This window comes from Arachis ipaensis, chromosome B10 (genome assembly GCF_059453495.1).
Source record: "Arachis ipaensis isolate K30076 ecotype BB chromosome B10, ASM5945349v1, whole genome shotgun sequence".
Classification (NCBI taxonomy): Eukaryota; Viridiplantae; Streptophyta; class Magnoliopsida; order Fabales; family Fabaceae; genus Arachis; species Arachis ipaensis.
The window spans coordinates 73,668,493-73,740,581 of NC_142435.1; the positions used below are offsets into that span (position 1 = coordinate 73,668,493).

General features: G+C 35.2%; 2 protein-coding genes and 1 non-coding gene across 3 annotated transcripts; 2 read left to right on the plus strand and 1 right to left on the minus strand.

Annotated features, from left to right (window-relative positions):
• Positions 1-10,612: 10,612 nt before the first annotated feature.
• On the plus strand, positions 10,613-22,162 carry ATG2 (autophagy 2). The gene is made up of 14 exons (XM_088508509.1): positions 10,613-11,076; positions 11,635-12,719; positions 13,097-13,245; positions 13,406-13,578; positions 13,702-16,857; positions 16,963-17,075; positions 17,469-17,676; positions 19,223-19,336; positions 19,517-19,624; positions 19,708-19,840; positions 20,416-20,615; positions 21,124-21,320; positions 21,407-21,621; positions 21,914-22,162. The coding sequence occupies exons 1-13, from the start codon at positions 10,873-10,875 to the stop codon at positions 21,474-21,476; spliced, it is 5,910 nt and encodes a 1,969-aa protein (XP_088364635.1). The 5' UTR covers positions 10,613-10,872; the 3' UTR covers positions 21,477-21,621; positions 21,914-22,162.
• Positions 22,163-32,715: 10,553 nt separating this feature from the next.
• LOC148580426 (uncharacterized) lies at positions 32,716-33,345 on the minus strand. Its single transcript, XM_088492166.1, has 2 exons — positions 33,145-33,345; positions 32,716-32,961 (listed from the first exon to the last, which is right to left on the minus strand). The coding sequence occupies exons 1-2, from the start codon at positions 33,343-33,345 to the stop codon at positions 32,716-32,718; spliced, it is 447 nt and encodes a 148-aa protein (XP_088348292.1).
• A 5,838-nt stretch (positions 33,346-39,183) lies between these two features.
• On the plus strand, positions 39,184-39,291 carry LOC148580427 (small nucleolar RNA R71). The gene has a single exon (XR_015899488.1). It is a non-coding gene; the product is annotated as a small nucleolar RNA R71 (small nucleolar RNA).
• Positions 39,292-72,089: the final 32,798 nt, after the last annotated feature.

Consider the following 72,089-nt stretch of genomic DNA (forward strand, 5'->3'; position numbering starts at 1 on the left):
GTGTAATATGGGCTCAAAGATTTTGGTCATTGCCTTTTGGAAAAGAGATGGGGCTACTTTGAGTCCAAATGGCATTACCGTCCATTGGTATTGGGCTTCAGGTATACAGAATGCTGTTTTGTACCTATCCTCAGGATGGAGCCCAATTTGCCAAAATCCAGCTTTTAAGTCAAACTTGCTGAATATCTTTGCTCCACTTAATCTCTGTGTAATAACTGAGATTTTTGGTAGAGGAAACTTATCATCTTGTAAGAAGACATTAAGTGGCTTATAATCAATGACAAGCCTCTTTTTTCCTCTATTTTGCTCGGCTCTTTTTTCAACATAGAATGCTTGACATGCCCAGTTAGAGTTGGTTGGTTCAATGAGTCCTTGAACAAGAAGGGCCGCACATTCAGTCCTTGCTAACTTAAGATCTTCAGGGTTCATTCCTGAATGCGTGGCTTTTGTAGGGTTGATGTCCTCATTCTTTTTGAAGGGGAGTCGGACATAAAATTCTGGATTTTTCCATAAAGGAGCGGGATGATTGAATTGATCATGACTGTCACAACAGGCACTAAGGAGTAGCTGTTGGATCTCCTTATATTCTTCTGGAGCTTCTTGGATTTCAAGGATACTTTGTATCCCTGTAAAAGGCAAAAACTGCCCTTTGTAACTTAGACCAGTGGGTTTGATGTGTAGCCCATGAGTTCGAAAGAAGGCATCGAATCCGAACAAAACATCTTTGTTTGGGAGATAACTTCCCAGTACTCTGAGCCAAGTGGTCTGGCCTGCAAATATCTCCAATCCGATTGGTTTTTTGGAGATGAGATTAATGGTGAAGACCTCACTGTTAGCTGCTGCAAATTTCTTGGAAAAAGGTGCCCACATTTCTTTTGGTAAGACATGTGGTTTTATGACAGTGGCACAATATCCGGTGTCCATTAATGCAACAGTCTTTATTGGTTTATCATAGACAGACGTCTTGACTTTTAAGTCGAAATGGGGTCGAGGTGTACCATCAATCTGTTTAACTCCTAAAGATCTAAGATATCCAAGTTCTTCTTTTGGCATACTAGATCCTTTAGGAATTCTTGTGGTGATGGAAGCAATGGACGATATGGTAAAGATAGACCTTTTTGAGGGAAGGTCTTCTTCTGAGCTGTTATCTTCTGAGTCAGAGTCTTGGAAAACATATTCAGTTTCATCATCTTTGCTTCTTTGTTCTTCAAGTACAGACTCTAGATCTTCCTCATCACCAATGGAAGCAGCATCCATTAAAGACTGGAGCATTTTTATCTCCTTCTTTGTCTTATGAGGACATGACTTAGCAAAGTGTCCTTGCTTTCCACAAATGAAGCATTTGTTTGACTTGGTATGGGGTTTCCTCCTTTTGAAGTAACGATACTTTTGCTTGCTTCTTCTCCTTCTGAATGCTTTCTGATGAAATATTTTGGCTGATAGTTGCCAATGCGTCTTTTTCTTTGGCTTGCATTCACACGTACTTGACTCTTTGTACTTTATTTTCAGATGGGATTTGCTGCATGCTCCTTTGAGTTTGCCTGAGTTTTTGTTAAGTTGTTTGAACATTTGTTGTTGTTCGCACAACTTATCCAAGGCGGCTAGGGCCAACTGGTATATTTCTCCAATGGTTGTGGTGGCCACTTCTTTGCGAAGAGTCATCATCATTCGCTGTATCTCCGGCTGAAGCTTATCTGGCAAGGATGCTATAAAGACTTGTTTAAGTGGCGGATTATTATTTCCTCCAAGAGGATAATATTTAGCAGCCATCTTCTTGTAGTGTTTCTCTAAGTCCTTTCTGTTGAGTGAACAGCATTTCATCTCAAAGTATTCTTGAGAATTTCTTTTTTGGATAATTGCAATGTCTCCTAGAAATTCTTGATGTATTATCCCCAGAAACTGTGAAGAGGTACCATTGATGAGCTGGAGTCTTTCATACTCAGAAAGGTTAGTTGCCCATTCTCGGAGATTGCCAGTCATCCGATTTATGAAATCTGCAAGGACTTGTCTGCTTGTGAGATTTGGGTTGGCCATGTTGGTCTGAATCCAAGCACTAAATTTATTTAACCTTTCTCTGTATCTTGCTGGTGGGATATCATCAAAAGTGAACCATTTGTTGGGAGTTTTAACTTCAACCGAGCTTATATGGTCGTGATCAGCTGAAGTTTCTGGTTCATCCCTTTCAGAAGTTATCTCTTCCTCTTCTTCTTCTACAGGGTTAACCATGGCTATTGCTGAAAGATCTGCTTCATAACTTCCTTCGGACTCCTCATCTTCTTGTTCACTGGTCTCAGTAGTCTCATCTTCTGATTCTTCAGTAATCTCTTCACTGTGTGATTGAGTATCCAGAGTAAGGGTATAAATTGATCGTCCTGGAGCAGGTGATCCTTCTTTGATGCCCTTATCTCTCATAGGGACATTAGAAGATGTCTCTTCTCTAAAAAAGTTTCCTAGTTTCCAAGGAGGATGAGGTCTGGATTGGAGGGATGGCTGAGATTGTTGTAGCTTAGTCAGGGACGAATGACGCCGTCCTTGGGGAGAAATAGATCTTTTAGTGTTTGCTTGCCTGGCTAAATGGTAGGTGGATTTGAAGATGGAGTCATAATCTGGGGTTTCTGGTGGTGAATATGTGGAAGGAAATAAGATAGGTGAATATGAGGGATAGGGTTTGGCATACATGGATAATGGGTCTATGGACAGTGCCTGGGATACAGTTATTTTGCTTTTGTCCATCTCAATTTGTCGAAGTTGAGCCTTGACTTGATCCAGTTCTCTGTTCTTTTTCTGGTGAGCCAAAATAATGATTTTCAATGTAGGCTTTGAGTTCTTGATCAAGTTGAAAAGCTTGTGCAGAGAGTCGATCTCTGAGTTCAGCCACTTGTTCTGCCACAGTACTTAATTGTACTGAGAGATCCTCGGTCTTTTCTACAAGAGCGTCAAGAGTGTGATCTATCCGGAGTAGTACTTTATTTTGGCTGACTGTATTATCTGTATGCCAATTAAGCACTTCCTCTTGAGGAGTTGTTGCTTGATGCCCATGTGGAGTGATTCCTTGAGGTATCACATAAGGTCTCCTAGTGATTTTCTTTTCATCAGTTTGGGTCACTAAAGGTGGGAATTCTTCCTCATAAGATCTGAGGGTGGCGATACATGGGATTGTATCGACTGGCTAATAAGGATAGTCTGCGAAGCTTTTCCGAGACAGTTTCGTCCTCTTGAGCATTGGTTTCTTTCGGAGCATTGGAGCTGATTCAGCATCATCAGGAGGCTCAGGTCTTTTAAAAGAGCATGAGGCTTGTAACAACTTCTTCTTTTTCTTGTTCCTCCGTCTTCTAGCATAATCTTCATCATTAGTGTCACTCCATTGATCAGCATAGTCACAATCAGAATTGCACATAGAGGGATCAACATCCCAAATGAAGTGACCGTTTATGTGGGAGACGTAGACTGGTTTTTCGTTCTCATATAAGTGCACAGGTGGATCATTTTGATTGTGAGTTGTTTGAACCTGAACAGGAGAGATCATGTTGATCCTTCTGAAGGATGGTCTTCGCATAGAATTTTGTTTGGTGATTCCAGGTTTCTGGAAAACAGTTGTCACCGTTCCATCACTATTATGAGTAATAGTTGGAGGTGCTGTAGTATGAACATCGACCTGTTCCTTTGGGAAGGCTTTCTCATAATCAGTAATCCATTTCAATGGAATGATAGAAGAAAGTTCTTCAGTAGTGATCATCCTTGGAATGTTTACGATTGCAGGTCCTCCAGCACTATCTGTAAACATGAATAATACCTCTCCAGTAGTGTTTGGGAGATTGAGATCAAGAGCATGATCTTGGATTCTGTAGAGAACTTGATGATGTAAGGTGGCTTGTTCAGCATTAGAGTCTTAAATTACTCCCACCAATTGTATTTGAATTTTCAGCCTTTGAGTTATCGTTGGATCTGATAACCTCATGGTGAAATTAGGAGCTAAGTAAGAATGACACTTCCATTTGAGAGTGTTGTTACTAATGCTCCGATCAAGGCATGTTGATATTCTTTGAAAGTAGTATCTAAAAGAGTAACTTTGGCTGTTACCGGAAGAGATCTCCTTCCATGAAGGGTAAGAATGAGCCTGACTGCCCCTAGATGCATATGAGTGTAGCCTTGGTTTTGGTAGTTTTGGATGAGTTCTTGTGGGATTTCTAAGGTTATGTATTGTTCAGCAGTAGTGGCTTTTAATCCACACTGTTGGAGATGAGAGGACTGGATGACTTCTTTGGGAGGAGGATAAGGGTTTCTATGGATGAGATGGCGAATGGAAGTGAGGGTTGATTTCTTTTGTCTGTGGTAGAAAGAGTAGGGACTTATGAGAGGGTATTCCTTCTTCCAGCAAATTCACAAATGGAGACACAAAAGCCCTCTTAACTGAGGCGTGTATTTTTTCTCCCTAGAATTGATGAACAAAAATCAAATAACGATTAGATGGAAATAAACAAATAAATTTAAAATATAAATAATATAAATTTAAAATAAAATAGAAAAATATTAGTAGAAAACTCATGTGTTCATCGAGCCAAACCATCTCAATTGAGTATGGTAATGGAGAATTTTCATAACTTGGTAGTGTCCGTAACCGTATCATTCGTATATCGTATACGTACACACAAATTGTCGATTGTAGGATTGATGTCTGCAATTTTTTAAATATCAGCCATTGGAATAAGTAGAGAGATTTTGAATATATGTAAAGAAAGGGATTGATGCACTTTAAATTGTGGTACTTTACATCTCTCATAACTTATACTTTATAGTTGACTCATAATAAAAAAATTTTAAAGTTGATTGACTTTAATTTAAATTTAAATTAAATTCAATCAAATTTGAAATTTAAAAATAACAACCTATGTAAAACAATCCAAACAAATAAAATAATTTAAAATTTAAAAAATAACCACTTAAGCACAACAACCCAAACAAATAATTTAAAATTTGAAAATAACAACTTAAGCAAATAATAATTTACTAGCGGCTCAACAGGTCAGCCGCTTTTCTATTATTGTTAAGAAATTAATTTTAATTTTTTTGTTAATATGTTATTCATTTTTTAAATTTATTTGATAAGTATTATTTTATTTTAATATTAACGTGATCTTATTTATATCATATTTTGTTAAAATTAAAATTATATTAATAACTATTATTGTCTCGTCACTATTAACCTTGTTTCATTCCCTTTCCTTGTTTTCTTCTTCTATTAACCCCAACCGCAATCAATTACCACCATATCATTATAGTAGCTCTCATTTTTGTTCATCGCCTTGATCCATAACTATCCATTATATTAACTTTAGAGTTATTAAAGATTTGTTAAAAAAATTATTTTTTTGTTTGATTTAGATATCTAGATGTATAACTATTATTTAGATATTTATTTTTCATACTTGCTTGTTAAATCATATTTTATCATTAAAAAAAAAATTTAAGATATCAAACATTCAAAAATTTTGTATAGAATAATTAAATAAAAAAATAAAAAAAATCTATAAGTTATTTAATTTTTTTAATATATAGAATAATTAAATTTAAATTAATTTAGGTATAATACTTAAATCATTAAGATGTTATTATGTGTAACAATGAAGCTCTAGATATAAAAATTTATATTTAAATCACTCTTTTCTTTCGTATAATTTTAATGGCTAAAAAACTTTTATTTTTAATAATTTTATATTCAACATTTCAAATTATCTTTAGTTTTATTATTCTTTTAGAATTTTAATTTTTGTTTTTATTATTTTTTTTCTTACCATTATCTTTCTACATATTTATCATTGGCTCATCCCCATGCTTACATTGGATTGTTCTCTCTTCTTCTCCTTCTATCTTTTCTACAATCGTAATTAGTTATCACCGTGTATTAATTCATAATTATTACAACCAAAAGTGAATACTAATTTAAAAATGAAGTAAAAAAATGTCTTGTAACACTTGTGCGAATAATTAAATATCCTATAAATATAATGAAAGAGTAAACTTAACTTTTTCTGTTCCAAGTATTTTCTTTATTAGTTAATACACACAAAGTCATATATTTTTATTTGTGGTAAAAGTTAAAAATTAAAGTTAAATAATATTAAAACTTTTTTGTTTAACAAAATTAAAATAAAGCATAAAAATAAGAATAAAAACTAAAAAAATAAATAGTTCTCGAAAGGGATAGTGTCCAATTTTATGTCATTATGTATGAGAACAATGATTTATTTTATTATATTTATTTTTATACCAAATAACAAAAAAAATTAAATTTTATGTTCGTTTTTTGTTACTTATTTTACTTATTTATAGTTGTTTAAATTAGACTTTATGCTTATTAAGTCATGTTTTCTCCTAACAAAAAAAAATAGTCATGAAATCGTTTTTATATTTGTATAGAAGTACATTCATTATATTATAATTTTAATAATTAATATAAATTTTAAAAAATTGAATAAATTTATATTTATTTTGATTACATTCAAAAGTGAATTATATGTATTCTTATAATCAAGAAATACACTTGACTTCTTCTATAATAACTAATTTTTTCAATAATTTCATTTATAAAAAAATCTCATCTTTTTATTTATCCTAAAAATTAAAATTTATATTAATAATTTTGAATAACAGAATTAAAATAAAATATAAAAATAAACCTTGAATAAAAAAATATAATATTTTGAATCTAAAAATATAAAATAGTTAAAAGATTAAAAAATTATTTAAATATAATTTTTTTAAGATACTCTATGACTTAGATGAATAAATATTATTTTTAAAATGAATCATGATATATTGATACAAAAATTATTGTGTGTAAATTTTTTTAAAAATAATAAACCTCTCTCGTTAATAACAATATTGGAACTTAAATTTGAACGCTAATTGATATTATATATTATGTAGGTACTTAGAGTTTTTAGAATGGTACGTTAATAATTTGAAGAGAAAAATTATTAGTGTAAATTTATTTTTTTAAAAAAAATTATCCTTCTTGAACTATTTTAGTTTTATTCCTTAAAAACATATCTTAAAAAAAATATTTGTAACAATAATTTACATCCAATAAGAATATCTTAATGAGGTTACTGTAAAAAAAAATGGTTAGAAAATTTTTTATTTAACGTAACTGACAAAAGAATTTTTTTAATAATAAACCTCTCTTTAAGAGTAATATTGGAATTTAAATTTAGACACTAATTGTTATTATTATATATTATAGATAAGCATCAAGAGTTAAAAATAGTATGATAATAATTTAAAGAGAAAAATTATTCTTTGTACATTTAATTAAAAAAAATTACCTTGTTTAAACTATAGTGTAAGTGGAGCAATTTTTATAATCTTACGATTGAGAGTGAGCAATTTTTTTAAGTGAAGCAGTTATATCATTCTGTTGTGGATCAATGCAGAATTTATAGAACGTGAGTACGTGATTGAGGATGTAGTTTTAGATTATAAAAATAGGGATAAAATAGAAAAAAAATATTGGACACCAAACCCTCTGTATTCCCATTATTATATATATATTGTTATAAATTATAGATATAGATTAAGAATAATATTGAAACTTAAATTTAGACACCAAAATTTTTGGTATTGTCATTATATGTTCTTATAAATTTAAAGTACATTAAGATAATATAATAATTATAACAATATTATTTAGGTGAAGTGAGAAAGATGCATAAAAAAAGTATAAGAAATGAAGGAAGGTTTTTGATTATACAAAAACAGTAATGTGAGGTGAGAGATAATAAGGAGAGAAACAAATAAAGAATTATAATAGTTATGTGGATGTATGAAATAGGAGAGAATCTGAGTGGTATGTATGTCATAATAGAAAAGATGAGGTAGTGGTAATTTTTTAACATGGAATAACTGAAATATAGTGGGGTAGATAAGAAAGGATAAAATTGGAAAAAAAATTGGACACCAAAACTTGTTTTAGCATTATATATATATATATTTTTTTTTTTTGTTATAGATGAGAACATGTACTATTTATTATATTATATATAATTTTTGTACCATATAACAAAAGGTAAAAATTTATAAAGCCAATACAAACAGTTGACCATGACTTTAGTTTCTAATTCTTTTAGACTATATTTACCCTCTAACAAACCATTTCATAAAACAAATTATAAAGACAAAATAGTCATAAAATTTATTTTAAAAAATTCAATGACCTCCCACTAAAATAAAAACAGTTTTGTTATTCCTATAACCAATTAAGCATTATAACACATCTCCCAAAAAAAATGCAGAGTATTTGCAAATTGTTAATAAATCAGAAAATGAAAATGTCTTCACATTTTTCACTATCTTCATGTTTTGTTCAATTCTATATTAGTTTTAGTTTATATCCTTTATTTTTAATGTCTTTACATTCTTCACCATCTTTATGTTTTATTTAATTTTAAGTTAGTTTTAGTTTATATCATTTTGTTTTGAGTATGTTGTACTCTCTCACAAATAGTTTAATTTCACTATAATTATTTTATTAAAGTTTTTTTCTAATTTTTTAGAAAAATCTATCAATTTTGTTCTTCATGCACACTTTTTGATATTTCTCCTAATCCTTCTTCTCTTTTTAACATCTTCAATTGCATTGCTTCCATCGTATTTCATTGCCTTCATCTACTACTATTGCAAATTTTATTCGGATTCATGCATAACTTCCACTTATATTTTTTCTTTTCTTCAGTTTATTTATTTAATTTCTATTTTTAGTCATTCTTCTATCCTTTTAATTCATGACTAACTTTTAACGTATAAAATAATTCTGTCTTTTTCTTTTATCAATTTGATGAAATTTTTTTTTTAATCTTATCAATTTGATGTAAAAAGAAAATTATTTTTTTATCTAATATATGTTCTTATTTTTTTATTTAATTAATTTTTTATTTTTTTATCTAATTAAATTATCTTTTATTTAACAAGTCAAGAATTAAAGTTAACTTCTTTTATAATGAGTAATTTTGAATCATCTAATATTCTAATTTATTAAAAAAAAGTCACATCTTTTTATTTATTCTAAAAATTAAAAAATTAAAATTAATATTAGTACTTTTAGACTAACAGAATTAAAATAAAATACAAAAATAATTCTTGAATAAAAATAAAAATACAAAATCTTAAATTTCAAGATATAAAATAATTATAAGATAAAATTTTACTTAAACATAATTTTTGTAAAATACTTTATGAATTGACATAAATATAAAATGAACTTTGAAATTGTGATGTGATCATTACTGTTGTTCACCACTACATAAATAAAAGATGATATAAATATACAATTTTTTTTCTTTACAAAAATTCAATAAATATATACCCAATACTCTTTATTAAGAATAGTTATTTAAGTTTAAATCTATTCTCTCAAATGGTTGAGACCATTCAAACTGAATATAGTTTAAAGTTTTATGACGACCTTAAATAAAAGGCGTAGAATTTCTCTTCCAATATTGAGAAAGTTTTGTATTCATAGTTAGAAACAAAAAATTAAAACTTACATAATCCAACAGATAGAAGAAGATAAAAAAAAAAGAATTATGTAAATATTGACACAATGAAAAACTATGTGTTAGATACAGTAAAAGATCTGAATTTGATAACTATACTTTATAAATATGAGACTAATAGGATTACCTAAAAGATAAAAGAAAGATAAAAGGGAGTACTAGTAGAACGAAAAAGAGGACACCATGAATGGGAGTTATGTGTAAAATAAAAAGGTAACCGAAAAAATATGAATGATAATTACATTTTAAAATGCAGTACGTCGATCACTGATAATCCATTCTCTCAAATTGTTGATACCATTCAACTGAATATAGTAAATAACAGGCATAAACTTTCTTTTCCAATATTGAGAAGGTTTTCGTATTCATGGTTAGAAAAAAAATATTAAAACTTACATAATCCAAGACATAGAAGAAGACAAGAAAAGAATTATATAAATGTTGACCCAATGAATAACTATGTCTTAGTTACAGTAAGAGATCTGATTTTGATAACTATAATTTGTAAATATGAGACTAATAGGATTACCTGAAAGATAAAAGAGAGTACTAACTGTTCTTAGTGGAATAGAGAAGAGGACACGGAGTTGTGCGTAAAATAAAAAGGTAACCGCAATATGAACGAAGAAGAATGAATGATAATTACATTTTACATTAGTTTTTAAAATGCAGTTACGTCAATCCCTCTTTATTAATAAGGTTAAAATGGGAATACGAAAATTGGACACCATTCTCTCTATATTCTCTTTATATATTCTCTTTATATATTGTTATAGATAATTTATGATTTATAAATATAAATCTAAAAATTTCTAGTGACGATACCTAAGTAAATAAACTCTCAGACTCAACGTATGAGCGCCACGTCAGCATATAAATTCTCTATTTGTATTATTATAAAGATTATAAAGATTATAAAGATAAAGATTATAAAGATATAAATATTATAAAGATAAAGATTTTAAAAATAAAGATAAAGATAAGAAAAAATTTGCGACGAAGAGGACGCAAATACGGAAGCTGAAACAAGAAAGATAAAATAAAATAAATAAAAGATAAAAGAAAGTTGAAGAAGGTAGACTCCTATTGAAAAGTTTTAAAACACCTTTCATTGCTTTAAGTGGTTGTGTTCCCCTTCGTATGGAGCTTTATTATCGTTGCGCGTCGCCGCCGCCACCACCACCCTCTGCCGTCGCAATCCACCGTTTAATTCCTCCGATTTTGCCCTTCCTGTTCCTAGCATCTCATCATAAACCCTAATTTTGCTGAATATTGTTCGCTAAGAAATTCTTTTCAAGTCTCCGCCGCAAAATCGAAAACGATGTTTCCTTGGAACATTGCGAAATCGGCGGAGGCCATGTTCTCGCGGTGGGCTCTGAAGAGGGTTTTCAAGTTCTTCCTGAAAAAGAAACTGGGGCAGTTCATCCATGGCGACGTCGACCTTGACCAGCTCGACGTGCAGCTCACCCAAGGCACCATTCAGCTCACCGATCTTGCTCTCAACGTCGACTTCATCAACGCCAAGGTATTGCTCTGCTACTCTCTCTTGTTTTTTTTTTTTTTATGCTTTTCAATTTAGTTTCCGTGTTACGGTAACACTCTGGTTTGTTTTTAATGTGATGTGATGATATAGATGAATGAACGATGGATATAGTGTGTGCATGTTTTGATTTGATAAATATTTAGGGGAATTTTGAATTTTGAGAATGTCGTAAGTGTGTGGGGGGTTTGATTACAAGTAGTTTTAAAAGGCAAAATAAGTTAATGTCAGCAGTAATTTAGATAATGGAATCTGTTTCCGCTTCATCATACTCATGGAATGCAATGCTTCGAGTTTGATGCTTCTTTTAAATTGGTTGTTCTAGCAATAAATGCGTAGTTTAGTTGTGCTCGAAGTACTGGGGGATGAGAGTATGAAAAACAAAATCAGTATTCATTGAAACTGATTCCGTCAGTTGGCGCTTGTTGTAGAGAGTAATGTGAATTCATGAAGGCGGCTTTAATTTTTGTTGCAGAGTAACCCTATATGTGTTTTGCTTATATTGACTAACTTTTTGGGGTTCTTCTGCTCATGTTTTTACAGCTTGGAAAGACAGCATCCTTGATAGTCAAAGAAGGATCAATTGGCTACCTGTTAGTTAAAATGCCTTGGAGTGGTAAAGGTTGCGAGGTTGAAGTGAATGAGCTTGAACTAGTGGTTTCTCCCTGCACAGATGTAAACTCACGTGGTGGAGATGAAGCTTGTGGCTCTGAAAATAATGACAATCAACATGCCAAATATAGTTCTACGAGGAGTGAGCATGAAATGGCAGATGATTCTCTGAAGTCAACTACAATGGATGTTCATGAAGGTGTTAAAACTATTGCAAAGATGATAAAGTGGTTGCTCACCAGCTTCCATTTGAAAATAACAAATGCAATTGTTGCTTTTGAACCATATTTGGGGGGTGTAGAACCCAAATCCGAATGTCATCGTACCTTAGTTCTTCGAATTTCTGAAATAGAGTGTGGAACAAGTCTGGCTGAAGATGCTGACTCAAAATTTGATGTTCTTGGAATAAGCCAGTTAACCAATTTTGTAAAGTTTCATGGAGCAGTAGTTGAGTTTCTCAAAATAGACCGTGAAGATAATGAGTTATCCTTTCAACCTGTTTTAGGAGCAGGAAGTGGTGAAACCATTTTGAGGCCAAAACAAGCCACATGCCCAATCATGACCGGGAGACAATATGGATTTGGAGGGAATGTAAAATTAAGTATTCCTTGGAACAATGGTTCTTTAGATGTTCGCAAGTTGGATGCAGATGTTTATGTTGATCCCGTGGTGTTAAGATTTCAACCTAGCACACTTAAATGGCTATTGTATTCATGGGAAAGTTTTAAGAATGTGGGTATGACTGGCAAAGGTAGCACAAATAACAATTTAAGAGGATCTTCTCAATTGAATTCAACTTTGTCATTCCATTCAGCAGATTCTGGTCCTATTGTGAATGCCACCACTGAAATGATAACTGATCATGGTAATCTGCCAGCTGATTACACTTCTTTGACTCAACCAGAATCCCCTACTGAAGATTTGCTTCCTGCGCCTCGTCTTATATCAGATTGGGTGCCACTTTCTACTCGTAAAAATCATAAAGATGGTATTCAAGAACTTGACTTTGGAGCAAGGTAGGTTCTCTTTTCTTATTTTAAATGCCATAGTTGTTCAAGAAGAGTGGAAGTTTGATCAATGCTTGATGCTGAGGATATAATTGTTAATATTTTCCCTGTTTATGCTTGTTTTTGTGCAGCAGCACAGCTTTCTAATTATTCATTTCCCGTTGATTGAACAACCCAAGGAGAAACTCCAGTTGTTTTTTATTTTACTCTTATTTATCTATCACTATGATCCTCATAATGTTTCTTCCTCTTGATAACTATTATTTACGTGCTAATCAAATCACATCTGCATTTTTATCATTTTGTAGGTGTTCTTAACATTAATGATTCCTTTATCATAGTTTTGGATATCACTAAAAATTCTGTTCTTATGCGCAATATTGCAGTGTGGACCAGTTTTTTGAATGTTTTGATGGAATGAGAAATTCTCAATCAGCTTTAGGGAGCAGTGGAATGTGGAATTGGACATATTCTGTTTTTAGTGCCATTACTGCTGCATCCACCCTGGCTTCTGGATCCATGCATATTCCAACTGGTACTTTACATCTAGTCATGGAAACTTTATTTCTTCAATTTTATTTTACACTGTACAAATATATGGGGCTCTTATATCCATTATTTGTTACAGAATACATAAATATTTCTTTCGATAATATGCTGGTTACTAATTTGTTCTATATGACATTACTCAACAGAACAGCAACATGTGGAGACCAATCTCAGGGCAACATTTGCTGGAATATCTGTTGTTTTGCCCTTCTGTGATGAAGAACAGGAACAATTTTGTGACCCTAAACTTGATAAACTGGGAAGATTTAAGATTGACTACCTTGGTGCAACATGGAATAAAATTGTTCTTACTTTGCAGGTAAGTTTTGCACTCTCTTTACCCCTTAATTCATGCATGCCTTCCAGCATCTTCTACCCATATATTCTCTATGATATTTGATTTTGATTTTTGAATAAATTCTACACATTGCAACTTCAACAGGTATGTCCTCAAGGTATGACTCTTAATGGAACAGTGAACCATGCAGAGATTGCTAGTTTCTTGAACAATGGAGTTGATGCAAAAGATCAAAGTGCTTTGGTTCAAAAACTACAAGTTAAGGTTCTCGATGCTCTTCCTCTGTCTGCATCATATGGTCTACATTCAGATTCATTGATTGGGCCAGTTGCAACAGATTTTCCATTTGAAAATGAGGACTTCCTAATGAAAGTTACATTGTTTAGAACATTTGGTATCACCAGTTGCAAGTTTACTATGCAATCAAGTTCATCAGATGGTTGTCTGACTGGGCAGACATCATTCTCGTTGATCCTGCCCCCATTTATTTTCTGGATAATCTTTCCTGTAATAAATGCACTAGTTGGCCTGCTAACGGAAATTGGGAAATCTCTTCAATTGCATGATGAGGGAAAGGGAAGTGTGTCTAATGCAGATAAGAAGTGTGGATCATCTCTGAGTGACATGGAAGGAGGTTCTGGTCCTTGTGTCACATCCTTCTCCTCACCAAGCTGTTTGCATGGCGATATATCTATTTCTAATGCAAGGGTAATGCTTTGTTTTCCTGTTGAAGGAGGTGAAGATCATGCAACATTCTTTTCGTGGGCACAGTTTATTACTCTTGATTTTACTTCATCGCCTTTGAACAAGGGCTTCCCTCCAGATGGTACTCAAACCTCAAATGCAAATTCAAAGAAAAGATTTTCTTCGGTAGCTGCACAATCTCTTCAGTTGAAATTTTGTGATTTAGATGCCTACGTGATCACATCAAGTGATGACAGTGTCAAAATCAGCTCCTATAATGCGCAGCATGAGAAATTTTCTGCTAGTCGGATTCTTTCTATTGCATGCAAAAGAGATTATTACTCTGTTGTTAGTGTAGTTTGGCAGGCTGGTCAAGTAACTGGGCCTTGGATTGCAAAGAAAGCTAGGTTATTTGCTCATTCAGAGCTAAGGGGTCAAGATGATATTTCAGGAGGAGGGTATGAGTTCGCATCTGCATCAACAGTGAAGGACCTGGAAGATTGGAAATCTCAAACTCAAGAAGAGATGGTTCTAAGCTCATCATTTTTCATGCATGTTCATATGCCAAAGGTTGTGATTAATGTGAGTGATTCCCAATATAAAGGCATACATCACTTGTTACACCAAATGCTAAATGCTTTGGCATGTGCAACTTCTCAGGAAACTAAAAGTGAGAAAGAATCTACTGTCTCACAATCATCAGTGGTTGTGGAATGTGATTCTGTAGAAATTCTTATTAGTAGGGACACAACTGAGACTGTCAGAAGTTCTATGCAGAGTGAGCTTCCTGGAATGTGGCATCAATTCAAGCTGAAGGTTCAAAGGTTTGAGTTACTATCCGTCACTAATACTGGGGGTATCAACAATGCTGGTTTCTTCCGGTTAACTCATGGAGAAGGCAAGTTATTTGGGTTTACCACTGGAGTTCCTGATAATGAGTTTCTCCTGCTTACTTGTAGCAATACCTCCGTTAAGCGAGGTGATGGAGGTGGTTCTAATGCATTATCTTCCAGGGTTTCTGGTTCTGATATTATCTATCTGTCTGATCCCGAGAATTTCCATAATATTACATCTATATCGGTCAGTTGTGGCACTGTTATTGCAGTCGGTGGTCGTTTGGATTGGTTTCATGCAATATCATCTTTTTTTAAGTTGCATGCTTCTAATACCAAAGATGTAGATGCTACCACTATTTCGAAAGAGGAATCATATCCTTCTTACTCAACTTCTTTTGTTCTTAGCTTGATTGATATTGCATTGAGCTATGAGCCTTATTTGAAGAATCTGGTGGTTGAGAGTGACCTTCCCAATTCAAAGTTTAGCTTTTCTTCACAAGATATGGCTGAACAATATGTTGCTTGTCTATTGGCTGCCTCCTCCTTGACTCTTTCAAATTCAACATTGGAAGATTCAGTAGAAAGTGTATTTCAAATTAGAGTGCAAGACCTGGGGCTTTTGCTTCGTTTAGTGTCTGAGCTGAATCAATTCTCTGGCACTTATAGTGTTGGGCATCTTCAGAAAAGTGGTTATGTTAAAGTTGCTCAGGAAGCTTTTATGGAGGCAATTTTGAAAACCAACTGTCCTAGTGGTCTTCTATGGGAACTTGAATTATCTAAATCTCACCTTTGTGTGGAAACTTGCCACGACACAACAGCTACTTTGATTCGTTTGGCCACTCAACTTCAACAGTTATTTGCCCCTGATGTGGAGGAATCTCTTGTTCATTTGCAGAATAGGTGGGAGAACGTTCAACAGGCACAGCACCAGGATGAATTTTATGATGAAAATAAGGATTTTAGCTGTGAGTCTATGGCTTCAACTACTCAACAGCTTGCTTCAAAACCATTTTCAAAAGATGGATCTGGTATATCAGGCCTGATGGATGAAATATGCGAAGATGCATTTCAAGTAAATGACACCAATACACGGAAATCTAATTCCTTTGAATCAGGAATGCCATTTGATGGAAGCTTGATTGAGATTGGTCAGAAGAGTCTAGATGAGCCTGAGGTTCTCTATCATGAGTTAAATTTGACTGAGTCCATGCCTGTAATAGGCCCAGAAGGTAGTCATACTTCATTTCTTCAGGAGGGTTGCTTTCCAGAGATTATAGAAAGCTATATTTTGTCAGACTTATGCCCTCTGTCAGAGTTATGCGTAGGTATACATTCTGATGAGCCTTCTCTTCAAACATTGAGGGATGTAGAACATAGAGATATTGGTAAAGAAACTGGTGGATGGTATGGAGGCAACTCTTTTGAAGTACTAGAAAATCACATTTCAGAGGAAAGTGAACAAATTGGATTAATAAAGGCTTCAGATCATATCATGATTCCATCCATTGAAAGTTCACCACACAGTGAGCCTTGTGGCCGTGTGGTTCTTAAAAAAATTGATATAAGATGGAAAATGTATGGGGGTTTGGACTGGCCTGATTCAGGAAAAAGTGGACAGCATTCTGGCAGAGATACAGCTATTTTGTTGGAATTGGCATTGTCTGGCATGAAATTTCAGTATGATGCATTTCCCGGAGGTGGATTACTTGTATCTAAGATGTCTGTGTCTGTTCAAGATTTTTATCTGTATGACAGAGGCCAAGATGCACCTTGGAAACTGGTATTTTTGAAAATTCATTTGCTTTCAATTACATAACTTTATATCAAGCATATTGGAACTTGCAAGTTCTGGAATTTTATAGTGCTATGCTTTTTGAATTGGAAGGTACTAGGATATTATCACTCAAAAGGTCGTCCTCGGGAATCTCATTCAAAAGCATTTAAGTTGGAATTGGAGGCAGTGAGACCAGATCCTCTAACTCCCCTTGAGGAGTATAGGTAAGAGTACTACAATATAATTCCAACTGTTTTGCAAGGTGATGGAAGATTTTTTTTTTTTTTTTTTTTTTAAATATAGATATATAATCCTCATATCATTGGGACTAAAGATTTAGTTGTTGTTTCGATTTGCCACAAGGAGTCCTAGATAATTGTTCTTGTTTGCTAAAAACATTATTGTGTTGGCTTGTGAGTTTTGCAGTGCATGATTACTAAGTTGTCTTTTTGGGTTGGGATCTACTTGTGTTGTTATATATTTGAGATAATAGTTATCATGGTGTTTCTTTTCTCATCTCAGTTTATTTGAGGGTATTACCTATAAATTTTAATATAGTATATTGGAATAAACAAGAGGAAGAGATTCATAAAATTCTTTTATTTTCTCCTTTTCAGGTTAAATGTTGCTGCTCTGCCTTTACTGGTGCATCTACATCAATCCCAGCTTGATTTTCTTGTTAATTTCTTTGGGGGAAAAGCCTCCTCAAATGATCAGTGTCCTAATAATTTCCAAGATTTGGAGGGTTCAAAATCTTTGCCAGAGAGAAGTAATGATCTCGAACACTCTTCAATTGCTCAGGAGGCACTGCTTCCTTATTTTCAGGCAAGCGATGTTCTGTACATTCTTAAATTTATAATTTCTATGTTTTGCTTCTTTACATTTTTAATTATTATCTCTTGAGATTGTGGATTTTAGGTAGGAGAGGAAGAATAGAGATAAGATGACAATACTGATACAATTATGTTGAGATACCTATTTATAATAATATGAAATGGCTAATCATAGGATAATGGAAAAAAAAAAAAAATTAGAAGTGGTACTGGGAGATATCATAAAATATACTCATTATTTCTAATACCCTCCACAAGCTAAACTTAATAAGCTTTAAGCTCCTTACAATTTAACCCTTGAAAATATAAAATGACCTCCATGAAGACCAGCAAGGCAACATAGGGATGCTGGAATATGTCTGAAAATTAACATAAGAAGGTAGTTGGAATGACCATCAACTTACCAACTTGTTGGAGGATTGCATGATTTTGAAGAAGAAAGGCAACACACTTATCAGTTGAGTTTTTCAAACAGCAACCAAGGCTGTAAATTCTACAATGAAGGTTGGAGAACGTGCACCGAAGGCAGCGAATGTTTCATTGCAAGAACCACAGGAAACCTTGAATAGTTCTGAAAACTTGGAGGCTGAAAGAAGCCTCGAAGTGGGCTGAGTGAAAAGAAAAATAGAATTTTGCCATTAGTTTAATTCACAATGAGAGGTTGGAAGGAAAACACAACCTAATATTCTTCATGTTGTAGTTGTCGGTAAATGCACAACATTGTAGAGAAGGTGGTGAACAATCGCTTTAGGAAATAATATGAACAACAGTTCCGAATTATGGGAACTTGGTAGCTGAAAGGAAGGCCACAGGTCACGTGGGTTGTTCTGCTCTGATACTATGTTGAAATTGTGGATTTTAGAGAGGAAGAAGAGAAATGAGATAATATGAAATACTGATGATTATGTTATGTGTTATAAGAGGCATACTTATACGGTTATACCTATTAATAATAATAGGAAATGCCTAATCCTATCAAATAAGGAAACAATCACAGAATAATAAAGAACTTCAAAGTTAATCCTAAGAGATATTGTATGATATGCTAAGATATGATATAGATATATACTCCTTATTTCTAACATTATTCTTTAATTTACTATGTTCTGCTATGAGGTTTGTAAAGAAACACGGAAATCAAATTACTAAAAATGCCATTCAATCTATTATTTTCACTTATGAAAGGCTGTCGCTCATTCGATGCATCATGTTGCTGATTATTTTGTTTTCCAAAGCGTGTTCTTTAAGACACACTGGTGTTGAATCTGCATCTTAGACTTGATAAAAGACGAGTTAATCATATGAAGCTGTCTTGTAGATGATAATATTAATGCCATTCAATCTATTATTTTCACTTATGAAAGGCTGTCGCTCATTCGATGCATCATGTTGCTGATTATTTTGTTTTCCAAAGCGTGTTCTTTAAGACACACTGGTGTTGAATCTGCATCTTAGACTTGATAAAAGACGAGTTAATCATATGAAGCTGTCTTGTAGATGATAATATTAATGTATTGGTGCATTCATTTTGGTTTCAGAAGCTAGATATATGGCCTATTCTTATTCGAGTTGATTATAGTCCCAAGCACGTAGATCTAGCAGCATTAAGACATGGAAAATATGTAGAACTTGTAAATCTTGTCCCTTGGAAGGTAATCTTTCTATTTATTTATTTATTTTTTTCGCTATTCTATCTAATTTTCTTAATCCTACCTACTATATAGTTGTCTGATGGACTATGTTGACATTGTAGTAAATGTTTATTAAAAAGGTTCTTTTTCTTTGGACATGTTATTTGAACTTTTTGATGATACATCTGTACTTTCTCTCAGGGGGTTGAGCTAAACCTGAAACATGTTCATGCTGCTGGCATCTATGGTTGGGGCAGTGTTTGCGAAACAGCTGTTGGAGAGTGGTTGGTAGATATATCACAGAGTCAGGTGTGCTAATAGACAGGGATTATATTCCTTTAGAATGTGATTAATATTTTTGCCCCTCATAATTCATAATTTTCAATATGTAGGTTCATAAAATACTGCAAGGGCTTCCTACTGTACGCTCATTAATTGCTGTTGGTACTGGTGCTGCTAAGCTGGTTTCATCTCCAGTTAAAAACTATAAGAAGGAGCGGAGAGTGCTCAAGGGATTGCAGAGAGGTAGGTTAATTCTAAAATTTCTTCAATCCTTTACGCATTAGTTGGATATATGTCCTAGCAAAAAGCTGCTTAAGCATTATGAGTTTATCAAAATATTTGGAAAAATTTGTTGGTAATCAGAAAGTGGCTTTCATTATCTATATGATTACAATATTGAAAAATTGATAATATTGATAAAAACTTTCCTTCTTGATGAAAGATATCACTAATTTCTTCATTTGTTTACTGTTGCAAGAGGAATGTCCTGTCATTGAGTTTAATATTACTTTGTACAGTGTAAGCTACCTGTAGTTAATGGGAATATTACTCTTTCTGGTGTCAGCTACCTGTAGTGTATGATTAGCTGAATTGATTCCGAGTCAGCATTGTGTTTAATTGCAAGAACTTAATACAAATTAAGGAAGTCAATTTTGATGCTCCTTTGGCTGGGATTTTTTTTAAGTTTCCATCCTATATTTCATAGAGAAATACCGTATGATTATAAAATTGTTTGGTCAGTTTTCTGGTCCGCTGAGTTCTAATGTTAATTTGCCTAACTTGGGTTTAGTCTTCATAGAAGTTGAATATCTTTTCAGGTACCATTGCGTTTCTTCGAAGCCTTTCTCTTGAAGCTGTTGGGCTTGGAGTTCATTTAGCTGCTGGAGCCCATGACATTCTGCACCAAGCAGAGATCCTTGCAAGCAAACCTTCTCCAGTTTCTTTGCCTCCGAAAGATAAATTGAACACGGATGTTCGATCTAATCAACCTAAAGATGCTCAAGAGGGAATTCAACAGGTGAGATGGGAAACTATATATATATATATATATATATATATATATGCGAATACTTGCAAGTTTAAAAATTTAATTAGATCCTTACTAGTTGTAATATTTGCTTTTAGAATGTTTTATAATTCTTCCTACCTCAAACACAAACGAATATTTCAAAAATGTTTATCTATATAGGGACTCGATTAAAAATGTTTAAAAATAATGATCTAATTGAAAATTTGAAAAGCTATAAGGACTAACAGAAAAATTAAGCTATTTGAGTATTCAGAGTTGGTTGTGGCAAAATTATTGTCCTTAATGAATGCGTTATACATAATAAACCATGTTTTCATTGTTAGTTATGTTTCTTGTCTCATTTAGCATGTGATTAAATTTCAATTACTCCTTATTTCTCTGGTAAGAATTTTATTATTATTATTATTATTATTATTATTATTATTATTATTATTATTATTTGGCCTTATCCTTTTATCCCAATTACATAAAGGTTTTTCCCTTCTTGACTTTTCAGGCTTATGAGACCCTCAGTGATGGCTTGGGAAAATCTGCTGCTGTGTTGGTTCAGAACCCCTTGAAAAAATACCAACGTGGCTCTGGTGCAGGACCGGCATTGGCAGCTGCAGTTCGAGCAGTTCCTGCAGCCGCCATAGCTCCTGCTTCTGCTTGTGCCAGTGCAGTACACTATGCTCTTCTTGGATTCAGAAATAGGTTTGCAATGAATTTGATTTTAGATTATTCTTTTTCAGTTGATAATTCTAGAACCAGATATGACTATGCCGTTTTTCACATTTCAGCCTTGATCCCGAACGTAAACGAGAGTCCATGGAGAAGTATTGTCCAACACAACCATGGGACGAAGAATGATTAATGATGGCAATAGCGAATGTTAAATATTTCTTGCTGATTCTTTGTGCAGATTATTGTGTGAGGATTGAGTAGTTGATAGTCTTGCATACTGACAGGAGATTGAAGGAGCTCTAAAAATCAATGGCAGTGTCCTGTGTATCATGTGAGTTATCTCTCCTTTGTTAGTAGATAGTTGATCTTCCCTGTACATGATACATGATAGGGTTTAATGATGTCGTCTGATCCATGTAGCAGTGGGATAAGGCTTTGTTGTTGTTGTTGCTGCTGTTGTATACCATTCTCATTATGCATAATCCTGTCATAATATGTTTACCTTGATAACGATGATTCTGAATGTTGCGTTTTGAGTGAATTGACTTGTTATTTATGCTTGTAGAGTTGAAGTGTTACTTGGTATCTCATTTCCCACTTCTGAATGTGCTCATTAACTGCAGATCTGTACAGTAGCGGAACGGGGCAGTGAGCTGATTCTTTATGATCAAGATTAATTGTATATATATCCTGTCCTTATTCAAACGGAAGTCGTAGTAAGGTATAGTGACCCAATTGCTTTAGCCTATAGTTAGATCGTGTACAGAATTATTTAATATCATTCTTTCAAAACCTTGATAATGATATCCATGTATATTTACCATTATTTGTTGTAAAATTTAGTGTGCAACGTTATTATTACTCACCTTACTGTCCAATTTTTTAATTTACTTTGCCATTATTTGCTTGCAATGTTTTAACTCTCCTCTGTTAATAGGGAGTGATCATTAGTAACTGATTATTGTCAATTCATGTTTGCTTTTCTGTGCATATTTTAAGCTCATAGGCACTATTTGTATCTAATTCCTATTGACTTGTGTTGTGATTGGCTCTTGGCCGCAATAGAAGCCTCGTGTTGAGCATTGGCTTCAAATGTGATCTAAGATATACAAATATATTGACTGCATATGCGCTTCGGAATATGGTTTGAAATGTGGCATCAATATGGCACCGTAGTTATTGATGCAGACTTACACGTGATGCACAAAGTGCATGCACCTTTCCAACTTCCAAGCTTTGGGAGAAAAGTTTCTACAGTGATATGGCTTCTTTCTCTACTTAATTTACTAGAATTAGGGGTGTTCGCGGTGCGGTTTGGTTCGGTTTTTTAAGGAAAAGTCATCCGATCCAATGTTATATTAATTATGCGGTTCGGTTTGGTTCGGTTTTTTCATTAAGACCATCCGAATCAAACCAAACCAATTAAATTCGGTTTGATTTGGTTCGGTTTGTTCGGTTTTTACATTGTTTTGAAAACCTATCCTATTCTAATCATCAAATCATATCTAGGGTCAAATAATTAACAATTTCGCAAAATCAACAATGGAACAATGGAACCATGATCAACTTGACTCATAAATCACTAACAAATTAGCAGAAGCACAACAAATTAAAATCATTAGCAAGTTGCAAAAACAATGGAACAATGATCAATTTGACTCATAAATCACTAACAAATTAGCAGAAGCACAACAAATTAAAATCATTAGCAAGTTGCAAAAACATGGGAAACAGATGGAACAATAATCAGCCTGAACTGAATCAAGAAAGTAAAGAAATACAAGCAAACTAATTCCAAAAATTTTGCAAAAATGGTGCACCAATTCCAAACTAAATCAAGAAATAGAACCAAACTGAATAAAAAATACACCCAAACTAATTCCAAAAATGTTCATGTGGTGCACCAATTCCACAAGTTCTTCCTCTTTCACTTTCTTCTTTCCTGCATTAACATTAAATAAACAAAACGTTTAGAATCAACCCAAACCAGAATTTTCCTAAATCAAAACAGAATAAAAATTTCAATGCAATGCAATACGTTTAGAATCATTCTCTGACTGTTGAAGTTGTTCAGAGTGTAGCAGCATATGATGTTGTAAATATGAATTCAATGCAATGCAATACATTGCATTTTGACCAACGGTTTCACTCAAAGTAGGGCCCATAGAGAATGGATCATGATGATACATGAAACAGACAAGAGTAAGGAGTTATGTAACAAGAACTCAATAGTACCTTCCAATTCATCTTATATGGGATAGTGAGGCATGTGTGTTTGCTTTGGGTGAGAGAGGGACCACACTTTTCTTTGTCCTTTTGGTGCTTTGGAATTAACATGAACTACAACAATCTGAAACTAGTTGCACTATGCACGTTTTAAGTTTTTATGAGGGAAAGAAACAGCTACAGTTTTATGCACAGACTCTGCTAAATGCCGTCTCATCATTTTTTTACAATCAACAAAATAATAGTGACATCTTTCTAGATATCCAATTCAATCAAAGGTAAAAATCAAGAATATAATTTAGGTGTTAGGAAACAAACGTGTTAAAATTCCATCATAATATTACTAATTAATTTGGTTGAAATATGTTTTACACCACATCAGTAGAACTTGATCAAGTATCTCATAATTTATTTACTAACAATAAATTCTTAATGAAATTTAGATTTAGAACGAATTAATTCTTGACATGAGGTTATTTTTTTCTTAGCTTTTAATATGCTGCTTGTTGCCTTAGTTTGGAGAATCCCTGTTGCTTCAATTTTCTTAATTTATTCTTATCATGTATTCATATCTGAACAAGCAATGAACAAAACCAGCAATAAACAAGCAATAACCAGCAAGACCAAAATTACCAACAATAGACTGAATACATGGTAAACACTAAACAGCAATACCAACAATAACCCTAACCTGAATAAACTGAACAATAACCTCAAGCAGCAATACCAACAAGGCAACAATGCATCAGTAAAGTTTACCTGAATAGATTGCTCGGGCTCCATATGCACTTGAATCGGTGGCTGGGTAGGAGACTTTCTGGGTGGAGGAGGCGAGGTCGGAGACTCGGAGGTGGTGAGGTGACCCTACAGAACCCAGAAACGCTGCTGGGTGGAGGCGGCGAGGTCGGAAGTGGTGAGGTGACCCTGCAGAACCCAGAAACGCTGCCTGAGTCAGTGGGTGACTGGGTCTTCGTCTTCGTCTTCGCGGTGGGTGGGTGGCTCAGGCTTGCTTCGACTTCGAGTTTCAAGGAATGAAGGAGGTGAGATTTGGAGGAAGAGGAAGGCTTCAAGTATCAAGGAGGTGGGTGGCTCAGGCTGGCTCCGTGGGGGTCTGGCCGTCTGGGTGAGTGGGCGAGATGTGGTGGCTCCGATCTGGGATTTGGGCGGGGTTAGGTTTCCATGGGGGGAGGGACTCGCGCAGCATGGCAGCAGTAAGGTAAGGTAAGGTAAGTAGGTAGGGTAACGCGTTTTGGGAGGGGGGGTAGTTTTAATTTTTAGGGTTTTGGGAAGAACCGGTTCGGTTCGGTTCGGTTAGGGTTTTGGTGGCAAGAACCGAAAACCGAACCGAACCGCAAAAAAACAGCAAAACATCACTTTTTTCGGTTTTTTCGGTTTTCAGTTATTTCGGTTTTCGATTTTTTCGGTTCGGTCCATCGGTTTAGTTCGATCCGGATCGGTTTTGAACACCCCTAACTAGAATGCAGTGTACTTTGGTATCACATTAGTGGAATTCCCTGCTGTTTTACTTGAGAGGCATGCTCTTAATTTCAACATGCCAAAAATATTATTTAGGTCAATATAAATCTTCGTGTATCTCTCGCTACATACTCCAATAAATTATTGAAATTGAATAATCAATTTTGGTTAGTCAAGTAGTTAATTTATTTGTTTATTTAAATAGGTGTTGCTGAGTTTGAAATTTTGAATCTCGTTTTATGCATATGAAATTTTGAATCTCGTTTTATGCATACAATAACGCATTGGTTAGTGATAGACCTTTAGATTTGTTCTACCAAATTTGAATTGAATTGGATAGGGGGCAATGATACCATGGCAAGCTTAACTAAGCTTGAGGAGCTCACCACACTTTCCGTACCTTTTCCAATTTCCATCCTCAATTTTTGCAGTCTCCGGCTTAATTGCCAAAACTCCGGATAGCATTTAACTGTGAACTCATTCATACCACCGTTAAAATTCAAGTATTTTTCATCAAGGTTCTACATTGCATGTTTTTTGTTATAGAGACTTTTTACGAGTCATACTCTGAGTTTTCCTGAAAGTGAACTCGAGCGCAAATGAAAATTCACAAGCGATTTAGCCACTGTAAAAGTTGCTTCATGTAACAACCCTGATTTTCGAGTACGCGAGATCTTTTCTAAAGGCACGGATTTTTCTGGAAGATCAGTAAAGAGAACAACTCTTCTATATCAACAAGTATCTCGATCCTCATTGTCATTATGTCATCCTTAAGCTAGAATCTTTTCTGAGGCAAGCTCGATAACGCGGTCACGAAGAACCTAGTTTTTGAACCGTATCGGTTAGGAGTTTTGATTCGGTTTTTCGTAAGTAGTCTCAGTTTGACGAACCGGACTCGATTCATGAGAGAAGAGAGATAATAGTATAATATTATCATTATATTATTATTAGAATATGCTTGAATGATATTATAAGGTTACCTGGTCTGTTTTAGTTAAAAACAGAAAATCGGTTTAACCGGGTTTACGGTTTACTAGTGCAACTTAGCACCAGCACTCTCTGATGACTTTAGCAATGCTAAGGCCTCATTATAGATGTTTTATTCTCATAATAAATATGTTACTAGTTTCAATTATGCTAGTAGCTCAGAAAATGATTTTTAGAGATGTTTTTACAAGTGTTCCGATACATCTAGTTTTAGTAGTTATACACCTGAGATATTTTAATATTATTTTAACCCACCTCCAAGCCAACCAATCACAACTCACCTTACACCCCCAAGACCTCCAAGGCTGTCTCATTTCATCATTTTGGACGAAAATAACAAGAGAGAAAAGAGAGAAACTTTCATGAACACTTAATCTTCAAAGCTTGATTTCTTCTGAACCAAAACTCAAATCAAAACTCCGATTTCACCAAAATGATCCTCTCTTCTTCCTCTACATAACCATGTGACTTATCAAGGCTTGAAATAAGGTGAGATGGCTGTCTCCCTCCCATTTCAATTCGGTTTTCAAGGAAAACCATGCAAAACATGTGTTTTCTTGATGTTCTTCCTTAGGAATCATGCTTAACTTGACTTGAGGGCCAAGAAACGTGAATTTCCAGCAAGTCTAAGGTGAGATATCTCTTCCTAACATACTGAGTGAGATTTGGTCAGTTGAGAGTTTGTGGATTTAAAGTTGTTCTTGATGTGTTTTAGGAGAAAAAAGTGCTTTAAGAACACTTCAAAGAGTAACCGGATTTGGAGCAGCAAATCAAGGTAGGGTTTGACAAATTTAATCTTGAATGATTGTGTTTGAGTTGTGTAATTATGATATGGTTTGGCTGTGCTTGAAATTGATTGTTTATATGAGTGATTCTTGTTGAAAGTTTGGTGAAAATTTGATGAAATTTGATGAAATTCAAGCTATGAATGTTGTTCTTGAGGGCTGCTGGAAAAATGAACCCTAGGCCTTAAATTGGGGTTCAATTTGTGTTAAAATCATATAGAAAAGATGGGGTTTTAGTGGCTGGGAATTTATTATGAATTATGGTAAAAATCGGTTGCTGAAAAGATTGAAAAACGGGTAAAAACAAAGAAAGAATCTGAAGAATTTACGAAGAACACGAAGAACACTTTGAGTGTGGTGAAGAACAATGAAGAACACCTTTTAGATCTTAGAAAGGGCAAGGAAGTAAAATTTTTGGTGTTTAAGGGGTATTTAGTAATTTCTGAAAGTTAGGGTGGTAAAAGTAGAAATATTAAAAGTTACGGGTGGTAAAAAGTGAATTTTAAAGGTTAAAAGTAAAAGTAAGTTGATTTTCGAAAATTTAATGATAAAATAATAAAAAATAATAAAATATTAAATAATAATATTTAATTAAAAATAATATTTTAATAAAAATAATAAAATAATGCAGAAAAGACAGTTTTCTGTAAAAGCTTTAGAAAGACAACTTTAAGCACAGAATCTCATAATTATTTTCATAAAACACTTAGGGAGTGGTAAAAACATATTAGTGAGGCAAAGATAAATAAAAAATAAAAAGTTGAAGAAAAGATAAAAATCGAAGAAAAAGTCTGTAAAGTTTTAATGACAGAAAAGCAGACAGAGACTAGTGAACCAACTAGACAACATAGTTAGTCCTGGAATTGCGAATAGGGTTAGGTAATTATATGAAAAGTTAAACTATTTCAGTATAGACTTAATGAACCTATACTTGGGACAGACTAACTATTCATACCGAAATTTACATAAGCTTTAAATACATACGTTAAACAGAGAAATCAGAACAGAGTAAAGAAACACAGAAAACAGAGTAACCAGAGCAGAATAAAGGGATACAGAGAAAAGAGTAACCAGAGCAAAGTAAAAAGATAAAGAGAAATGGTTTGAGTATGATGTTGTTAAAGTAAAAGCTGTAAAGTTTGTATAGCATGATTGAACAGAGAAAGAAAGAGGTACTGCATAAGAATGTGAAAGTGATGATGATAATGAGAATGATTATGTGATGATCTGCTGCATGAAGACAGTCAGATAGATGGTGGTACAACCACTGAGAGTGCTTTCCTGGGATACTTAGCTATAATGCTACTCTGTAAGTCAGAGGACTCTTACAGAGGTATCGAGAACACACGACTAGCATATACTCCTGTAAGTCAAAGGACTCTTACGGCGAGAGTGTGTGTGTATGCTCCTGTAAGTCAAAGGACTCTTACAGTGAGAGTGTGTGTATGCTTTTGTAAGTCAAAGGACTCTTACAGAGAGTGTGTTGGGCAGATATAAGTTAACTAGCTCCGCCATACAAGTCAAAGGACTCTTGCAGTGGTTTGCCTCACAAGTCAAAGGACTCTTGCGAGGGACATTGCCAACAGGAAAGCCTTACCTGGTCAGAGGACTCCGGGTAACGTCGGGAGCGGGTATGTAACCGACAAATGAGCTCATTACCTGCGCTAGGGCTAGACATGCATCATACTTGGTAGTGCATTTCCTTTGTTATGATTGTGGTATGAATGTATGTTTTTCTTGTTTGTATTCTATTCTCTGTGTCTGTTTTGTATTTTCTTGTATCCTTCTGTTTGTGTTCTGCTATTTGTTTTCTCTATCTTCTCTATTTATCTGTATCTTCTATTTACTGTTTTTTTTGTATTCTGCTATTTACCTGCTAAATAACACGGAATTAATGAACTTAACTAATAACCCCGACCCTACTAAGAACTCCCCAGTTCTTACCCCTTCTCTCTCCCTTCCCCCTTCAGATGGAAGTAAGAGTACCTTACCATAGTTCGCTGATGACCGTTCGCAAGAAGAGGATTCTGCTCTAGATAGTCTTCTGAGTCTAGGGTGAATATCGTTCTCTGATTATATGTAAATACTGTGAGACCAGCCAACGTCTGCACCCCTTCGTATGCGCACTTTAACCTAAATCCTGTGTACGAGATTCCTATTTTGTGGATACTTCATGAGGTACCAGAGAGACGTCCTGTGGAAAAGTCTGATCGTGCAGAGGAGTAGCAGATGATGTTCTATCTTTTGATGACGTTCCACCTGACTTGAGTTGTGAAGACTTAGAATGTACTTTTCCTCACTTTAGTAGTTTGGAGGGACTAGGTGAGTATAGAGTCTAGGCTAGCCTAGGTGCCAGCTTAGGGACCTCTTGAACAGGTCAGGACCTGGGATATTGTATGTATGTATATGTATATAGTTATTATCTAGCTATACCTAGGGATGTTCTAACTAAAAGTCTATACTCTAATAAAGGCGGGATAACTGAATGTTGCTAGCTACTTGTGATGTATTTATGTGTGGTTGCTTATAACTATTTTATCTGTTATCAGCTGTGAGTTGATTATGAATGATTCCGTCTATTAATCCAAATGTTTTAAAAAAAAAAAAAAGTACCTCGCTAACTAACTACGCTTTTAACAACGAATTAGGCTCATATAATAAATAATAGATAATAATTAGGATGACAAATTGGTAGCACTCAGTTTCTGGTATGTCCTAGGCGTATTGAAAATTGGGTCGTTACACTTCATGCTGTAACTACTAACTAGTATGGGGAATATTTCGTTCTGCCGTCATAAGAATACACTTAAATGATATAAATACTTAATCCATCCTATAATATTACGTATGAAACTTAATCGCTCCTATGCTTGGTTGTATTTCAGTCACATTTTCAAAGCAGATGAAATCGTATTGAATAAATACTTTAATTTGACATATTTTTAATTTAAAAAATTTCAAAGACATTTAATTATGATGTTTATATCAGTATAAAATAAAGTAGTTTGGCATTTATATATTTATAATCATATCAAATAAATAACGAGTAAACACTCACTATATATATGTTAAAAGCCTTATAAGTTTTTTTTTTTTGAAAGAGGAGCTCAACACAATAAGTGGAGCATAGAAGACAACACCATAGGAATAACTATTAACTAAAGAGGAATAAGCAAAACAAATAAAGCAAAAATAGATCTCCATTTGTCATCTTCGGCATTGCCATCAACGACAGAAGGGATCTGCACCTAGCCACTCCTTGTAGCTCAGAAAGGACATGTTGATAATCTCCTCAACCTCTTTTCCTTTGTTCTGCAAAATCCTCCGGTTTCATTCCAACCATATGTTTCAAATTATCGCACAAAAGCACACCAGCCATCTCTTACACTCCTCCTTTCTATGTGAGATCTCAATCCAACTTTGGAAGTGCTCCTTTACCGTATCCGGACAAGCCCATCGCATACCAACATATGATATCTAAGTACACCATACTTGCCAAGAAAAACTACAGCCAAGGAACAAGTGGTAGCCACATTCAACACCATTGTTACATAAAACACATAAAGTATCTTCTTGGTAAATAACTCCAAATCGGTTCAGTCTCTCCTTCGTATTGACCATGCCAGTCAGGACAAACCAGACAAACAACTCCACTCTAGGTGGGACCAGACCTTTCCAAATAGTCCTAGTAAAGCTGTAGCTTGATATATCCTCCGGGACCATTTCCACCTGCAACACCTGCACAAATGAGTTAGTAGAAAAAACTCCTTGTTTATCATATTTCCAAACAACTCTATCTTCTCTTTCATATGCAAGTTTGACTAGCCTTAAAGTGTGGTGAAGCTGGTTACTAGATCCAACTCCCATTGAAACAGTTCTCTCCTCCATTAGAAATTCCATATCTAAGCTAACCCATCACAAAACCCAAAATCCCCTATCACTGATCATCTTTGGTTTGAAACTGAGAAGAGCATTGGAAAATGATCTTTCAAAAAACCTCCATGAATCCAGACATCCTCCCAAAATCGAGTTCGTCTCCCATCACCCACCTCCATGGACAACCCAGTAATCATCTTCTGCCGGACTTCTTGGTTCTTGAACTGTAACTGACAAATATCCTTCCATAGACCCCCCGAACAGGTAATTCCTGTGAGGACAGAAGCTCATTTGGATTTAGGTTGTTATAGGAATAGACTACCTTCTTCTACAAGGGATACTCCTCCTTAGAGAATCACAACCACCATTTAAACAGAAAAGCTATGTTTCGTATCATAGCATCCCCAATTCCCAACCCGCCTAACTTTTTAGGACCTTGTACCACTTTCCACTTAACTAGAGCCATACCATTCCTCCCATCCTCTTTACTCCATAGGAAATAAGTTTTTCTGCAACAACTTTTGGCATCTTGTACAAGCTCAAATAATAAACCAAGAGACTTGATAAACCCCGTTTTTAGGGTTTATCATGTATAGATTTTAAGGGTTTTATCAATGATCTTTCACACTTATTCATATAAAACTACATGATTTTGTGTTCCTTTCCCCATTTTGCTTCATAGATGAAAACATGCTTCTTTTGCATAAAAATTGAGATATTTTAATCCTCCTCTATTACCATTCGATTCCGTAATCCATTTGTTAAGTGGTTTCAGAAGTTATAGGGTAAAAATGGCTAAGAGGAGTGAAGGAAGCATGCATGAATGGAAGGAGCATGGAATAAAGTAGTGTTTTGGAATTTGGGCATGGGCGCGCATGCGCACCGTACGCGTACACGCGGATGTGCACCCTCAGATCCGGCACGATGGAGCCGAGACGAGAAGCCGGTGCGCTTATATGGCTGGCCCATAAAACCTTGGATGCGCGTGGGCACTGTACGCCTGCACGCAGGTCACGAAAAACCCCATGGACGCATATGCGTACTGTGCGCGTACGCGCCGATGGGCGCACGTGATTTTTTAAGAAGAAAACGTGACCAGCGATTTCAGGCAGTTGTAGGCCCTGTTTTGGGGCAGAAATCTGGAGGGAAAAGCTTAAGAAGACCAAGGATTAGGGGGGATAGGACAATTAGTCATAATTCTAGATATTTTGGGTAGTTAGTTACATTTTGCTTTTAGAGAGAGAAACTCCAACTTCTCTCTAGGATTTCACTTTCTCCATTGCAATTCTCCTTTGATTTCTTGGTGAGATCCATTGCTAATTCACTTTTATTTTGATACAAGTTATAGATCTACTCTTCTACTCTCAATTAGTGTTCTTTTGATTCATGCATTTGGATCTAGATTTGTGACTTTGTTATTTTGAATTTTGGTTAATGAATTGAGGAATTTCATTCAATTGCTTGATTGTTGATGATTGCTTGGATTAGATAGCTTTAATTCAATTCTTTTCTCTCAATTACATCATGTCTTCTATGATTGCTTACCAATTGTTTGTGATAATGACAACCCTAGCTATGGAGTAGATTTCTCTTATTTGGCTTAGGGGTTGAGTTATTGGAGACACTTGAGTAGTGGATATTAATTGTTGATTAGGAATTGAGAATTGCTAATTGACTTGGAGTGCACTAAAGCTAGACTTCCCTAGGGTGAGACTAGGACTTGTGACTCAAGTTAGTTACTCTCACTTGACTTTCCTCCATTATTAGGGGGTTAACTAAGTGAAGCAACAATAAACTCTTGCCACAATTGAAGGAAACTATAATGATGGAACTTCCAATACCTACCCTTAGTCAAGGCTTTTATCTCAATTAATTGTTGTTTACCTTTGTTAGCTTGAATTCTTGCACCAACTCTCAAAACCACAAAAGACTTCCTAATCAATGATGTGCATTCTAAGGCAATTCCTAGGGAGAACGATCCGGGACTACTACTCTCGGTCATAGATTTTTGAGTTGTTTGATGCGATATTTGCATGTCGGTTAGACTATACTCACGATTGGATTCATTGCTATTTCTATACCGGCATAAGAATATTTCGTTTATCAAAATCAAGACTATTCAACACAGATTTGATGAGCACCAACTTACCGGCCTTATTGAGTACCTTGGCCTTCCAAAGGCTAAGCTTTTCCTTCACTTTGTCTATTACTGGCTTCCACGTCTTAACCATCCTTGGGTTTACTCCTAACGAGATACCCATATATTTAACTGGAAGGGTGGCTTGCTTACAGCCTAACACACTACACATACGTTGTACCCACTGCTCACCACAGTTAATAGGAATCAAGTTTTATTTGTCAAAGTTAATACTTAAACCTGACATCAGCTCAGAACAACGAAGCAATCTCCTGTAATTCTTGATGGTTTCTTCCTCAGGAGGGCACAATAAAACAGTATCATTTGCAAACTAAAGATGCGACAACTCAACATGATCTCTCCCAACCAACAATGGTGATATGTGACCATTTCTAATAGCCTCTCCAAGCATCCTATGCAGGATATCAACAACAAGTACGAACAAAAATGGGGACAGAGGATCACCTTGTCGCAGGCTTCTTTCCATCTTGAACGGCTTGGACGGCGAGCCATTTATCAATACTGACATATAGCACGTACTGACACACTCGATAACCCACTCCTCCATCTTCGTCTAAATCCCATCTTCTACAATACAAGGTCTACAAAGTTCCACTTGACTCTATCATATGCTTTCTGGAAGTCTAGCTTTATTATTGTTGCTTCCTTCTTCCTCTGTTTGATCCACTAAACCATTTCGCATGCGATGAGGTCCCCATCATGAATCTTTCGACCCTTGATAAACGCACTCTGTGTCTCACCTACTGACCCTGGCATAATGGTGTGCAGAAATTGTGATTACACTTTTGATTTTGTAAAATTCATCGCTCTTTCTTTCCCTGGTAATGGCGCAAAAAAACATGATGCCAATACCATGGTTCACAACTTCGCACAACTAACCAACAAGTGCACTGGGTCGTCCAAGTAATACCTTACGTGAGTAAGGGTCGAATCCCACGGAGATTGTTAGTATGAAGCAAGCTATGGTCACCTTGCAAATCTCAGTCAGGTAGGGTTAAATGTGATTGGATTAGATAATTAAAAGGTAAATAATAAAGGATAGAAATACTTATGTAATTCATTGGTGAGAGTTTCAGATAAGCGAATAGAGATGCTTTGTTCCTCTGAACCTCCGCTTTCCTGCTATCTTCATCCAATCAGTCTTACTCCTTTCCATGGTTGGCTTTATGTGATACATCACCATTGTCAATGGCTACTTTCGGTCTTCTCTCGGGAAAATGATCCAAATGCCCTGTCACGGCACGGCTAATCGTCTGGAGGCATCACCCTTGTCAATGGTTTCATCTTATCCTCTCAGTGAAAATGGTCAACGCACCCTGTCACGGCACGGCTATTCATCTGTCGGTTCTCGATCATGCTAGAATAGGATTTACTATCCTTTTGCGTCTGTCACTACGCCCAGCAATCGCGAGTTTGAAGCTCGTCACAGTCATTCAATCATTGAATCCTACTCGGAATACCACAGACAAGGTTTAGACCTTCCGGATTCTCTTGAATGCCGCCATCATTCTAGCTTACACCACGAAGATTCTGATTAAGAGATCTAAGAGATACTCATTCAATCTAATGTAGAACGGAAGTGGTTGTCAGGCACGCGTTCATAGGGAATGATGATGATTGTCACGTTCATCACATTCAGGTTGAAGTGCGAATGAATATCTTAGAAGCGAAATAAGATGAATTGAATAGAAAACAGTAGTACTTTGCATTAATCTTTGAGGAACAGCAGAGCTCTACACCTTAATCTATGGAGTGTAGAAACTCTACCGTTAAAATTACATAAGTGAAAGGTCCAGGCATGGCCGAGATGGCCAGCCCCTCTGATCTAAGAACTAGGCGTCCAAAAGATGTCTAATACAGTAGTAAAAGGTCCTATTTATAATAAACTAGTCACTAGGGTTTACAGAAATAAGTAATTGATGCATAAATCCACTTCTGGGGCCCACTTGGTGTGTGCTTGGACTGAGCTTGAGTGCTGCACGTGTAGAGGTCCTTCTTGGAGTTGAACGCCAGTATTTGTGCCAGTTTGGGAGTTCAACTCTGGTTTTGGATCCTTTTCTGGCGTTGGACGCTAGAATTAGGCAGAGAGCTGGCGTTGAACGCCAGTTTGCATAATCTAAACTTGGCCAAAGTATGAACTATTATACATTTCTGGAAATCCCAGGATGTCTACTTTCCAACGCAATTTGAAGCGCGCCATTTCGAGTTCTGTAGCTCCAGAAAATCCACTTTGAGTGCAGGGAGGTCAGAATCCAACAGCATCAGCAGTCCTTCTTCAACCTCTGAATCTGATTTCTGCTCAAGTCCCTCAATTTCAGCCAGAAAATACCTGAAATCACAGAAAAATACACAAACTCCTAGTAAAGTCCAGAAATGTGAATTTAACATAAAAACTAATGAAAACATCCCTAAAAGTAACTAGATTCTACTAAAAACATACTAAAAACAATGCCAAAAAGCGTATAAATTATCCGCTCATCACAACACCAAACTTAAATTGTTGCTTGTCCCCAAGCAACTGAAAATCAAATAGGATAAAAAGAAGAGAATATACTATAAATTCCAAACTATCAATGAAACATAGCTCCAATCAAATGAGCGGGACTTATAGCTTTTTGCCTCTTGAATAGTTTTGGCATCTCACTTTATCTATTGAGGTTCAGAATGATTGGCATCTATAGGAACTCAGAGTTCAGATAGTGTTATTGATTCTCCTAGTTCAGTATGATGATTCTTGAACACAGCTTCTTTATGAGTCTTGGCCGTGGCCCTAAGCACTTTGTTTTCCAGTATTACCACCGGATACATAAATGCCACAGACACATAATTGGGTGAACCTTTTCAGATTGTGACTCAGCTTTGCTAAAGTCCCCAATTAGAGGTGTCCAGGGTTCTTAAGCACACTCTTCTTTTGCTTTGGACCTTGACTTTAACCGCTCAGTCTCAAGTTTTCACTTGACACCTTCACGCCACAAGCACATGGTTAGGGACAGCTTGGTTTAGCCGCTTAGGCCAGGATTTTATTCCTTTAGGCCCTCCTATCCATTGATGCTCAAAGCCTTGGGATCCTTTTTATTTGCCCTTGCCTTTTGGTTTTAAGGGTTATTGGCTTTTTGCTCTTGCCTCTTGGTTTTAAGAGCTTTTGGCTTTTTCTGCTTGCTTTTTCTTTTTCTTTCTATTTTTTTTTTCGCCTATTTTTTTTTTCTGCAAGCTTTGTTCTTTGCTGCTTTCTCTTGCTTCAAGAATCATTTTTATGATTTTTCAGATTATCAAATAACATGTCTCCTAGTCATCATTCTTTCAAGAGCCAACATATTTAACATTCTTAAACAACAACTTCAAAAGACATATGCACTGTTCAGGCATACATTCAGAAAACAAGAAGCATTGTCACCACATCAATATAATTAAGCTAAGTTCAAGGATAAATTCGAAACTCATGTACTTCTTGTTCTTTTGAATTAAAACATTTTTCATTTAAGAGAGGTGATGGATTCATAGGACATTCATAACTTTAAGACAAAGTTACTAACTACTAATGATAATATAATGAAGACACAAACATGGATAAGCACTTAACATAGAAAACGAAAAACAGAAGAAATAAGAACAAGGAATGAATCCACCTTAGTGATGGTGGCGTTTCCTTCTTGAGGAACCAATGATGTCCTTGAGCTCTTCTATGTCTCTTCCTTGTCTTTGTTGCTCCTCCCTCATTGCTTTTTGATCTTCTCTTATTTCATGAAGGATGATGGAGTGCTCTTGATGTTCCACCCTTAGTTGCTTCCAATAATTGTGTGGAAGAAAATGTATCCCCTGAGGTATCTCAGAGATCTCTTGATTTGCAGTCAAATGTTCTACCACTGAGCTATAGACTCTTGATGGAAGCTTTTGTCTTCCCTTTCCTCTTTCTAGAGGTTTCTCTGGCCTTAGGTGCCATCAATGGTTATGGAAAAAACAAAAAAGCTATGCTTTTACCATACCAAACTTAGAATGTTGCTCGCCCTCGAGCAAAAGAAGAAATAATAGAAGAAGAAGAAGAAGATATGGAGGAGATGGATGGATGTGTGTATTCGGCCATATGGGTGGGATTGGGTGGGAGAGAGATGTTGAATTTTGAAGGTAGTGGGTGTATGGATGTGAGTGGTAAATGGAAAACAGAAGGGATGATCATGAATGGGAAGAGAGATGATGAGGTAGGTGGGGATCCTGTGGGGTCCACAGATCCTGAGATGATCCTGTGGGGTCCACAGATCCTGAGGTGTCAAGGCATTTACATCCCTGCACCAATTTAGGCATGTAAAATGCCCTTGCACACAACTCTGGGCGTTCAGCGCCAGGTTGGTGCCCATTTTGGGCGTTCAACGCCCATTTGTTGCCATTTCTGGCGTTGAACGCCAGAACCATGCTTGTTCTAGGCGTTCAGCGCCAGGATGCTGCCCATTTTGGGCGTTCAGTGCCAGAACCTTGCTCTGTTCTGGCGTTGAACGCCAGACAGATGCTCCTCCAGGGTGTGATTTTTCTTCTGCTGTTTTTGATTCCATTTTTGATTTTTTTGTTTATTTTGTGACTCCACATTATCATGAACCTATAAAGACATATAACTAAGAAAAATATAGTGAGATAAATAAAAATTGGGTTGCCTCCCAACAAGCGTTTCTTTAATGTCAATAGCTTGACAGTGGGCTCTCATGGAGCCTCACAGATGTGCAGAGCTTTGTTGAGACTCTCCAACACCAAACTTAAAGTTTGGATATGGGAGTTCAACACCAAACTTAGAGTTTGGTTGTGGCCTCCCAACACCAAACTTAGAGTTTAACTGTGGGGGCTTTGGTTGACTCTGCTTTGAGAGAAGCTTTTTATGCTTCCTCTCCATGGATGCAGAGAGAGATCCTTGAGTTGTAAACACAAGGTTGTCCTCATTTAATTGAAGGATCAATTCTCCTCTGTCCACATCCATCACAGCTCTTGCTGTGGCCAGGAAAGGTCTTCCTAGGATGATGGATTCATCCTCTTCCTTTCCAGTATCCAAGACTATAAAATCAGCAGGGATGTAAAGGCCTTCAACCTTTACTAACACGTCCTCTACTTGTCCATAAGACTGTTTTCTTGAATTGTCTGCCATCTCTATTGAGATTTTAGCAGCTTGCACCCCATAGATTCCCAGTTTCTCTATTAAAGAGAGGGGCATGAGGTTTATGCCTGAACCAAGGTCACACAGAGCCTTAAAGATCATGGTGCCTATGGTACAAGGTATTATGAACTTTCCAGGATCCTGTTTCTTCTGAGGTAATGTCAGTTGATCCAGATCACTTAGTTCATTGGTGAACAAGGGAGGTTCATCTTCCCAAGTTTCAATACCAAATAATTTGGCATTCAGCTTCATGTTTGCACTAAGAAACTTGGTAGTTTGCTCTTCAGTAACATCCTCATTCTCTTCAGAAGAGGAATACTCATCAGAGCTCATGAATGTCATAAGGAGGTTCAATGGAATCTCTATGGTCTCTAGATGAGCCTCAGAGTCCTTTGGTTCCTCAGAGGGAAGCTCCTTATTGATCACTGAACGTCCCAGGAGGTCTTCCTCCTTGGGATTCACATCCTCTCCTCTCCTCATAGGTTCGGCCATGATGCTTATGTCAATGGCCTTGCACTCTCCCTTTGGATTCTCTTCTGTATTGCTTGGGAGAGTACTAGGAGGGATTTCAGTGATCCTTTTATTCAGCTGGCCCACTTGTGCTTCCAGATTTCTAATGGAAGACCTTGTTTCATTCATGAAACTTACAGTGGCCTTAGATAGATCAGAGACTAAGTTTGCTAAATTAGAAGTATTTTGTTCAGAGTTCTCTGTCTGTTGCTGAGCGGATGATGGAAAAGGTTTATTATTGTTAAACCTGTTTTTTCCACCATTATTAAAGCCTTGTTGAGGCTTTTGATACTTCCATGAGAAATTTGGATGATTTCTCCATGATGAGTTATAGGTGTTTCCATAAGGTTCACCTAAGTAATTCACCTCTGCTATTGCAGGGTTTTCAGGATCATAAGCTTCTTCTTCATAAGAAGCCTCTTGAGTACTGTTGGATGCAGCTTGTATTCCATTCAGACTCTGAGAAATCATATTGACTTGCTGAGTCAATATTTTGTTCTGAGCCAATATGGCATTCAGAGTATCAATCTCAAGAACTCCCTTCTTCATAGGCGTCCCATTATTCACAGGATTCCTTTCAGAAGTGTACATGAACTGGTTATTTGCAACCATGTCAATGAGTTCTTGAGCTTCTGCAGGCGTTTTCTTTAGGTGAATGGATCCACCTGCAGAAGTATCCAATGATATCTTTGATAACTCAGATAAACCATCATAGAATATATCCAGGATGGTCCATTCTGAAAGCATGTCAGAAGGACACTTTTTGGTCAGTCCTTTGTATCTCTCCCAGGCTTCATAGAAGGATTCACCATCTTTTTGTTTGAAGATTTGAACATCCACTCGAAGCTTGCTCAGCTTTTGAGGAGGAAAGAACTTGGCTAAGAAAGCCGTGACCAGCTTATCCCAAGAGTTCATGCTATCTTTAGGTTGAGAGTCCAACCATATTCTAGCTCTGTCTCTTACAGCAAATGGGAAAAGCATGAGCCTGTAGACTTCAGGATCTACTCCATTAGTCTTAACAGTATCACAGATCTGCAAGAATTCAGTTAAGAACTGAAAAGGATCTTCATATGGAAGTCCATGAAACTTGCAGTTTTGCTGCATCAGAGAAACTAATTGAGGTTTCAGCTCAAAGTTGTTTGCTCCAATGGTAGGAATGGAGATGCTTCTTCCATGTAAATTAGAATTAGGTGTAGTAAAGTCACCAAGCATCCTCCTTGCATTATTATTATTTTCGGCTGCCATCTCCTCTTCCTGTTAGAAAATTTCTGAAAGGTTATCTCTGGATTGTTGTAATTTAGCTTCTGTTAGTTTTCTCTTCAGAGTCCTTTCAGGTTCTGGATCTGCTTCAACAAGAATATTCTTGTCCTTGCTCCTGCTCATATGACAAAGAAGAGGGCACAGAAAAATAATAATAATAATAATATGGATCCTTTATACCACAGTATAGAGGTCCTTGTGTTAGTAGAAGAAAAGAAGAAGATAAAGAATGTGATGTAAAGAAAGAAACACAACTGTGAGGAGGGCAGAGATGTGAGATGAGATGTTAGTGAATGAATAAATAAATAGAAGGAGATGAGAGAGAAGGAATTTTCGAAAATAAATTTTAAAAAAGAGTTAGTGATTTTTGAAAATAGTTTTTTTTTTTTTTGAAAAATGTTAGTAATTTTTCGAAAATTAAGATTTAAAAATTAAAGTAATAGTTAGTTAAAAAGAAATTTTGAAAAAGAAGGAAGGGATTTTCGAAAATGAGAGATAGAGAGTTAGTTAGGTAGTTTTGAAAAAGATAAGAAACAAACAAAAGTTAGTTAGTTAGTTGAAACAAATTTTGAAAAGATAAGAAGTTAGGAAGTTAGAAAAGATATTTTGAAATCAAATTTTTGAAAAAGATAAGATAAGAAGATATTTTGAAAAGATATGATTGAAATTAGTTTTGAAAAAGATTTGATTTTTAAAATCACAATTAATGACTTGATTCATAAGAAATCATAAGATATGATTCTAGAACTTAAAGTTTGAATCTTTCTTAACAACCAAGTAACAAACTTGAAATTTTTGAATCAAAACATTAATTGTTATTGTTATTTTCGAAAATTTGGTACAAAAATAAGAAAAAGATTTTTGAAAAATATTTTTGGAATTTTCGAAAATAACTAAGAAATTTGAAAAAGATTTGATTTTTTTTTTTGAAAAAGATTTTGAAAAAAAGATAAGATTTTCAAATTGAAAATTTGATTTGACTCATAAGAAACAACTTGATTTTAAAAATTTTTGAAAAAGTCAACTCAAATTTTCGAATTTGATGAGAGAAAAAGGGAAAGATATTTTTTTTATTTTTGAATTTTTATGATGCAAGAGAAAAACAAGAAAAATGATGCAATGCATGAGAATTTTAGATCAAAACATGTGATGCATGCAAGAATGCTATGAATGTCAAGATGAACACCAAGAACACTATGAATGTTAAGATGAACACCAAGAACATATTTTTGAAAAGTTTTTAATGCAAGGAAAACATGCAAGACACCAAACTTAGAATTCTTTAATGCTTAGACACTAAGAATTTAAGAATGCATATGAAAAACAAGAAAAGACACAAAACATGCAAATGCAAAGATCAAACAAGAAGACTTACCAAGAACAACTTGAAGATCATGAAGAACACTATGAATGCATGAAAATTTCCGAAAAATGCAAGATGCATATGCTAGTGACACCAAACTTATGATATGACTCAAGACTCAAACAAGAAACAGAAAAATATTTTTGATTTTTATGATTTTCTAAATTTTTTTTGAATTTTTCGAAAATTAATTAAAAAAGGAAAATAAGGATTCCAAAATTTTTAATATGAATTCCAGGAATCTTGCATTCTTAGTCTAAAGCTTCAGTCCAGGAATTAAACATGGCTCACTAGCCAGCCAAGCTTTCAATGAAAGCTCCGGTCCAAAACACTAGACATGGCCAATGGCCAGCCAAGCTTCAGCAAACATAGATACCTCTCATGTATACAACAGCTGATATTTCATCCAACTTCATATACTTATGAGTGGAAGCCTCAGTCCAAAAGAATTTAGACATGGCTTTATAGCCAGCCAGGCTTCACATGCTTCATGAAACACTAGAATTCATTCTTTAAAAATTTTGAATAAAATTTTTTTTTCGGAAACAGGTGAGAAAATTTTGAAATATTTTTGAAAAATTTTTGAAAAGAAAATTACCTAATCTGAGCAACAAGATGAACCGTCAGTTGTCCAAACTCGAACAATCCCCGGCAACGGCGCCAAAAACTTGGTGCGCAGAAATTGTGATTACACTTTTGATTTTGTAAAATTCATCGCTCTTTCTTTCCCTGGTAATGGCGCCAAAAAATATGATGCCAATACCATGGTTCACAACTTCGCACAACTAACCAGCAAGTGCACTGGGTCGTCCAAGTAATACCTTACGTGAGTAAGGGTCGAATCCCACGGAGATTGTTAGTATGAAGCAAGCTATGGTCACTTTGCAAATCTCAGTCAGGTAGGGTTAAATGTGATTGGATTAGATAATTAAAAGGTAAATAATAAAGGATAGAAATACTTATGTAATTCATTGGTGAGAGTTTCAGATAAGCGAATAGAGATGCTTTTGTTCCTCTGAACCTCCGCTTTCCTGCTATCTTCATCCAATCAATCTTACTCATTTCCATGGTTGGCTTTATGTGATACATCACCATTGTCAATGGCTACTTTCGGTCTTCTCTCGGGAAAATGATCCAAATGCCCTATCACGGCACGGCTAATTGTCTGGAGGCATCACCCTTGTCAATGGTTTCATCTTATCCTCTCAGTGAAAATGGTCAACGCACCCTGTCACGGCATGGCTATTCATCTGTCGGTTCTCGATCATGTTGGAATAGGATTTACTATCCTTTTGCGTCTGTCACTACGCCCAGCAATCGCGAGTTTGAAGCTCGTCACAGTCATTCAATTATTGAATCCTACTCGGAATACCACAGACAAGGTTTAGACCTTCCGGATTCTCTTGAATGCCGCCATCATTCTAGCTTACACCACGAAGATTCTGATTAAGAGATCTAAGAGATACTCATTCAATCTAATGTAGAACGGAAGTGGTTGTCAGGCACGCGTTCATAGGGAATGATGATGATTGTCACGTTCATCACATTCAGGTTGAAGTGCGAATAAATATCTTAGAAGCGAAATAAGATGAATTGAATAGAAAACAGTAGTACTTTGCATTAATCTTTGAGGAACAGCAGAGCTTTACACCTTAATCTATGGAGTGTAGAAACTCTACCATTAAAATTACATAAGTGAAAGGTCCAGGCATGGCCGAGATGGCCAGCCCTTCTAATCTAAGAACTAGGCGTCCAAAAGATGTCTAGTACAGTAGTAAAAGGTCCTATTTATAATAAACTAGTCACTAGGGTTTACAGAAATAAGTAATTGATGCATAAATCCACTTCCGGGGCCCACTTGGTGTGTGCTTGGACTGAGCTTGAGTGCTGCATGTGTAGAGGTCCTTCTTGGAGTTGAACGCCAGTATTTGTGCCAGTTTGGGCGTTCAACTCTGGTTTTGGATCCTTTTCTGGCGTTGGACGCCAGAATTGGGCAGAGAGCTGGCGTTGAACGCCAGTTTGCGTCGTCTAAACTTGGCCAAAGTATAGACTATTATACATTGCTGGAAAGCCCTGGATGTCTACTTTCCAACGCAATTGGAAGCGCGCCATTTCGAGTTCTGTAGCTCCAGAAAATCCACTTTGAGTGCAGAAAGGTCAGAATCCAACAGCATCAGCAGTCCTTCTTCAACCTCTGAATCTGATTTCTGCTCAAGTCCCTCAATTTCAGCCAGAAAATACCTGAAATCACAGAAAAATACACAAACTCCTAGTAAAGTCCAGAAATGTGAATTTAACATAAAAACTAATGAAAACATCCCTAAAAGTAACTAGATTCTACTAAAAACATACTAAAAACAATGCCAAAAAGCGTATAAATTATCCGCTCATCACATAACTTCTCTCATTCTCCTAACCAGCATCTTTAAGATTATCTTATACACACACCCCACCATGCTTATCGGACGTAGATCTTTGATTTCCTTAGCACCAGTAAAATTGGGGGCCATCGCCACCCTAGTGACATTCACTACTACATAATTAACTTTTACTAACATGTAAAAAATGTTACCAAATCATATTAAAATGTTAGCTATGTATATTAGTAACATTTTAACAAATGTTAAATATACCCTATGTTACTAAATAATTTTACTAACATTTTTCTAAAGATTTAATAACAATTAATAAAAACATTACAATAGATCTTCTATAGTAATATTATGAGAAATGTTACAATAGGCCTTTCTTAGTAACACTTAAAGAAATGTTACAATAGATATATTTTGTAACATTTAGAAAAATGTTACCATAGATATTTTTTATAACACTTAGAAAAATATTACCATAGATATTTTTTGTAACACTTCAAAAATGTTACCATAGATATTTTTTGTAACACTTAAAAAATATTACAAAAAATCTTTAGTAACATTTTTTAGTTATATTATACTATTTTTTACTTTTTATTTTATATTATACATAATATAAATATACTAAAATTAATTACTACAACATGAAATATTTCATTAAATTCACAAATTCACAAAATGAAATTTTTATAGCCTCTTTAATTAATCAATAATCCTTATACAAATTTGCTTCGTGATGCAAATAAAATGGAAAAAGAAAAAATACTTATAGCACTTAAACTCTATAAACATTCCATATAAAAAAGAAAAGAAAAAATGATACTATGTACATAAAAAACTTGGTCCTTATACTAATCCTAGAAAAATGTATTTATCTACTTGACTAGCTCATCGCTACGATGACTTATTACCATTCCCTTTAACTAGTCAACCAAGTTCATCTGATGCACATCAAACAAAAAAGCAATAAGAACTCATATAGTGGGCAGAAATAAAACCTAAAGAAAAATAATCATGGAATCACCTCTGCAGGTGGTCTGAAATCCCAAGTAAAGTTTTCACTTTCCAACCATTCACCTCTAATAAAATAAAAGTAAAAAATAAAAAACCATCATAGAAAATAGTAATATCTCAATGCAGCTGGCAAATAAGTAGGTCTTGAACATACTAAAAAACCATAGTCAAACGGTAACATTTTAAAATTACAAGCACAACATAGTTAGAACTTTTTGTAAGAATATGCTATATATATATTGAAGGAAACAGTTCATTACAGAAAACATGAGAAAAGTTTCAGGCTTTTCAACTTTTAATCAGCATAGCAATGAAAAATCTCGTTAATTTATCCTAATATTCTTACCTTTTCCAAACAGTTCCCATATAATTGTTCAAAAGCCACAAATTCTGAAGTTTGAGAGGAAATACAACCAATTTCTGTAGAACAAATTTCTGCAAGGCCATAAAAATAAAAAGGAATTAAGAGAAGTACAGAGAACAATAGCCAACTCAAACGAATGTAACACTTTATTGGTTGGCTTCGAACCGGTGAGTTACTCCAAGGCCATAGTGAAAGCAAAATTCAAGCAACATAAGAAAATAAATTAGTAGTCTATAAGTGTTCACTTAAAAAGAATATCAGGAATTAGCACACATCTGAAGAAGGATATATTAAAAACACAGGTGCAAGAAACAGAAAACTTATATTATTGGATGATTAAGCAGGAGAAAAAATCAAGTGAAGGAATGGAGCTAAACCAAAATAAATATAAAAATAATGTGCACAAGGGATTTCCCATCATCTACGGACTAGTGGCAGCTGGGGTTTCATAAACAGTACAAATCATTGTTGTCAGAATGATGCAAGAAATGAAAATAAAACCTTTTTTACTACTCAAACAGTCACACATGTCTAGCTTTCAAATATATATACTAGCAAATAAACTCCTATGTTTGTTTCTTTGATCAATGACAGTAAAGAAGGAGATAGAAAACTACAAGGAAACATAAGATGTTATAATGATTACTTACTATCATTATCATTAGCTTGGGGTGCTAAAACTGGTCCTATTATCAAGAATGAGAAAGTTTAAAACAGAAAGGAAAGACTTTCTAAAAGGCATCTATCTATTCATTCAATCTAATCTTATAAAAGTGCAATTTTACCATTTTTTAGAGTGTGCTGATCTCAATCTGTGCATGTGTGTGTGTGTGTGTGTGTTGAAGAATCATTGTGAACTTAAGAGCCAATGCATAGCCAAACTCAGCGTATTTTGAGAAACTAAAATTTTTATACTCTTTTATGATAGGCTAAAGTTGGTCAGATGCAAACATCTTAAGGTGATATCAATAATATAGTCACAACACTCAAATTAAAAAAATGCAATAAAGGATCACTTACCGTCATCATTAGTATGTTTATGAAGGGCTTGATGCAGTATCCTCTATCTCACCAATGATATTAACCATAGATTTCAGTTTTAAGTTTCTCTTTTCCATGACTTCAAATATATTAAAGTAGATTTATTTTAATATATATATATATATATATATATATATATATATTTAATATTCTTCTAGAAAAACAGCTTCTTTCTGTCTCTTCTTCAAAAGCATAAAAAGAAAAAGAAAATTTCATCTAGCTGCCATGCAAATCAGAACTAGCTCAGTAAGTTTTAGCAAGAACAAAAAGAAAATTTTATCTAGCTGCCATGCAAATTAGAATCAGCTCGAGTATTTCTTAGTGCTTCTTTCAGTGATCTAAATTTCTGAGATATCAGAAAATTTTAGATTTCATACCTGACAGATGAGTTTCAACACGTGGAGAAGCTCCTGCGAAAATTCTTTGTGTGATCCCTTAACGGCATACTGGGTGCTACCTTTACCCCTAAAGCTAACAAATATAGCATTTAGTACAAGAAATTGCATGTCATTGTAAAACCAATTATTTGCTTGGTTCAGAGGCTAATCTATACACTGATGTGAAACATAATAAACTGTGGCATAAATGATGAGTATAAAGGCAACTAATAATGTAACTTGTCTCCTATAAAATGCTTGAATCAATTTATGCTCATCACTAATACAAAGGAGCCTATTCAAGCACATCACTAATTTATGTTCATACTTGTTAATTACATTATCTAATGCAAATAATATGTGAAAACCTGAAAATTAAAATTTAGAAGTAAAAAAAAAAACAATTTTTGCACCCTAATGGCAAAAAATATAAAAGAATCGTATAATTCAAGAATGAATAATAGCATTTGCTTAAATTTTCAGCATGTAGTCATAACATTATATATAATAATCACGCTACTTTTTTACCATTAAGCATAAACTGTGAGAAGTAAAATTAAACAATTAAAAATACATTCTTATATGAAATTTGCGAACTACAAATACTAAGGACCAATTTCTCTTTCTTTTCTCTTTTTTATTTTCTTATTCTTCTCTCTCAGCAAAAAAAGGTCAATTAAATCAGATGTTTGAACTTAAAAGGATACTAAGAATGATGGTAAAAAAAAACTCTAAATTGGCAATAAGAACCATGAAAATAAGTCAAGGAACATACAAATGTAATTTTATTTTGTCCTAACAAAAGAAGAGAGAAAATAAGAAATAATAATAGAATCATGAAAATTAGAGACTAACAGCTGAAGAGCTTTTAGAAACTTGTCGTGTTCTTCGTCGGTCCAGCTCTCTCTGGACTTGGTAATTCAGAAACAGAATCTGTGTAAAATCTAAAACTTATGTGGCAAAAATTGAAAGGAGTAACCGAAATTAAATAGGTTGAGAAAATATTAGATAATAAATTTATCAATAGCATGAAGATCCTAAAAGAAGCTGAGTAATTAAATCTCCTAGCTAGTACCCTTACAGTAATAATGGATGGAAACAAAAAACAAGACACATTGTGTAACTATGTTCAAAATTAAAACACAATGCAAATGAACATTCATAATCAATAGTCTCAATCAAGCATGTTTACAAGACCTGAATTTGTATAAGTTGAATTATATATATCAGTTTCATGCAGGATTGAATGTAAAATCAGCATTAATTAAAAAAAATGATCTAAAATGTCTAAAAAATATGTGAGTCAAAATTATTTCAATTTTCAATAATAAATAACAGCAGAATGAACTTGCTTATTCGAAAGGACCTAAACTCTCAAATTAAAGAGAACAAAAAAGAAGACAATGAAAATTTAACTTATAAGTAGAAAGCGATTGAGGAGGAAGAATGAGATCCAAAGATTCAAAGTGCTGAGAGATTAAGAAGGAGATAGATCAAGATCGAGGGATTCAGAGCACTAAGAACGAGAGTGAGAGTAAGAACATGCGATGCTTACGGAGATCTTCCGGCAAGGAGAACTGGTGGCGACCGGTGGGCTTGCTCTTGAATTTTCCCCTTTTCATCGTGGTTCCAATTCAATCACTCACGTACACTACGATCAAATTAGAACAATGCTACTCTTCTTCTGCAAGTAATTTTTTTGAACAAAATTAAAAAGAAATCAAAACAAGCATGAAACGAAAATGAAACAATCAGAATAAAGAATAATCAAACCCTAGAATTAGATTGAAATTGAGAAGGTTCGAAGGAAAATAAATCACGATCCAAAGAAAGAGAGAGAGGAAGAGACTGTGATGGAGAATGGCTTTTTGATTCTTGATTTCAAAGAAAATAATGATTGTGAGCACTGATAGTGTATTTTTGGAAAATGAATTCCAAGCACACAAAACTAACCGGCAAGTGTACCGGGTCGCATCAAGTAATAATAACTCACATGAGTGAGGTCGATCCCACAGGATTGAAGGATTGAGCAATTTTAGTTTAGTGGTTGATTTAGTCAAGCGAATCAAATGTTGGTTTGAATGGTTTATAATTGACAGAAACTAAATTGCATGAATTGTAAAGGGAGAGGGAAGAATTGCAGTAAATTAAAGAGAACAGAAAGTAAAAGTGCTGAATCTTAAAGAACAAGTAAATTAAATTGCAGAAGCTTAGATTGCAAGAAAAGTAAATGACTGAATCTTAAAGTGCAAGGAATATAAATTGCTTGAATTGTAAAAGGGTTCAAGGAGCTGGGATTGCAGAAATTAAACAATCACAAGTGAATTGTAACAAACAGAAGAGCAAAAGATGAATTAAATTGAAGTAGATCTCAAACAGAAAAGTAAAAATGCTTGAAGAATTAAAACAGAAAGTAAATGTAGCTTAATTGCAGAAGTTAAAAGAGAAATTGAAGATCTCAGGAGTGGAAGAGACTAGAAAACAAGTCTAGATCTCAAATCCTTCCTTGATCCAACAAGAACAATTGCAACAAAAATGGAAAGGTAAATTGCAGAAGAAAAGAGAAGAATGAAAGTAGTAAACAGAATTTGCAATCAAATCACAGTTTCTTAGAATTATGCAGAAAGATAAAGCAAGAGATCTTAAGGTGAGATTGAAACAGAATTTCTTCAATTCTTCACCCAAGATCTAAAACAAGAAGTAAAGAGTGCTCAAGCAAGAACAAGGAAAAAGAGAGATCAACTCTCCTTCTAAATTCTCCAAGATCCAAATTCAAAGTAAAAACTCTAGAAATTATAAAATGAAAATTATCCAAGAAGCAAAAGGTCTCCACTAAATCAAACTAGCTTCTATTTATACACTTTCTATTCTTGGATTTTAGAATTTGGGTGGGCTTTTAAATTTGGTGAAGAATTGAATTTAATTGGATTTTTAATTGAATTTTCAGCCCAAGAGTATTTGCTCCTAGTAGAGTGCTCTGCTCTTGTGGGGAGCGGAGCATTGCCTTGTCTTGGAGCTCTTTGTTGCGTGCCAAGGTTGGGTAGCAATCAGGATAGCGCTCCGCTCTTGTGGAGAGCGCAGCATCATGTTGCCTTGGTGTGTCTTGTGCGCTCCAATTCCTCCTGGCCGTGTCAAGTTGTGCGTGTCAAGCCTCCTTGGCCGTGTCAAACTTGTGCAAGGAATGAGGAGAGTAGCGCTCTGCTCTCCTTGGGAGCGTAGCACTCCTTTTGCTTGGGTGAGGTCCCAAGTTCGAAACTTGTTGGAGGCATGCGCTGGCTCTTTTTCTTTGTGAAGGAAGTGGCGCCTTACTCCTTGCTTCCTTAAGGTGCTTTGTTCAATCCTTGGGGGTAGCATTTTAGCCATTTTTGGCTTATTTCCTTTGTGAATAGTGCTCCCCCACTCTCCCTTGCTCATGAGTTCGAACCTTGTGGCAAGCATTGGCAAACATTTTCCCTTGCAATTGTTTTGGATGGAGCCCGATAATGCTCTTGGCAAGAGCGGAGCATTATGCTTCTCCCCTCTCTTCCTTGGTTCAAAATTGTGCTCCGCTCTCAAGGAGAGCGTAGCATCCAAGTCTTGCTTCCTTGGTTCATTGTTGTGCTCCCTTAGAGAGTGCTCCGCTCTTGGATAGAGCGCTGTGCTTCCTCCTTCCATGTGCCATGCTTCTTGTTTTCTTCTTTTCTTCACCTACAAGTAATCAAAACAACCAATCAAAGTATCACCAAATTCACAAGGTTTATAAATCATTTAAGTATCAATTAAATTTAGTTTAAACCTTATGATTTAGTATCAATTAAATGGTGGTTGATTGATTCAAAGAAATCATGCAATTCCATTCCAAATTACTTACTTACAATGCAAGAAAGTGCATAAAACCTAATAAAAATAAAAAAAAAAAGACTAGTAAAACTAGGCTAAGATGACTTGTCATCACAACACCAAACTTCAAACTTGCTTGTCCCCAAGCAAGCATTAAACATAAGAGAAGATAAAATGAAATAGAGAAGTATGCATGTCCTTATTAAGATGACTAATGGAAAGCTTGTTTGGTGTCCCATGCTTCGTAGATCTTGTTTGAACTCTGTTGATTTAAGATCCTTTCTTGTTTGGTCTGATTTCTTTTTAAGTACATCTTAAATATTCTTGAATGTTCTTATGTGATGGCAATTTCAAGTGTATTCTTAGAGTTGTGATGTGAAAATTTGAAACAAGTTTTGGATTCTCTTAGGAAATATAAATCAATTCTTCTCGCTTAAATGACATCCATAGTTATTCTTTAAATTGACAAAGTTGTTTTGAAGTTAGCATGCACTATTTCAAATAAAGTTTCGAAACCGACTGATAAGCAAATTTTTACCTCGGAGTTTTCTTTTCTAAATAGAATTTAACTTGTTCCATATTTGCTATTAAAAATTTTATACACGCTTGTTTGAATTGAAACTTTGAGAATTCTCGAACAAACGTTATATTTTCTTACAACCTTGCTGCAATATCAGTGTATACCTTTATCTGATTGAGTACCTAAATGTCTTTCAGGATTTTTGAAAAATTGTTTTGGCCTTAACCCAATTGACTTTTATTTTTCAAACCTCACCTATTCTGTCTTTTACTTGGAAACTATTTGGATAAAATGCAATTTAGTTTTCTTTTAACGATATTGCGGTTTTGATATATGTTTACGTCACCCTTTTGTGAGATGCGAGTTACATACCTTTCTTTTAGCACATGGGATGATCTTCTTTTAGTTTTTCATTCTTTATATTCAAATGTATTATGTGTACTTAATCATAAATTTTAAAGCTTGAGAGTGTCATCACTAGCTTTAGTTAACCTTCTTCTATGATTTTATACTTGTTAACCCAGCTTGATTTAATTCCAAACTACTGCCTTGCTTATCCTTTTTGTGTTCCTATCAGTTATCTCTGATTCAGGAGTCATCCTTGAGGTTGTTAAACTAAATTTCTTTCCAATACTCTTCATCGATTGTACATCCTTGTTTACTTGTAGATTCAGTAGTTCTTTCAAAACTCTTGCGGAGATTATCCTTGTTGTTTGTCCTTCTTTTTCAAAGTCTTTTATCTTTCTGACTAAACTCGAGAATTGTTTTGATGTCACGTGCAATCTTTAGGTATAATAATGCGATGCGTTAGTTCTTTAATACCTGTTTATGGATACGAAGGTGAAGCGGTAAGTGTGCAACGTTATGAGAAGTTGTGGGAGTTTTGTTTCTCGTGGAAGAGTCTGTGGATGTTAGGCTTATGACCGGTTATGGGGTTGTGAAGTGATTGATGGAGTTAGGAAGTTGATGCTTTGAAAGGGGTTCGAGATCTGTGAGTGAACGTTATATCTGTTGTTAGATACCAACCTGCTTTGTAGCCTTTTTGCCATGTTAACCACCGATTTGCTTTGTGAACACCTATCTTGACTTGCACCCTATTTTGTTCCTCCAAGATTTTGTAGAAATTTGAAACCATATAACCTTTTCGTATTGAGCCTATCTTGTATCTTTCACATTACACTATACCTTACCCTTATATTTAAATCTTAGGGTTATCCGGTATTTGAAATTTTACATATATGTGTTAAGATCTCTTACTTTTCTAAAAAGTATTTGAAAGGTAGATCACTAAGGCTATGTACTATCTTATCTATTACTTTAATTTTCGAGGACGAAAATTTTTATAAGGTGGGTGGAATGTAAGACCCAAGACTTTTGAAAAGTCCTATTTTGAACTAATATCAAATCATATATTTATTTACAATTTTATTTTCAGGAAATCAGTTTATTGAAAATAATTTGAGGCAATTTTGATTAATTGGATTTGAAATAAATTAAGGTTTTCATCCAAACTCTATAATTATGGATTATTTTTCTATTTACAACTTAAAGTTCTAGAAATCCAAAAATAATGAGTTTGGGCTAGTTAAATTAAGATTTTATCTAATTTTACAATTATTGAGTTATTTTATATATTTAAATTGTAAAGTTGGTAGTTGTGAAATAATAAGGATTTTTATATGATTTGGACTAAATAATTAATATTTTAAAATATTGATACTACTATTTTGGAAAAATAAAGGATTTAATTATATTATTTCTAATTATTTGATTTGGACATTTTATTGAAAATAAATTATAAAATTGATGAGCAAATAGTATTTCCTACATATAAATAGTGTTGGATTTAATTGGGGTTTCAATTACTATATTATCCCTACTTGTGTTTGAAATTACCTAAACCACCCCTAGCTTAACACTAACCATAAGTTTCAAAAATGAAACCCTAATCCTACACCCATCAGCCGCCACCTTTCTTCTTTCCTTAGCAACTTGCAACACAACTGCTGCTGCCCCTCTCCACCCTAAACACTCACAGCCCAGCTACCAACAGAAAGAAAGAAAGGAAGAAGGGAAGGGAGGGGGGAAATCAGAAACACAACACACACGCAGGAAGCATTGTTGGCCAAAGGAGAAGAAGCGAAGATGGGGGAGGAGGCCGCGCCGGTGTGTCGGGCTACACCACCGCCGTTGCGTCGCGTCGCTGTCGCACTATCACCGAGGAGATCGCGAAGGGAGGAGAGGCGCATGAAAGAGAGAGAGCGGATCAGAGGCTGAGCGCGGGACCTTCGCCGTTCTTCTTGTCGCCGCCGCTGTTGTGGGTGCGATGTCGTCATCCTCACCATAGAGCCCATGTCATCGTCATCCATGGAGGGCCAGAGAGAAGCTCGAATAGGAGAGAGAGAGAGAGAGAGAGAGAGAGAGATCAACGGAAGGGGATTCCTGCTCTGCGACTGTGCCTCCGCTGTCGCGGGTCCTCCGCTGCCCTTTCACCACCGTTGATGCCCTTCCACCGCCGTGCTACACGAAAGCTAACGCCACCGTTCCTGCCGCCATCAGCACCGCCGAAGCTTCGACCATCACCGTCGTTGAGGAAGCTCACCAGAGTTGCTGGAGGCTGCCGCCGCTCTGTCTGGTTTGGTGTTGAGTCGCGTTGCCGTGCCTGGCCGCCGGAGAACGCTACTGCCGTCGCCGAAAAATTCTGCCGGTAAGGGTCCTTACATTGGTTCTCATTCTTTCCTACTCCTGGGTTTTTATGGTCATAGCGTTGTTGTGCAGTTGCAGTTGTCGGGGTTATTCGTCGCCGCTGCCGCTTGAGGTGGCTGCCGAGCTGCCACCAAACCGGCTCGGAGACCGCCGCTCTTTCAGTTCAACCGTTCTTTCTTAGTTTCAATAGGTGTCTCTATCTCGGCACCCTCGCCATTAGCTTTCAGTTATGAGTTTTTGAGATTTTTCACGATATTGATGTATTTGGAATTAGTATCCTGGCTTACATATGGTGTTGAGGCTGTTTCTGCTATTGAGAAAAACAAGCGGAGCTGGGAATTTGGTTGTTGGTTTTGGGCCGAGAAGAAAGGCTTTCCTGTGACGCGTTTGGTTTATGTATTCGACGTGTCGAGGTAGGGGCTTTTTATACAAAGTAATTCTATTTAAATTGGAAATTGTTATAAATAGATATGCTATGCAAAATGTATTTCTGGTGGTTATGTGAGTTTTATGAATTGTCTGATTTTTTCTTAAATGAATATAGTTGTCTATTTGATTGATACAAGGTCTGATTTTGATAAATTGGAGATTTCTGGATCGGTTGATTTGAATGATTTTTGATAATCTGAAAGTTGAGTTTTTGTTTTATTGGAAATTGATTTGGTCTTGAACCTGTTGGAAAGAGTTGATGATTAGTTTTGTTGGGACCTGGAAAAGGTGGCAAAATCCAAGTTTTAGGGGAGATGCTGTCGAAATATTTATAAAATTCGAGACTTTATTTGAAACACAGATTTAAAAGGAGTGAATTATGCCTTGAATTGAATTACGGATATATGTAATAGGTTTGAACTCTTCTATTAAGAAAATTGTTATATATTGAATGTAAACTATTTTAGAAAAGAATTAGGTTTTAAAGTCAATTTAAAGATGAGAATAATTATGTTTTGGAAGTTGATTAAATAAGCAAATTTGAAGGAGTTTTAATGGATTTAAAAGGAACTTGGATTTTGATTAATTAATTTCACTTTACAACGTTTTAAGAAGAGTTTGAAGTATTTTAGGAAATTTTGACTTAGTAATACTGAAACAATTCCCGAGCCATTGGAAACAAATTTAAGTATGAAATTGAAATAGGTTTTCGGTTTAAAAGATTTGGTTTGGTTTAAGTAAGTTGGTTTTGAAATTGGTTCGTAAAATTGGGATACATGATTTGGTTTTGGTTTAAATTCAATTTTATTTATTCAAATTAAGAAGTTAAGGTTTCAGAGGTTTTCAATGAATTTAAGAAATGAGTTAGGTTATTCTCCCCTGAAGTCTTGAGACTCCGCTGAGGAATTTTATGACCAAATCCTGATTTAGAACTGAATAATTTTGAGTCTTTTAAAAGAGATTTTGGATTTGGCATGGTTCCGTGATTGTTTGAAAGTGTTGGAAAGATGTGGAAAGTGGCTCTATTTTGAAAAGTGATTCTTGGCGAGACGTGAATTGAATACATTGGTTATTTAAGAAAATAGGCCAAGGATGAATTTTGAAAATAAGTTATTGAGCCTGATTGATTGTAGATATCATCAAGATTGATGAGGTATTATTTGGTAGGCATAAGGGCCGGGTTCGTCCCGCTTATGCTGAGATGAGATTGTTGATGAGACGTTATGCGCTCGGCAGGGGCTGAGGTTGGATCCCGCCTGTTCAAGGTAGCGGCGGCGGCGTAAGGACGGTGGTTCGTCCCGCTTGCAGTTAGATATGAGGTCGGTGGCAATAGATCCCGCTCGCATTCCTTCGGATCATCAGAGCGTGCAGGCGCAAAATCCTAGATAGTGATCTGAGCACTATATCTCGGGGGTTCCCACACCATGAATCCGAAGGACAACATCACCATGGAGATGTGTCGGGTTGGCAGTTGAACCGACAATGTGATATCACAACCAGTAGGGAAGACATTCATCATTTGCATTTATGTGACATTGTTTAGGTGTGCATATTGTAATTGGTTTACCTATGTGAATACTTATGTTAATTGCTAACTGCTATAATTGTTGTAATTGCTATTGATTGTGTTTGAACTACATTATTTGTGATTGAGTTTGATTGGTTGGTTTGTGATGAATTGGTTGATGATTGAGTTGTTTGGGCCGGGGGCCGTGTTGGATTGGATGGGCTTGAGGCCGTGATTGGTATATTGAGTTCTAGTTTTGTATAAAGTATCTGACCGGTTCAGCATAGACTTAATGAACCTATGCTTGGAACGGGATGATCATTTATACCGCGTAGGTAACTGTTTCATGGTTGTAGTCTAGAAAAGTATGAAAAATCAAACTCTTACAACATATACTTAATTGAACCTATGTTTGGGACATGTTGGTCATTCATACTGTGTAGGAAAAATTTTTCAGATTTTTGTAAGAAAGAAAAAAGGTTTTGTTATAAAATATTTGAGAAATTTACCAAGTCTTCAAAAAGGGATTTTTTGGATTTCTAATGTGTACCTAAGGTTTTTAGGAAGACTCAAAAGACGAGCAATGGTCACTGTACTCTAAGAATAATTTTATTTTACGTATCTTGTTATAGCAATTTCCGTAATCCTATAGTGAGAACAAGCGAGGACGACGTTCTCACTCCCCTACAGGTTATTCCTTTTCAAGATATGGACAACAAAGCTTTAGAAGAGTTATATTTCTTGTTCTGTTTATTTGTTATTTTTGTATTATCTTAGCTTTTATTTTTCCCTCGCCTTTATCTTTATTAAGTTTGTAAGAGGGATAGGTAATTATGGTATGTATGTCTGTAAGCTAGTGTTATGTATATATATATATATATATATATATATATAAATTAAGGTATTGTATCTGGTTTGTATGTACATATATGTTTAGGTTTTTATGATAAGTGTTTATGAACGGTTATGCGGTTTTAAGTTTTAAACAGGCTCATATTTTAGTATTAAATATTAGAAGAGTCACCGTAATACTCGAGCTATCAGAATAGCGCAGCTGGAAGCGTGACATTTTGATAGTTAGGGTGTTACATAGAACAGAGGTGGCAAGGCGCTACGTCCTCTAAGTATAAAATTTAATATATAATATAGTGAAAAAAGTTTATAACTAGGAGCCATTGAAGAAAGGGATAAAACAAAAATCATTAATTTGAAATAACGCAACACTCTGCGTACGTTAACGTGAGCAAGATAGAGCAAGCTAACAAATTTATATACCAAGAGTTCCAAAACACATGTAACAAAACTCAAGCCTCAACTAGCGAAGATAAACTGGTCCGAGCAGATAGTGTATATACATATATAGATGTATGGGAAAAACTAAAAGAAAACCCAAAATACAGAGTTACAAAACTTGAATATCCAAAAATCACCTCTAAGAGGAATTAATACAGCATATATATAATGGGTGGAGATATTAAGTATCTAAGCAACTATATAGGATAAAAAAAAATCCCGAGAGCTAAGGATCTTCGCCAAAATGGAAGTCTCCAGCATGCCTCAGCGAGGTGCCGCTTGTCCTGCATCTGAAAACCACAAAATCCGCATTGGTGAGAACCGGAGGTTCTCAGCATGGTAACAGTGCCCACATATCTAACATATAATGTCCTGGGAAAGCTGAAGGCAATCCTGGAACTTCCAACAGATAATTAAAGCTTAAAACTTAACTAAACCATAAAGAGAAAACAGGCAATTAGCTAAGGGTCTTCAGAGCTATCTAAAACTCCCCTTTCCAACTCCTCCAAACCTTCCAACTACTAACGGAACCAAAAGCAACAAACACAATTATTACAAACAAAGAAATCACAAATAGGATTCAAATAGAGCAGATAATCAAGTAGCATTTAGTTATGCAATCACTTAGGCAATCAAAACAATTCACATATAATGCATATGATGTATGCTTGTCCTAGTGGCTGATGATATCATCTGTCAGCTGTAAAGCCAACCCGACTTGTCCTGGTAGCTAACCATTGGATAAAACACCAAACACGGAGCAAGTGAGATAACGCCACAACCCTTGCATCTTACCCGTGTACCCGTAGCAGGGGACAACTTCACCATGCCTCTTACCCAGGTAGTGTTACATTCTCAGCCCGGAGCAAGTGGCAATAGTACTCAGCCCTTGCGTCTTACCCACAACCTTGAATTTTCTCCCGGAGCAAGTGGATAACACCACTGCATCTTACTCGGCTTATTGACTTTTACCCGGAGCAAGCGGATAACACTGCTGCATCTTACCCAGAATCACATACAGAAACACACTTTCACTATCATTAATATTCACTCATCGATCCAATCATACTCAATTCATACCCGGAGCAAGTGGATAACACCACTTCATCTTACTCGGCTTTCTCACCTCTTACCCGGAGTAAGTGGTTAACACCACTGCGTCTTACCCGGAGGCACATCACAATCAATTTCAATTTCATTATCTTTATAATTCATTCATCTCATACACAGCCATTCAGCTCATCTTATACGCAGTCATTCGGCTCATATCATACACAGCACTCCACCATCCTCCTCAACAACTCATAACCTCATCATTAGTCATAACATCTCATTATATCCCCTTTCTTCATCCACAAGTTACCCCTTTCCCTAGCTTCTTCCCAATCACTAGGCATTTACATTGATTTAAGATTTAAAGGATGAAAACAGGGTTCTGTAAGCTTAACACAGTGTCTCGAAAGGTCACAAGCTTGTTGGGAAGGTGAAAGACTTGAAAACAAAGGTTTTATAAGAAAGCAGGGTCATTTGCGTAGGCACAGGGGTGTGCGTGCGCATGCCCAGAAGTATTTTCAGAAAGTGTGTGTACGCACAGGGTTGCGCGCACGCACAAAATCAAAATTTCCTTTGTTGAGTGCACGCACAGGATGTGCAAGCGCCATCAACAGCATACCTTTCCCAATGTGTGCGTACACACAGAACCGTGCGCACGCACAGCTCACAAAACCTCATTGATTGTGTGCGTGCACAGGGCGTGCTAGCGCTCCCAGCAGCAACCACTTTCCTGTGTGTGCATACACACAAGAGTGTGCGTGCGCACATGTTTAGAAATCCACAGAGTGTGCGTTCGCACAGGGCTGTACGCGCTCACACAAACCAGAAATCACAAATCCTGCAGAATTTGCATAATTCAGATTTCAGGCCCAAACTTCCAACGATAATATCTCCTTCAAAAAAATTCAGGTTTTCACCAAATTTAAACCATTTTAAAGCTTGTGAAATTATCTTTTGTTTGATATAAAAAGCATCAAATTCCAAAAACAATAGCTTGGGATATGATCCGTTGAAATTCGTCAAATTTTTAATTTTACCAAAGTTTATAAACTTTCCATTTCCAAAACCTACACTTCCAAATTCATTAAAACCCAACCATTCCAACATCAAACATCTCTAACCTCTCATCCAATCATCAACCCACCAAATTTTTCCATATTTAACCAAATCTCAAATCAATAATTTCAATTTATAATCAACATTCCATAGCTCAACTTTCCAGGCATTTATTCAATTTCATCAATCACCATGAACATACAAATCATTATCACATACTAATTCATGCTCAACAACAAGAGCCTCAATCTTACCAACACTTTAGGCATATCAATTCCACATTTCTCATACTCTTACATGCTCATCAATAATTAGCAACACTCACAACCAAACAATCATCATTCACATAATTTCAACTTAATCCACATCATCCACCAACCACATCAACATTTCAGAATCCACCAAATTCATACATAACAACACAACTTATGTTATCTATCAACTACATCAATATTTCAAAATCTTATCCTAGGGCCACTAGCCTACGTTTTCACAACCACATTACATTTTAGATATAGGAAACCGAAATCATACCTTGGCCGATTCCCTGCTCAACCCGGAACACCTCCAATTTTCACTTTTCTCAATCCTTCAAGGCTTCAACACCTTTCGAATGGATCTTCCAGCACCAAAACTCCACTCCAAGCCTTTCCAAGACTTCAATCAAGCTCCAATTTGACAATTTCAACTCTAATTCAACATAATCTCAACTAGTTCATACAATTGAACAATTTTAACACTAGGGCACATGAAATTGGGCAACCACAAGGGTTTATATTTTTCTTACCTTTACCCACTGATCCTTGAGCAATAACCACAAGGAATTAAGTCTAGTGAACCCTAAAATATGAAAATCATCATGGAATTGAGTTCCTCAAACCTTAAACCCAAAATTAATATACCAGCAGAAATGGAGCTAGAAAAATACAATTTACTTACAGTTTTGTTCCAATAAAATTGAAGAGCTCGATGGGCCCGACGTGTGGCCGCAAATGGCTCGTCAATCCGAGCTCCGGATCAAAAGTTATCAAGGACTGAATAATGAGCAAGGGTTTGAACTCAAGGTTCTCTCCCCAAGTGTATGAGCAGCGTGTGTTTCACTTTTGGGAAGGAAAAGGGAGCTGAGTTCTTTGTTTTATTGAGCTTGGGTTGGGCCAAGGGCCCAATATGGGCCCAGTTGGCCCGGTTTGGCCCGGCCCAATCTTGGGCCGATTTATTTAAAATTGGTGTCAAAATTCTCATTTTAATTTTTTCTATCATATTAGACCATAAAAATCTCATTTCTCATTTTCCAGAATATATTTTAATTTATGGGTTTATTAGTAATTAATTAACCGGGTTTTACAAATTGAATCTCCTCAGATAAGATAGATATTGCCACCCCTATATATAGCACATGACAAAAATTGTAACCAATAATTTATGTATGAGTTGAGTAATTATTCTACCACACGTATATTGCGCTATTAAATCACCATTTGACAAAGTTTGAATAGGAAAAAATAGAATGAAATGAAATATATGATGAAAAAAATATAATTAGACTTCATATTTATGAAGTATTCATATGGATACAGGATACAACATGAACACTACAAGAATATGGGCCGATTAGCTACCACAAAAAGAGTCGTAAAATCATTGCTAATTTGACGCAAAATATAATTTGTGACGGATTAGCTACCGCCTAGCAACTAATGCTTTCCTTGCTAATTACAAGTCGCAGATTAGTGAGGCAAACACAACAATCGCTAATTCATCGGAAATTTTTTAGCTACCGATTAGATAGTCGCAAATTAGTCACTAAAGTAAAAGCTAATTCCATAGAAGAAATGGACTAAATGGTAGTCGCTAATTAGCGACAAACTCTACTATAGCAGATTCATCGCTAAATGCAAGCTAACTTCGTAGACAAAATAGAAAGATTAGTTGATTCTAATTAGCGAGGAATTTTTCCGAACCTAACTCGTCGCAAGTTGTCCATTAATATGGTTGCAAATCTGTCACATTTTATAGCAAATCTATAGCTAATCTTTGAAAATCCTTGATCAAATTTGTAGGAATTTTGTCACTAAACCAAAGCTATTCGAAATGATAAAGTAGAGTTATGAAATAGTCGCTAATTTTCTAGGAAATAATATATAGTCAATTAGTTGCAATACTATCGCAAAATGTCATTGCAAATTCCTTTTAAAATAGTAACAAATCGATAGGTATCTCATAAATGTTTCAGTCGCATAGAGTCTATAATTTGCCACCATCATGAATAGCGAGTATGTCGCTATACTAAAATAAACCTCATATTTTTTATTTTAGTCATTGAACTAAAAAAATTATATCACATACAGAATAAATGAGTTTATCAAAATTATACATGTTTAAAAAAGTTCAAACCATGTTTCAAGAATTATGTATTGAAGCTTAACCTGATAATAACCAAGCCTTTGGACTTGATCAAATGCCTACTCTATCTTTTCAATAGCTCTCAATAACATGACTTAATTAGTAAACTAACAAAGAAAAAAGCTCACCTATAATATAATGTAAAAGTAAGTATTCACTTACTTTTTTAGAGATGTTTCAATCTGGCTACACAAATGTGTTTCCACTTCTATAAAATTCATTATACATTACACATCTCAGTTCCTCATTGCACATTGAAAATTAAAAAAAAAATAAAAAATACAAACAACACCTAAGACTTGGCATATCAATTGCACAAAGAACATCTCCACCAATTTCACCTTCAGTTTCACCAATATTGTCATTTATACTGGGATCAAACTGCAAAATATCATAGAAAAATAACATCAGTAAATAATAGCACATCAATTAATCAAAATAAAAAATAGAATAATAACAAATTAAATGCAAAAAATAGTAGCTATCAGAACAGCAATGATGATAAAAAAATTAAAATCAAGAACAAAAAATAATAGAACCATTAAATTAAAATAAAAAACTAACAAATTCAAAACAAAATAACAGTAAAAGCAGCCAACAGTGAAGAATAACAAACTAAAAATTAACAAATAAAAAGTTAGCAACAACGAAGAACAACAAATTAAGAACAGAAAATCAAGAACAAACAAACAATAGCAAGAAGCTAAGAACAACAAATGAATAGCAGTAAAGAACAACAAACTATAGCAAGAACAGAGAAAATCAAGAATAGAACAAAATCAATTGTCTTGAATTAATTAATTAATTGATTGATTAATCAATAAAGACCCAATAATCAAGCTAAAGTCAAAATCAAATGAAATCACTATACCCCTAATAATAATCAAGCTAAGTAAGGTAAAAAAAAGTAGCTAATTTAGTTTTCAATTGAAATTACAAACCTTGCTACATCGCAGGCAAGTAGAACTTCTGGAGTCTGCCTTGTCTCTAGAGTCATCTTAGCTAGATTAAGGAATAGCTCTACAGGTTCAACTTAGGATAACTTACTTATTTTCTTAGGTTTTTCTATTTCCAATGAAACATTAAAGATAAGAGCACAACAAGGACAACTTACTTTATAACCAGGATGCTTATCCAATTTAAGGAGAGCATAATAGCCTCAAAACTCTTTTTCGGTAGGCACAAGTATTCCTTTCTTTCTGTGATCATCGTACATCTGAAATAATTTAACCAAAGTTATGTTCATATGTTCAATATTGAAGTGAGCATCAAAGCCTGTAGAAAATCCTTCTCCTTTTGTGTATTCACATAATCCATGCATTGCAATGATGTATAATTGGATCTGAAAGCACAAAAATCAATAGCCTCATGAGTTTTAAACTTTTAACCATCACTAAATATTGTTCTTACAAACATCACCAATCAGATGCAGGTTCTTGATAAAAGGCATCAGAACCTTTAGAAAATTATTTTACCAACAAATACATATGAAACTACTGTATCTATAAGTAGCCACAATATATATTTGTATTGAGTCTTAATCAATATAGCATATAAGGAACTTATAGAAAAAATAGATATTATTTCCACTTCAATAAGAGAAAAATAAGGTTTTATTATACTTTTGTTAAAAATAAAAAAGTACCATCTGTTCAAGCATAGAATAGCCCCTTGATAGAAAATATGCTGCATTCTCAGGTCCATTCTAATTGCTCTCATCCTATTCCACAAGAATTTATATGCACTAAGAAACCTCTCAACATAGGGCTGATCTAGCAGAAAAAGTAGATAATCAATTGTCTTCTACATTATGGGCATTGGTAGAATCAAGCTTGCTTCCATCTCTGCTATCCTAGTATATTGCCATGAAACATGATAAGTGTTACTAATGAGAAGTGATAATAGTATTTATGAAAAAAAAGTATAGTTTACTTTTAGTAATATGACAATCACCTTATCTACAAGAAGTCTGCTGGTTATATTTCTATCCCCATCCAAGCGTTCATACTGGTCATGATCCCCTTTCCTTTCATGCTCTCACTACTCAGACTCTAAAATACAGAAATCTCAAGTATTTTTATGCAAAGATCAAGTTCTTTATGCAATAAATTTGTTTAGACTTTAGACATATCTTTGAGTGTGTATATATGACAAGGAAAGGAATTGAATTTGTGTCAAGCATACCTGCAGTACATGCAGAATTCACAGAACCAGCCAAATAAATAAATAAAATCAATTTGAATTGAATCATCTAATTATTGTGATTTCTTTCTATTTTACAGAACATTGACAACCAATCTAAAAATTATGCACAAACCTTCCATAACCACCAAATCCCCAGCTGCACAATTGGATAATCTTAAGTTATAACTTATTACAGAGCTAAGATACTGAACTAAGAAAGTAAAGAATTACTCACAAGTAGACAAAGCCATTCTTATCCACCACCACTAAACATTCAAAAAGAAATAATGAGTAGATGAAAGAAAATATTAAATAATTGAGATCAAGAATGAAAAAAACAAGCACCTGTGTGATTTGTCCCACATGCCACTTTGACAATTGTTTTCCAAGACAGAGAAGCAATTGTCTGAGGATATGGTTGGGGTACATACACCAATTTCACAGAGCTATCCTTGAAATTATACTGCAAGCAAATGCAAAATATGTGAAGCTTTCTGTTCTTTGTTGCAAATTTCGTGTAAACATTTACTGGATATTGATGATGAGATTTTTGTCAGTAAAGAATTTCTCAATGAATTCTCGTTGCAAGTATAGTTCTAAACCGACAACAATCCCCATATCGAAATTTAATTTGTTTGTCACAAGTACAAACCCCAATAAAAATAACCAAAGTATTCAAATCCTTGATTTTTCATGAATTCTCCATTTTGCATGCTTTTCTCTTCACTCTTTTGATCCATTCCTAGACTTTTCAACCTGAATTCACTAACAAACACATTAAGGCATCTAGTGGAATCAAAGGTGAATTAAAGCTAGCAAATTAAAGGCCTAAAAAGTATGTTTTTATACTTAAGCACAAATTAAGGGAGAATTACAAAACCATGCTATTTTATTGAATAAATGTGAGAAAAGTTGATAAAATCTCCTAAATTAAGCACAAGATAAACCACAAAATCAGGGTTTATCAAATTTCTCCACACTTAAACCAAGCATGTCCTCATGCTAAACCAAGAAAGAGACAAAGGGTATTAATATTTGATCAATGTAAACTACCTAAATGCAACCTATCTAAATGCAACCATCTCAATGATTGCATCCACTTGGTCAAAACAAATCAATTTCCAAGAAAGCATATATAAGCATAGGGGATAAAGGTATTAACAACCAAGCCAAACCCACAATTGAATTGAGTTATTAAAGATTTTACAAACTTGCAAGAAAAGTGATGATTCTAGGTGAAAAAAATATGTAATTGAGCAATCGAACCCTCACCGGATGTGTATCCGCTCTAGTCACTCAAGTGTATAGGATTGATTCACTCAATTCTCCTCTAATCATACTTTCCACGATTTGTTTTTCATCTAACAATCAACAATTATTTTATGCATGCATACAAATATCATGAAGACTTATCCATGGGTTGTAATGGGGCTAGGGTCAAGGTAGGATTGCATATGGTTAAGTGGACTAGAATTTGAATCTTTGATAAGCTTAAACTTCCCACCTAACCTATATAACAACCTATATAATTTCAAAGCTAACCTAACTACCCATTCTTCACTTTTTCACACACTCATGCATTCTATTTTTAATCACCACCCATATGCATTGATTTTTATTAAACTTCTCCTTGGGGCATTTTGTCCCCTTCTTATTGATTTTCTTTTTATTTCTTTTTCTATTTTTTTCTTTTGATATATATTTTTTTCTTTATTTTGTATATATATATTTTTTCTTTTTCGCAATAAAGTATATACAAAAGTATCAATGCATATGGTTTTACATTTAACTGACACATGAGTATGTACCCGATTTCCAAGATCTTCAATGAAAATACAAAACATACTTTTACCTCAACCAATGTCCCAAGTTTCCCCACACTTGAATGATACACACACTCACTAGCCTAAGCTAATCAAAGATCCATGAAAGAACTGAAGATTGATGGTTTAGAAGTTATAATAAACTCTCGTTATAAGTATAGTTACTAAACCAAGCAATCAACCGTTCTTACGAACGTTTTTGGGTGTCACAAGTAACAAACCCCTTTAAAAATTGTTAACCGAGTATTCAAACCTCGGGTCGTCTTCTCAAGGAACTACAAGGAAGTATGTTCTTATTATTGGCTATAAAGGTTGTAATCGGGGTTTAGAAGGTGAGAAGCAAGTGATTTAAATGACAGGTGAAGTAGATGGCAATTAAAGTAAATAAATACTGTAAAGCAATCTTTTGGCAAGGTAAGAGAAATTGGAAATCCAACTTAGTTATCTCTCTCAACAATAATGAAAGTTGAATCTAAATTCCACTTAGTTAACCTTTACTAAAGTAAAGGAAAGTCAAGGGACTAATTAGTTTGACCTTCGAATCCTATTTATTTCCTAAGAAAAGTTGTGATTATTGAAGTTCAGTTCAATTAGCAAGATAACGATTATCAATTATGCTGAGTTTAAAAATGTTGAGTTACTGATTTCTTAACCAAGACCAAAAGGGAAAAAGTAAAAGTGTTGGAATAAAACTGTCCTTAGATAGAAAGCAATGGTAACACAAATTAAGGAGAAAGCAATCAATAACTGAAATACCTCAAATAATCATTAATTCAAATCATAACATGGAAAGGATTCATAAGTCAAGTTGGCAACATTTATAGGTACGAATAAAAGTATTGAAGTAAATATTAAACCTGGATCGAGAGTCACTCTTACAAACTAAGAGAAGTCCTAAATCCTAATCCTAATCCTAAAAGAGAGAGGAGAGAACCTCTCTCAAACTAAATCTAAATCATGGAAAGTGAAAATTGGTGAGCTCCCTTTGAATGGATGCGTTCCCCCACTTTGTAACCTCTGGTCTATGCCTTCTGGACTTGGATTTGGGCCAAAAAGGGCTTCAGAATTCGCTATGAGCGTTTTCTGCAATTTCTGGTGCGTAGCCTCTGTCACGCGTCCGCGTGGGTCACGCGTCCGCGTGGGTCACGCGGTCGCGTCATTCGGAGCATTTCTTTGCCATGCGGTCGCGTCAGTCATGAGACCGCGTCATGTGCGTTCTGCTTAAGGTGCGCGGTTGCGTCAGTCATGCGGCCGCGTCGCTGCTGATTCGCGCTTGGCGCGCGATCGCTTCGTCTATGCAATTGCGTGGATGCCAGTTTCTTCAGAAGCTCCGTTTTGTGCTTTCCTTCCATTTTTGTATGTTTCCTTTTCCATCCCTTAAGTCATTTTGCCTTAGAAAATCTGAAACTACTCAACACACTAATCACGGTATTGAATGGAAATAAAGGTAATTAAAATAATTAATTTTAAATCTTAGGAAACATGTTTTTCACATGCATCACATAATAAGGAAGGGAAAGTAAAACCATGCAATTAATATGAATAAGTGGGTGAAGGATTGAATAAATCACTCAAATTAAGCACAAAATATATCATAAAATATGGGTTTATCAATCCAAATTACGGACATTTATTGTTTTTCACTTTCAGGCTTGTAATATGCTAAAATTAAGAACAAGTGGATTAATTGTAGGCTCAAAGTTGGCTAACAATGGAAGATAAAAAGTAGGCTTTTTGGGTAAGTGAGCTAATCGAAACGATGGCCTCAATCATATAAGTGCATTCATACACAAAATAATGGACATAAAGACTCAAAAAAATCAAAAATTATAATCCTAGAAAGAGAATAATACACACAAAAATGAAAATAAGTGGTTATATGATGTAACCACACAATTAGGCTCAAATCTCACAAGCATGTGTTCTTAGCTCAAAAATCATGTTCCACAATGTATAATTCAAGAAAGTTCAATAAAAATTTTTTACTCAAATTAATTGGGGTGCCCTATAGATCGATTTCTTGAAAAAGTTTCATTTGACTAAGTGATGAGCGGATAATTTATACGCTTTTTGGCATTTTTTTTAGTATATTTTTAGTATATTTTAATTAGTTTTTATTGTATTTTTATTAGTTTTTATTTAAAATTCACTTTTCTGGACTTTACTATGAGTTTGTGTGTTTTTCTATGATTTTAGGTATTTTCTGGCTGAAATTGAGGGACCTGAGCAAAAATCTGATTCAGAGGCTGAAAAAGGACTACAGATGCTGTTGGATTCTGACCTTCCTGCACTCAAGGTGGATTTTCTGGAGCTACAGAAGCCCAATTGGTGCGCTCTCAATTTCGTTGAAAAGTAGACATCTTGGGCTTTCCAGCAATATATAATAGTCCATACTTTGCCCGAGATTTGATGGCCCAAACAGGCGTTCCAAGTCAGCTCAAGAATTCTGGCGTTTAACTCCAGAACTGGCACAAAAGCTGGAGTTAAACGCCCAAACTGGCATAAAAGCTGGCGTTTAACTCCAAGAAATGTCTCTACACATGAAAGCTTCAATGCTCAGCCCAAGCACACACCAAGTGGGCCCCGGAAGTGGAATTTTACAATAAACACCCTAACTTACTCATTTTCTGTAACCCTAGGTCACTAGTTTACTATAAATACTACTTTCAGTGATTCATATTGGACCTCATGACATTCTACACGTTTTTCATTGTATTTTCAATGGCATGAGTCTCTAAACCCTATTGTTGGGGGGTGAGGTGCTCTGCTGTTCTTCATGAATTAATGCAATTACTACTGTTTTCCATTCTATTACGCTTGCTTCCATTCTAAGATATTCATTCGCACTTCAACTTGATGAATGTGATGATCCGTGACACTCATCATCATTCTCACCTATGAACGCGTGCCTGAAAATCACCTCCGTTCTACCTTAGATTGAATGCATATCTCTTAGCCTCATGATTCAAATCAGAGTCTTCGTGGTATAAGCTAGAATCATTGGCGGTCATTCCTGAGATCCGGAACATCTAAACCTTGTCTGTGGTATTCTGAGTAGGATCTGGGAAGGGATGACTGTGAAGAGCTTCAAACTCGCGAGTGTTGGGCGTAGTGACAGACGCAAAAGGATCAATGGATCCTATTCCGACATGATCGAGAACCGACAGATGATTAGCCGTGCGGTGACAACGCATTTTGAACATTTTCACTGAGAGGACGGGATGTAGCCATTGACAATGGTGATGCCCAACATAAAGCTTGCCATGGAAGGAGTCTTGCGTGCATGAAGAAGAAGACAGTAGGAAAGCAGAGGTTCAGAAGACAAAGCATCTCGAAAGCCTCAACCTGTTCTTCATTACTGCATAACAGGTATTTATTTCATGTTCTTTTACTTTTTACAATTAAATCTGAGAATTACTGATATCCTGACTAAGAGTTACAAGATAACCATAGCTTGCTTCAAGCCGACAATCTCTGTAGGATCGACCCTTACTCACGTAAGGTATTACTTGGACGACCCAGTGCACTTGCTGGTTAGTTGTGCGGAGTTGCAAAAGTGTGATTGTAATTTCGTGCACCAAGTTTTTGGTGCCGTTGCTGGGGATTGTTCGAGTTTGGACAACTGATGGTTTATCTTGTTGCTTGGATTAGGAATATTTTATTTTGTTGGTTTAGAGTCTTTTATTTGAGTTTAGTTTCATATTTTAAGTTTGGTGTCAATTGCATGCTTTTATTTTCTTTTTTAATTTTTTGAAATCGCATATCTTTAGTTCTTTCTTGATTTTTAAAAATTCTAAGTTTGGTGTCTTCTTTGTGCTTTCCTTTAATTTTTCGAAAATTTGTGCTTTATTTTCTAAAAATTTTAAGTTTGGTGTTTTTGTGCTTTTATTTACTTAAAAATTTTTCAAAAATTTGTTCTTGGTGTTCATCTTGATCTTCAACGTGTTCTTGGTGTTCATCTTGACATTCAAAGTTTTCTTGTTTGTTCTCTGTATTTTGATCTAAAATTTCCAAGTTTAGTGTCATTTTGTTGTTTTTCTCTTTCCGCATTAAAATTCAAAAATAAAAAATATCTTTTCCTTATTTTACTCATAATTTTGGAAATTTTGCATTAATTTAGTCAAAGATTTTCAAAATCATATCTTTTTTTTAGTCAAGTCAATATTCTAATTTCAAAAATTGATCTTTTCAAATCTTTTTCAAAAATAAAATCCTTTTAATTTCTTCAATCATATCTTTTCAATCATATCTTTTTTTTAATTTGCAATCATATCTTCTAAATCATATCTTTTTCAAAATAATTCTCAATCATATCTTTTTTTTATTTGCAATCATATCTTCTAAATCATATCTTTTTCAAAATAATTTTCAATCATATCTTTTTATTGCTAATTTCAAAATCTTTTTAATTAATTAATTAATTTAATTTTCAATTTGCTTTGATTTTATTTTCTTTTAGTTTTTAAAATTTTATTTTATTTTCCTTTTATTTTCCTTTTATTATTTTCGGTCACTTTTAATAAAGTAAAAAAATAAAAATAAAAATATAATTTAATTGCAATTCATATCAATTCCCTTTTCTCCATCATGGACATAAGTTGAAACGAACAGTCCAGAAGGACTCTGGGGTCATATGCTAACCCCATTACAGCTGCATATGGGAGTAGCATCTGTATACCTCCCATCAAAGCAAGCAGCTTTGAGCTAAATCATCAGCTCATTATCATGGTGCAGCAAAATTGCCAGTATTCCGGTCTTCCACAGGAAGAACCTACTGAGTTTCTGGCACAGTTCTTACAAATTGCTGACACAGTATGTGATAAAGAAGTGGATCAAGATGTCTACAGATTATTATTGTTTTCATTTGCTGTAAAAGATCAAGCTAAGAGGTGGTTAAATAACCAACCCACATCAAGCATAAAAACATGGAGACAATTAACAGACAAATTCCTGAATCAATTTTACCCTCCAAAAAGGATGACACAGCTAAGGCTGGACATCCAAGGCTTTAAACAAGAGGATCATGAATCCCTTTATAATGCCTGGGAGAGGTACAGAGGGATGCTAAGAAAATGCCCCTCTGAAATATTTTCAGAGTGGGTACAGTTAGACATCTTCTACTATGGGCTTACAGAAAAAGCTCAGATGTCCCTAGACCACTCAGCTGGTGGATCTATACACATGAGAAAAACTATTGAAGAGGTTCAAGAACTCATAGATACAGTTGCTAGAAATCAACATCTGTACTCAAGCAGTGAGCCCTCCATAAAAGAAGAAGTTATGACAGCAACTACTGATCCCAATCCTCAAGAACAGATTGTTGAATTTAATCAGCAATTACTCCTTATGACAAAACAATTATCAGAATTCAAAGAGATGCTCCAAGACACTAAAAATGATAACAAGAATATAGAAGCACAATTGAATCAGACAAGACAACAGCTATCTAAACAGATAACAGAAGAATGCCAAGCTGTCTAATTAAGGAGCGGGAAGACATTGAATAAATCAGCTCAAAGTAGCAGAAAGCTAAGAAAGGAACAACTGATAGAGGACGACCAAACCACTGCCCAAAATCCCTCTGAGGACAGCAAGAGCCCAGAGAGGAATAATTTTGGCGTTCAAACGCCAGAAAAGGGTGAAAGACTGGCATTAAACGCCCAGTGGATGCCCAATCCTGGCGTTCAAACGCCAATGAGGGATCAGACACCTGCAAGTGCTGATAGTAACCCCTCTAAGAAGGCTTCTCCAACCACCTCTGTAGGGAATAAACCTGCAGCAGCTAAGGTTGAAGAATATAAAGCCAAGATGCCTTATCCTCAGAAACTCCACCAAGCGGAGTAGGATAAACAATTTGCCCGCTTTGCAGACTATCTCAGGACTCTTGAAATAAAGATCCCATTTACAGAGGCACTTGAGCAAATACCCTCTTATGCTAAGTTCATGAAAGAGATCTTAAGTCATAAGAAGGATTGGAGAGAAACTGAAAAAGTGTTTCTCACTGAAGAATGCAGTGCAGTCATTCTGAAAAGCTTACCAGAGAAGCTTCAAGATCCAGGGAGCTTTATGATACCATGCACAATAGAGGGTGCTTGTACTAAGACAGCTCTATGTGACCTTGGAGCAAGTATCAATCTAATACCTGCATCCACCATCAGAAAGCTTGGATTGACTAAAGAGGTCAAACCAACCCGGATATGTCTTCAACTTGCTGATGGCTCCATTAAATACCCGTTAGGCATAATTGAGGACATGATTGTCAAAGTTAGGCCATTTGCCTTTCCCACTGACTTTGTAGTGCTGGAAATGGAGGAGCACAAGAGTGCAACTCTAATTCTAGGAAGACCTTTCGTAGCAACTGGACGAACTCTCATTGATTTCCAAAAAGGGGAAGTGACCCTGAGAGTCAATGAGGATGAGTTCAAGTTAAATGTTGTCAAAGCTATGCAGCATCCAGACACGTCAAATGACTGCATGAGCATTGATATTATTGACTCCCTGGTGGAAGAGGTCAATATGACTGAAAGTCTTGAATCAGAGCTAGAGGACATCTTTAAAGATGTTCAGCCTGATCTGGAGGAATCAGAGGAAATAAAAGAACCTCTGAAAATCCCTCAGGAAGAGGAGAAACCTCCTAAACCAGAGCTCAAACCACTACCACTATCCCTAAAATATGCATTTCTGGGAGAGGGTGACACTTTTCCAGTGATCATAAGCTCTGCTTTAAATCCACAGGAAGAGAAAGCACTAATTCAAGTGCTAAGGACACACAAGACAACTCTTGGGTGGTCCATAAGTGACCTTAAGGGCATTAGCCCAGCAAGATGCATGCACAAGATCCTATTAGAGGATGATGCTAAGCCAGTGGTTCAACCACAAAGACGGCTAAATCCAGCCATGAAGGAAGTGGTGCAGAAAGAGGTCACTAAGTTACTAGAGGCTGGGATTATTTATCCTATTTCTGATAGCCCCTGGGTAAGCCCTGTCCACGTTGTCCCCAAGAAGGGAGGCATGACAGTGGTTCATAATGAAAAAAATGAACTGGTTCCTACAAGAACAGTTA

What these genes read in the sequence shown, in the direction of transcription:
- LOC148580426 (XM_088492166.1), bottom strand. Translation starts at nt 33,345, where the DNA reads ATGGAGGAGTGGGTTATCGAGTGTGTCAGTACGTGCTATATGTCAGTA. An exon ending in GTCACATATCACCATTGTTG is followed by an intron (nt 32,962 to 33,144) that starts GTTGGGAGAGAT and finishes TGTGGTGAGCAG; the next exon opens with TGGGTACAACGTATGTGTAG.
- ATG2 (XM_088508509.1), top strand. Translation starts at nt 10,873, where the DNA reads ATGTTTCCTTGGAACATTGCGAAATCGGCGGAGGCCATGTTCTCGCGG. An exon ending in TCGACTTCATCAACGCCAAG is followed by an intron (nt 11,077 to 11,634) that starts GTATTGCTCTGC and finishes ATGTTTTTACAG; the next exon opens with CTTGGAAAGACAGCATCCTT. An exon ending in AAATTGTTCTTACTTTGCAG is followed by an intron (nt 13,579 to 13,701) that starts GTAAGTTTTGCA and finishes CAACTTCAACAG; the next exon opens with GTATGTCCTCAAGGTATGAC.